The sequence below is a fragment of the Bombina bombina genome, chromosome 4 (genome assembly GCF_027579735.1).
Source record: "Bombina bombina isolate aBomBom1 chromosome 4, aBomBom1.pri, whole genome shotgun sequence".
In the NCBI taxonomy this organism is placed as follows: Eukaryota; Metazoa; Chordata; class Amphibia; order Anura; family Bombinatoridae; genus Bombina; species Bombina bombina.
The window spans coordinates 985,254,399-985,326,487 of NC_069502.1; positions in this window are offsets into that span (position 1 = coordinate 985,254,399).

The following is a 72,089-nucleotide window of genomic DNA, read 5'->3' on the forward strand; positions in this document are numbered from 1 at the left end:
CGCTGGTATTTAGAGTTCACAGAATGGCAGGGTTTTCAGTGCGTTAGGCTCCAAAAAGGGAGCGTAGAGCATAATTTAACGCCACTGCAACTCTAGATACCAGCGGTGCTTATGGACGCGGCCAGCCTCAAAAACGTGCTCGTGCACGATTCCCCCATAGGAAACAATGGGGCTGTTTGAGCTGAAAAAAAACCTAACACCTGCAAAAAAGCAGCGTTCAGCTCCTAACGCAGCCCCATTGTTTGCTATGGGGAAACACTTCCTACGTCTGCACCTAACACCCTAACATGTACTCCGAGTCTAAACACCCCTAACCTTACACTTATTAACCCCTAATCTGCCGCCCCCGCTATCGCTGACACCTGCATATTTTTTTTAACCCCTAATCTGCCGCTTCATAAACCGCTGCTACTTACATTATCCCTATATACCCCTAATCTGCTGCCCCTAACACCGCCAACCCCTATATTATATTTATTAACCCCTAATCTGCCGCCCCCAACGTCGCCTCCACCTAACTACACTTATTAACCCCTAATCTGGCGACCGGACCTGAGCGCTACGATAATAAATGTATTAACCCCTAATCCGCCTCACTCCCGCCTCAATAACCCTATAAGAAATAGTATTAACCCCTTATCTGCCCTCCCTAACATTGCCGACACCTAACTTCAATTATTAACCCCTAATCTGCCGACCGGAGCTCACCTCTACTCTAATAAATTTTTTAACCCCTAAAGCTAATTCTTAACCTAACCCTAACACCCCCCTAAGTTAAATATAATTTTATTCTAACGAAATAAATTATCTCTTATTAAATAACTTATTCCTATTTAAAGCTAAATACTTACCTGTAAAATAAACCCTAATATCGCTACAATATAAATTATAATTACATTGTAGCTATTTTAGGATTAATATTTATTTTACAGGCAACTTTGTAATTATTTTAACCAGGTACAATAGCTATTAAATAGTTAATAACTATTTAATAGTTACCTAGTTAAAATAATAACAAAATTACCTGTAAAATAAATCCTAACCTAAGTTACAATTAAACCTAACACTACATTATCTAGTTTAGTTTAGGCTAGGGTTTTTTTTATTTGGGGGGGCCTTTTTTTAATTTGATAGTGCTATTAGATTAGGTGTAATTAGTTTAAATATCTTGTAATTTGTTTTTTTATTTTGTGTAATTTAGTGTTTTTTTGTAATTTAGGTAATTGTATTTAATTTATTTAATTGTATTTAATTTAGGTAATTTATTTAATTGTAGTGTAGTGTTAGGTGTTAGTGTAATTTAGGTTAGGTTTTATTTTACAGGTAAATTTGTATTTATTTTAGCTAGGTAGTTAGTAAATAGTTAATAACTATTTAGTAACTATTCTACCTAGTTAAAATAAATACAAACTTGCCTGTTAAATAAAAATAAACACTTAGGCCTAGATTTGGAGTTTAGCGGCCAAGGGGGTGCGTTAGCTATGCATGCTTTTTTTCCCCCGCACCTTTTAAATACCGCTGGTATTTAGAGTTCACAGAATGGCAGGGTTTTCAGTGCGTTAGGCTCCAAAAAGGGAGCGTAGAGCATAATTTAACGCCACTGCAACTCTAGATACCAGCTGTGCTTATGGACGCGGCCAGCCTCAAAAACGTGCCGTGCACGATTCCCCCATAGGAAACAATGCGGCTGTTTGAGCTGCAAAAAACCCGCGTTCAGCTCCTAACGCAGCCGCATTGTTTCCTATGGGGAAACACTTCCTACGTCTGCACCTAACACCCTAACATGTACTCCGAGTCTAAACACCCCTGACCTTACACTTATTAACCCCTAATCTGCCGCCCCCGCTATCGCTGACACCTGCATATTTTTTTTAACCCCTAATCTGCCGCTTCGTAAACCGCCGCTACTTACATTATCCCTATATACCCCTAATCTGCTGCCCCTAACACCGCCAACCCCTATATTATATTTATTAACCCCTAATCTGCCGCCCCAACGTCGCCTCCACCTAACTACACTTATTAACCCCTAATCTGCCGACCGGACCTGAGCGCTACGATAATAAATGTATTAACCCCTAATCTGCCTCACTCCCGCCTCAATAACCCTATAAGAAATAGTATTAACCCCTTATCTGCCCTCCCTAACATTGCCGACACCTAACTTCAATTATTAACCCCTAATCTGCCGACCGGAGCTCACCGCTACTCTAATAAATTTTTTAACCCCTAAAGCTAATTCTAACCCTAACCCTAACACCCCCCTAAGTTAAATATAATTTTATTCTAACGAAATAAATTAACTCTTATTAAATAACTTATTCCTATTTAAAGCTAAATACTTACCTGTAAAATAAACCCTAATATCGCTACAATATAAATTATAATTACATTGTAGCTATTTTAGGATTAATATTTATTTTACAGGCAACTTTGTAATTATTTTAACCAGGTACAATAGCTATTAAATAGTTAATAACTATTTAATAGTTACCTAGTTAAAATAATAACAAAATTACCTGTAAAATAAATCCCAACCTAAGTTACAATTAAACCTAACACTACATTATCAATAAATTAATTAAAAAAAATACCTACAATTATCTACAATTAAACCTAACACTACACTATCAATAAATAAATTAAATACAATTCCTACAAATAAATACAATGAAATAAACTAACTAAAGTACAAAAAATAAAAAAGAACTAAGTTACAAAAAATAAAAAAATATTTACAAACATTAGAAAAAAATTACAACAATTTTAAAAGAATTACACCTACTTTAAACCCCCTAATAAAATAACAAAGACCCCCAAAATAAAAAAATGCCCTACCCTATTCTAAATTACAAAAGTTCAAAGCTCTTTTACCTTACCAGCCCTTAAAAGGGCCCTTTGCGGGGCATGCCCCAAAAAATTCAGCTCTTTTGCCTGTAAAAAAAAACATACAATACCCCCCCAACATTACAACCCACCACCCACATACCCCTAATCTAACCCAAACCCCCCTTAAATAAATCTAACACTAAGCCCCTGAAGATCTTCCTACCTTGTCTTCACCTTGCCGGGTTCACCGATCGATCCAGAAGAGCTCCTCCGATGTCTTGATCCAAGCCCAAGCGGGGGGCTGAAGAGGTCCATGATCTGACTGAAGTCTTCATCCAAGCGGGAGCTGAAGAGGTCCATGATCCGGCTGAAGTCTTCATCCAAGCGGGAGCTGAAGAGGTCCATGATCCGGCTGAAGTCTTCCATCAAGCGGCATCTTCAATCTTCTTCCTTCCGGATCCATGTTCATCCCGCCGACGCGGAACATCCATCTTCACCGACGACTTCCCGACGAATGACGGTTCCTTTAAGGGACGTCATCCAAGATGGCGTCCCTCGAATTCCGATTGGCTGATAGGATTCTATCAGCCAATCGGAATTAAGGTAGGAAAATTCTGATTGGCTGATGGAATCAGCCATTCAGAATCAAGTTCAATCCGATTGGCTGATCCAATCAGCCAATCAGATTGAGCTCGCATTCTTTTGGCTGTTCCGATCAGCCAATAGAATGCGAGCTCAATCTGATTGGCTGATCGGATCAGCCAATCAGATTGAACTTGATTCTGATTGGCTGATTCCATCAGCCAATCAGAATTTTCCTACCTTAATTCCGATTGGCTAATAGAATCCTATCAGCCAATCGGAATTCGAGGGACGCCATCTTGGATGACGTCCCTTAAAGGAACCTTCATTCGGCGAGTAGGCGTCGGTTGAAGAGGTTGGATCCGCGTCGGTTGGAAAGAAGATGGCTCCGCTCCACTCTGGTCCGCTCCAGAAGAAAGAAGATTGAAGATGCGGCTTGATAGAAGACTTCATCCCGATGATGGACTTCCGACTTCAGCCCGATGATGGATTTCTTCAGCCGCCGCTTGGATCCAGACTTCAGCCCTAGGATGGACGTCACTCTTCAGCCCCCCGCTTGGGCTTGGATCAAGACTCTGGACCGATCGGTGAACCTGGCATGGTGAAGACAAGGTAGGAAGATCTTCAGGGGCTTAGTGTTAGGTTTATTTAAGGGGGGTTTGGGTTAGATTAGGGGTATGTGGATGGTGGGTTGTAATGTTGGGGGGGTATTGTATGTTTTTTTTTACAGGCAAAAGAGCTGAATTCTTTGGGGCATGCCCCGCAAAGGGCCCTGTTCAGGGCTGGTAAGGTAAAAGAGCTTTGAACTTTTGTAATTTAGAATAGGGTAGGGCATTTTTTTATTTTGGGGGTCTTTGTTATTTTATTAGGGGGCTTAGAGTAGGTGTAATTAGTTTAAAATTGTTGTAATATTTTTCTAATGTTTGTAAATATTTTTTTATTTTTTGTAACTTAGTTCTTTTTTATTTTTTGTACTTTAGTTAGTTTATTTCATTGTATTTATTTGTAGATATTGTATTTAATTAATTTATTGATAGTGTAGTGTTAGGTTTAATTGTAACTTAGGTTAGGATTTATTTTACAGGTGATTTTGTAATTATTTTAACTATTTTAGCTATTAAATAGTTCTTAACTATTTAATAGCTATTGTACCTGGTTAAAATAAATACAAAGTTACCTGTAAAATAAATATTAATCCTAAAATAGCTACAATATAATTATAATTTATATTGTAGCTATATTAGGGTTTATTTTACAGGTAAGTATTTAGCTTTAAATTGGAATAATTTATATAATAAGAGTTAATTTATTTCGTTAGATTTAAATTATATTTAACTTAGGGGGGTGTTAGTGTTAGGGTTAGACTTAGCTTTAGGGGTTAAAAAAATTATTAGAATAGCGGTGAGGTCCGGTCGGCAGATTAGGGGTTAATGTTTGAAGTTAGGTGTCGGCGATGTTAGGGAGGGCAGATTAGGGGTTAATACTATTTCTTATAGGGTTATTGAGGCGGGAGTGAGGCGGATTAGGGGTTAATAACTTTATTATAGTAGCGGTGCGGTCCGCTCGGCAGATTACGGGTTAATAAGTGTAGGTAGGTGGCGGCGACGTTGTGGGGGGCAGATTAGGGGTTAATAAATATAATATAGGGGTCTGCGGTGTTAGGGGCAGCAGATTAGGGGTACGTAAGGATAACGTAGGTGGCGGTCGGCAGATTAGGGGTTAAAATTTTTTTAATAGAGTGGCGGCGATGTGGGGGGACCTCGGTTTAGGGGTACATAGGTAGTTTATGGGTGTTAGTGTACTTTAGAGCACAGTAGTTAAGAGCCTTATAAACCGGCGTTAGCCCAGAAAGCTCTTAACTACTGACTTTTTTCTGCAGCTGGAGTTTGGTCGTTAGATTTCTAACGCTCACTCTAGACACAACTCTAAATACCGTCGTTAGAAAGATCCCATTGAAAAGATAGGATACGCAATTGACGTAAGGGGATCTGCGGTATGGAAAAGTCGCGGCTGGAAAGTGAGCGTTAGACCCTTTAATCACTGACTCCAAATACCTGAGGGCGGTAAAAACCAGCGTTAGTAGCCTCTAACGCTGGTTTTCACGGCTACCGCAAAACTCCAAATCTAGGCCTAAGCTAGCTACAATGTAACTATTAGTTAGATTGTAGCTAGCTTAGGGTTTATTTTACAGGTAAGTATTTAGTTTTAAATAGGAATTATTTAGTTATTAATTGTAGGTTTTATTCAGATTTATTTTAATTATATTTAAGTTAGGGGGTTAGACTTAGGTTTAGGGGTTAATAAATATAATATAGTGGCGGCGAGGTTGACGGCGGCAGATTAGGGTTTACTAAATGTAGGTAGGTGGCAGCGATGTTAGGGACAGCAGATTAGGGGTTAATAATATTTAACTAGTGTTTGAGAAGCGGAAGTGCGGCGGTTTAGGGGTTAATATGTTTATTCTAGTGGCGGAGATGTCCGGAGGGCCAGATTAGAGGTTAATAATTTTATTTTAGTGTATGCAATGCGGGAGGGCCTCGGTTTAGGGGTTAATAGGTAGTTTATGGGTGTAAGTGTACTTTTTAGCACTTAAGTTATGAGTTTTATGCTACGGCTTTGTAGTGTAAAACTCATAACTACTGACTTTAGAATGCGTTACGAATCTTGCGGGATAGGCTGTACCGTTCACTTTTTGGCCTAAAAAAAAGCTTTTAATACCGGTGCAATGGAAGTCCCATTGAAAAAAGAATTTACGCAAATTGCGTAAGTTGATTAGCGGTAAGGCAAAAAAAGTGTGCGGGACAGCCATACTTACAAGACTCGTAATAGCATCGGTAGTTAAAAAAACAGCGTTATGAGCCTTAACGCTGCTTTTTTACTCATAATGCAAGACTCGTAATCTAGCCGTAAGACTTTATCAAACTTATTATGCAAATATCCCTGTCTTTGTACTTATACTGTTTTTTTGATGTTTGTACCATATTTGAAAAGTTCAATAAAAAAAAAAAAAAATTGAGTCTTTAGGCAACAGGGATCTTTAAGGTATTTGCAAGGTATTTTAGCTGGTATATGACATGTTGTATGGGTCTTGATTGGCTTAATACAGTGGGGATGCATCAAGGTTTTGAATAATTGCAGTGGTGTTGCATTGCAATTAGAATTGATTACAGTGGTGTTGGGCCATGGTTATAGATATTGATATTACTTTGTAATAAACAAATACATTGTTAATCACAAATAGTTAATATTAAGTAATTCCAGTCAATAAAATTGGTCCACTATAAAGAAAAAAAATCTGCTACACCTATTTTTTATTTTTTTTAAACATGCAAAAGAGAGGTACTCCATTGATGCATTAACCAGACATCAATCAGATGTAGTAAACAACACAAAGGGGCCTATTTATGAAATGCCTGTCGGACATGATCCGACATTGCGGATCATGTCCGACAGACCTCGCTGAATGCAGAGAGCAATACGCTCTCCACATTCAGCATTGCACCAGCAGCTCTTGATACGCTCTCCACATTCAGCATTGCACCAGCAGCTCTTTTGAACTGCTGGTTAAACGCCGCCTCCTGCAGATTTGCGGCCGCTAGCAGGGGGTGTCAATCAACCCGATTGTATTCGATCAGGTTGAATTGGGGCGATGTCTGTCCACCTCCTCAGAGCAGGTGGACAGGTTAAGGAGCATTGGTCTTTAGACCGCTGCTTCATAACTGGTGTTTCTGGCGAGCCTGAAGGCTCACCAGAAACATGTGACTTCAAGCTCCATACAGAGTTTGATAGATAGGCCCCAAAGAAAATTGGAGTAAATGAGCAGCCACCCAGCAAGCTGTCCTCTTGGTATAACGGGCCTCTTATAATGTATGGGTACCTAAACAGTGCTAATCTTGCCGTCTGGGAATGTTGGCAGCCACCAGCTAACTGTTTTTGCTGTTGATCAAGTTTTCTTCTCCAGATATGGACTTCCAAACTGGAGAATAGAAAGAAAATGCATTCAAAGTGAGCATGCATAGGCTCAAAACCAAATTAAGATTACAAGGAGGAGAGATTGATTTAATAACAGGCTTGATACGAACCAAAGCCTGAACAAAACAGTGAATATCAGAAAGCTTAGCAATCTTTCTATGAAATAAAAAATAAAGAGCAGAGATTTGTCCCTTCAAAGTACTTGCAGACAAACCTTTATCCAAACCATCCTGAAGAAATTCCAGGAATTCTAAAAGAATGCCAAGAGAATTTATGAGAACACCATGAAATATAGGTCTTCCAAACTCGATAATAAATCTTTTTTTAAACAGACTTACGAGCCTGTAGCATACTATTAATCACTGAGTCAGAGAAACTTCTATGACTAAGCACTAAGCGTTCAATTTCCATACCTTCAAATTTAACGATTTGAGATCCTGATGGAAAAACGGCCCTTGAGATAGAAGGTCTGGTCTTAGAGGAAGAGCCAAGGCTGGCAACTGGACATCCGAACAAGATCCGCAAACCAAAACCTGTGAGACCACGCTGGTGCTATCAGAAACACATACTATTGTTCCATAATGATCTTGGAGATCACTTTTAGAAGAAGAACTAGTGGCGGAAAGATATAAGCAGGTTAGTAAAACCAAGGAACTGCTAAAGCATCCACCATCTATGCCTGAGGATCCCTGGACCTGGACAGGTACCTGGGAAGTTTCTTGTTTAGATCAGGAGCCATCAGATCTATTTCTGTACAATCTGACAAAATACATCTGGATGGAGAGGCCACTCCTCCGGATGTAAGGTCTGATGGCTGAGATAATCTGCTTCCCAATTGTCTACACCTGGGATATGCACAGCAGAAATTAGACAAGAGCTGGATTCTGCCCAAGAAAGTATCCGAGATACTTCTTTCATAGCTAGGAGACTGCGAGTCCCAGCCTGATGATTGACATATGCCACAGTTTTAATATTGTCCTTCTGAAAACAAATGAATTGTTCTCTCTTTAACAGAGGCCAAACCTGAAGGGCCCTGAGAAAAGCACGGAGTTCTAAAATATTGATTGGTAACCACGCCTCTTGAGGTTTCCAAACCCCTTGTGCTGTCGGAGATCCCCAGACAGCTCCCTAACCTGAAAGACTTGCATCTGTTGTGATCACAGTCCAGGTAGGATGAACAAAAGAGCCCCCCTGAATTAAACAATGATGGTCTAACCACCAAGTCAGAGAGAGTTGAATGTTGGGATTTTAGTATATCAATTGTGATATCCGAGTATAATCCCTGCACCATTGATTCAGCATACAAAGCTGTAGAGGTCTCATGTGAAAACGAGCAAAGGGAATTGCGTCCGATGCTGCAGTCATGAGACCTAAAACATCCATGCACATAGCCACTGAAGGGAATGATAGAGACTGAAGGTTTCGACAAGCTGAAACCAATTTCATTCATCTCTTGTCTGTTAAGGATAGAGTCATGGACACTGAATCTATCTGGAAACCTAAAAAGGTGACCCTTGTCTGAGGAATCCAGAAACTCTTTGGTAAATTGATCCTCCAACCATGTCTTTGAAGAAACAACACTAGTTGTTTTTTTTGAGATTTGGCTAACTATAAAGACTGAGCTAGAACCAAGATATTGTCCAAATAAGGAAACACTGCAATACCCTGTCCTCTGATTACAGAGACACTGAGAACCTTTGAAAAGACACTTGGGGCTGTTGCTAGGCCAAATGCAAGAGCAACAAATTGGTAATGCTTGTCTAGAAAAGAGAATCTCAGAAACTGATAGTGGTCTGGATGAATCGGAATGTGAAAATATGCATCCTGTAAGTCTATCGTGGACATATAATAACCTTGCTGAACAAAAGGCAAAATAGTCCTTTTATAGTCACCATCTTGAAAGTTGGGATTCTTACAAAACTATTCAAAAACTTCAGATCCAGAACTGGCCTGAATCAATTTTCTTTCTTTGGAACAATGAATAGATTCAAATAAAACCCCAGACCCTGTTCCTGAAACGAAACTGGTATTTTTACCCCTGAAAGCTCTAGATCTGAAACACACTTCAGAAAAGCCTGAGCCTTCACCGGCTTTGCTGGAAAGTGAGAGAGAAAGAATCTTCTCACAGGAGGTCTTACTCTGAATCCTATTTGATACCCTTGAGAGACAATACTCTGAATCCACTGATTTTGAACAGAATCTGCCCAAATTTCTTGGAATAATTTCAATCTGCCCCCCACCAGCTGAACTGGATCGAGGGCCGCACCTTCATGCAGACTTGGAGGCTGACTTTTGTTTCTAATTTATTGACATTTCGGGGAGTAAACCTCCCCTTCCTCAGAACATAAAGTGTATACAAACACACTTGTTTAAATAAATATACAAACACACATTTACCTCCTACTTCCTGTTCAAAAAGGCACCAAAAGGACATCAATCCGGTGTGTCTCTAAGTGATTTTTTACAAGAGGTACATCAATGACATCTTATTGATCTGGAGAGGGAGCCCAGAAAGTCTACTGGGGTGGTTCCAAGAATTCAAAAATACTGACACTACTGTCAGGTTTAAGATGTCATTCAGTGATCATCATATTGAATTTTTGGATTTGATGATCACTAAAGAACAGACTGGGCTAGAGACCACTTTGTATTCTAAACCAACTGATCGTAACTCCCTACCAAAAGCTGCCATCCACCATCTCTGGTTAAAGGGATTATAAAATCACAGTATATTGGGGCCATTAGAAACAATTCTAGCAGAGAGAAGGGGGAGTCACAGGTACGAGAGATGCAGAATAGATTTGCCCAAAGAGGCTATCTTTCCACTGTCCTGGAAGCCGTTAAAGAACAGATTAAAGATATCACACAAGAGACACTTCTAAGGAAGAAGGATCAGCAACAGGACCCTGACCGAAATGTCATCTTTACAACTACTTTTGCACCTAATACATCTAAGGTTGGACAGACCATAAGACAACATTGGCATATTTTACTTTCTGATCCTAAATTGAAATTTGTGCAAAATACTCGCCCTTTAGTCAGATACAGATGTAGTACTAATCTCATGGACCTTTTGGTTATCTCAGATCCAGTTAAGTGTTATACTAATGAGGAACGTAAAAACACACAGAAGCGATGCTTTTGATGCCCCAATTGCACAACTTGTAATGCTATGATAGCCACCAAAAAGTTTAATCATCCGCATGGAAATCAAGTATATGCCATAAATCATCCAATGGCTTGTACTACGACATTTGTAGTCTACTTGATTATTTGTCCATATGGTCTACACTACATAGGAAAGACTCAAGGAACCATACGCAAAATAATGGCTAACCATCGATCAGTGATCAGACCAGCCTTCAAGAAAGGGGACTCGGATAACCCGGTGGCACGCCACTGGCTGACAGCGAAGCATTCTGTATCTGCAATTAAGTTTATTCTCATTGATCATATTCCAAAGCTGACCTGAGGAGGGGATAGAAACAACTTGCTGCTAAGAAGAGAGGAAGAATGGATAATCCGATTAGGAACGATACACCCTAAGGGACTCAACTTTCCACTGGACTTTGGTGCTTTGACTTAATGTGGATTTAAGCTCTGTAGCAAACAGTGAGTGTATGTGTCGACTAGGACCTCATCACCTGCAGGTTGTGGATGGGTACTGGGGGAGTGGCCTTCCACCTTTAGGCGTGATATCTACCCCTTACTACAGTCAAGTGTATTGCAGTGGACAGTGTGGATCATTATGGTTCATATTATCACAGGCTTTACCCCCTAAACCTTGGTGGCGGTGTTGTCGTTCCTTTTTTGACCCATGCACATTCTGGCTACACTGTTCACACTAGTCAGCACATTATAGTTTACAGTCTATGATGACTATGTTCCGATTTAATATGTATAAATATATCCCTACATTGTAGTATAACACTTTAGGATTCTGATATTACTTTGTATTGTCTAAATCCAATGGGTACAAGGGGTAAGTCCCCTAGAAGCACTTAACCAGTGGCAGTAGTGTTTTGTGTGCATATGTCCATCGCTAGACTCGTACGTTATATGCTAGTATCCATCCTCCAAGCTTTTTTATTTTAATGTATGATATTGCCAGTACACTGTTTTGCCATGTCTGACCTTTGTTTATCACCTCAGTTATTCACGAGTTCATTGCTAACACAATATTACCTGTTCTTCTAAGATGTACATCTATATTATGGTGACACATTATGATTGGTGGCTGTGTGGAGCCGATAAGGCGCATGTATGTTGGTAAACATGAAGATGGAATGACATCAGAAATGATGCCTATTTGGGTAAACTGGAACCGGTTACCGGATATGAGGTAGTAGTGGTTTGACACTATAGAGGAGGCAGAATATACATGAGATGTTTGCTCTGGGTTTATGGTATACACACAACAATGTTTTGTTTATTCAATGCACAAGTATTATGTGATTAAGTTTGGTTTATGTTGAATAATAATGTTGATGTAATGTTGTGTAAACTTCCGGGTTTACTAAGAGACACACCGGATATGATGTACTTTTGGCGCCTTTTAAACAGGAAGTAGGAGGTAACTGTGTGTTTGTACACTTATTTAAACACGTGTGTTTGTATACACTTTATGTTCTGAGGGAGGTTTACTCCCTGAAATGTCAATAAATTTGACTCCACACTTGAAAAAATTCTGGTTTGTTTCTGTCTTTTGGTGAAGCTGTATTATTTACACAGAATAACCAGGTGGTTGACCCTGGGAGGGCAGATTCACATGAAGTTGTATATATATATATATATATATATATATATATATATATATATATATATATATATATATATATACACACACACACACACACATATATATATATATATATATATATATATTTATATCCCTGATGTTTTTGCACAAATATATATTTATACCTATATATATATATATATTTTATATATATATATATATATATATATATATATATATATATATATATATATATATATATATATATATATATATATATAAATAACAAGAGTATTGCATTGAGCAATGATACTTTTTAATTGGACTAACTTTACATTTATAAGATGACAAGCTTTCAGAAGAATGTCCTCCTTTTTCAAGTCTGAAGCAATACTGACCAATTTGATGGAATTTACAGATTATATCTTAAAACACAGGCTAAAAAGACCGAAAGTGTAACAGAGGTCTGATTGCAGGGGGGAGGAGGGTGTGTCGTAAAAATCATGAGGGGGGTTTAGGAGACATACAGTGTCTAATGAAGGATAACAGACAGGGTAAATATATGGTTATACACCAGTGTTAATTTTGACGTCAAATTTCGATTTAATCTTAGTTTTAGTCTTTTGACTAAAATGCCATTTTAGTTTTAGTCATATTTTAGTCATCTGAATTTTTTTAGTTTTAGTCGACTAAATCTTCAGTAGATTTTAGTCGTCTAAATCTCCAATAGATTTTAGTCGACTAAAATCTAAGGGGTTAAGTTATAGTGTAATGCATTATTTAAGCATTTCTCTATAATTTTCAACCATTATATACTCCAGGAGTAAACATTAAACCTGTTATTATTTATGGTATTAAGATTTAAGCATGCAATACAAACACAGATTTAGCCGTTGTGATATATAACATCTTGATTAAACTAAAAATGAAATAAAACCAAGTTTTATAAACAAACAGAAGCGCAACTTTAAAATATAAAAAACAAACTATTAACTGTATTGGCTGTAATGCAATTGCATATATTACCCAATATAAAAACTTTAACAATTCTCTGTTAAAAATTAAAACAAGTATCAAGTAACTCAACACAACAAAAGGTTTCTGCAGCTAGCACAGGCACAGAATAACTTAGACCCATACTCATGGGTTATTCTTATTTCTATAGGAAGAATCAATTGATTGTTCACAGATTTGAACATTTTTTGCCAACGAAATTAACACTGCTCTAGAACTTCCAAACTCATTATATACTCCTGGAGTAAAGGTTTATTAACCTGTTTTTATTTTTTGTATTAAGGATTGAACATGAAATACCAAGTTTCGTCAACAAACAAGAAGATAGCCTTGCTTTTTTTTTTTCCTTTTACAAAAGAGCAGTAATTAGATATGGATTAATTATAACCAATTGCATTGTGTTAATTTTGACAGCAAATTTTGATTTAATTTAAGTCATAGGCCTAGATTTGGAGTTCGGCGGTAAAAGGGCTGTTAACGCTCCGCGGGCTTTTTTCTGGCCGCACCATAAAATTAACTCTGGTATCGAGAGTTCAAACAAATGCTGCGTTAGGCTCCAAAAAAGGAGCGTAGAGCATTTTTACCGCAAATGCAACTCTCGATACCAGAGTTGCTTACGGACGCGGCCGGCCTCAAAAACGTGCTCGTGCACGATTCCCCCATAGGAAACAATGGGGCTGTTTGAGCTGAAAAAAAACCTAACACCTGCAAAAAAGCAGCGTTCAGCTCCTAACGCAGCCCCATTGTTTCCTATGGGGAAACACTTCCTACGTCTGCACCTAACACTCTAACATGTACCCCGAGTCTAAACACCCCTAACCTTACACTTATTAACCCCTAATCTGCCGCCCCCGCTATCGCTGACCCCTGCATATTTTTTTAAACCCCTAATCTGCCGCTCCGTAAACCGCCGCCACCTACGTTATCCCTATGTACCCCTAATCTGCTACCCCTAACACCGCCGACCCCTATATTATATTTATTAACCCCTAATCTGCCCCCCTCAACGTCGCCGACACCTGCCTACACTTATTAACCCCTAATCTGCCGAGCGGACCTGAGCGCTACTATAATAAAGTTATTAACCCCTAATCCGCCTCACTAACCCTATCATAAATAGTATTAACCCCTAATCTGCCCTCCCTAACATCGCCGACACCTAACTTCAATTATTAACCCCTAATCTTCCGATCGGAGCTCATCGCTATTCTAATAAATGGATTAACCCCTAAAGCTAAGTCTAACCCTAACACTAACACCCCCCTAAGTTAAATATAATATTTATCTAACGAAATAAATTAACTCTTATTAAATAACTTATTTCTATTTAAAGCTAAATACTTACCTGTAAAATAAACCCTAATATAGCTACAATATAAATTATAATTATATTATAGCTATTTTAGGATTAATATTTATTTTACAGGCAACTTTGTAATTATTTTAACCAGGTACAATAGCTATTAAATAGTTAAGAACTATTTAATAGTTACCTAGTTAAAATAATAACAAATTTACCTGTAAAATAAATCCTAACCTAAGTTATAATTAAACCTAACACTACCCTATCAATAAAATAATTAAATAAACTACCTACAATTACCTACAATTAACCTAACACTACACTATCAATAAATTAATTAAACACAATTCCTACAAATAAATACAATTAAATAAACTAGCTAAAGTACAAAAAATAAAAAAGAACTAAGTTACAGAAAATAAAAAAATATTTACAAACATAAGAAAAATATTACAACAATTTTAAACTAATTACACCTACTCTAAGCACCCTAATAAAATAACAAAGCCCCCCAAAATAAAAAATTCCCTACCCTATTCTAAATTAAAAAAGTTACAAGCTCTTTTACCTTACCAGCCCTGAACAGGGCCCTTTGCGGGGCATGCCCCAAGAATTTCAGCTCTTTTGCCTGTAAAAAAAAACATACAATACCCCCCCCCCAACATTACAACCCACCACCCACATACCCCTAATCTAACCCAAACCCCCTTAAAGAAACCTAACACTAAGCCCCTGAAGATCTTCCTACCTTGTCTTCACCATACCAGGTTCACCGATCCGTCCTGGCTCCAACATCTTCATCCAACCCAAGCGGGGGTTGGCGATCCATAATCCGGCCCAGAAGAGGCTCCAAAGTCTTCCTCCTATCCGGCAAGAAGAGGACATCCGGACCGGCAAACATCTTCTCCAAGCGGCATCTTCGATCTTCTTCCATCCGGAGCGAAGCGGCAGGATCCTGAAGACATCCAGCGCGGAACATCCATCCGGACCGACGACTGAACGACGAATGACTGTTCCTTTAAGGGACGTCATCCAAGATGGCGTCCCTCGAATTCCGATTGGCTGATAGGATTCTATCAGCCAATCGGAATTAAGGTAGGAATTTTCTGATTGGCTGATGGAATCAGCCAATCAGAATAAAGTTCAATCCGATTGGCTGATCCAATCAGCCAATCAGATTGAGCTTGCATTCTATTGGCTGATCGGAACAGCCAATAGAATGCGAGCTCAATCTGATTGGCTGATTGGATCAGCCAATCGGATTGAACTTGATTCTGATTGGCTGATTCCATCAGCCAATCAGAAAATTCCTACCTTAATTCCAATTGGCTGATAGAATCCTATCAGCCAATCGGAATTCGAGGGACGCCATCTTGGATGACGTCCCTTAAAGGAACAGTCATTCGTCGTTCAGTCGTCGGTCCGGATGGATGTTCCGCGCTGGATGTCTTCAGGATCCTGCCGCTTCGCTCCGGATGGAAGAAGATCGAAGATGCCGATTGGAGAAGATGTTTGCCGGTCCGGATGTCCTCTTCTTGCCGGATAGGAGGAAGACTTTGGAGCCTCTTCTGGACCGGATTATGGATCGCCAACCCCCGCTTTGGTTGGATGAAGATGTTGGAGCCAGGACGGATCGGTGAACCTGGTATGGTGAAGACAAGGTAGGAAGATCTTCAGGGGCTTAGTGTTAGGTTTCTTTAAGGGGGTTTGGGTTAGATTAGGGGTATGTGGGTGGTGGGTTGTAATGTTGGGGGGGGGTATTGTATGTTTTTTTTTACAGGCAAAAGAGCTGAAATTCTTGGGGCATGCCCCGCAAAGGGCCCTGTTCAGGGCTGGTAAGGTAAAAGAGCTTGTAACTTTTTTTAATTTAGAATAGGGTAGGGAATTTTTTATTTTGGGGGGCTTTGTTATTTTATTAGGGGGCTTAGAGTAGGTGTAATTAGTTTAAAATTGTTGTAATATTTTTCTTATGTTTGTAAATATTTTTTTATTTTCTGTAACTTAGTTCTTTTTTATTTTTTGTACTTTAGCTAGTTTATTTAATTGTATTTATTTGTAGGAATTGTGTTTAATTAATTTATTGATAGTGTAGTGTTAGGTTAATTGTAGGTAATTGTAGGTAGTTTATTTAATTATTTTATTGATAGGGTAGTGTTAGGTTTAATTATAACTTAGGTTAGGATTTATTTTACAGGTAAATTTGTTATTATTTTAACTAGGTAACTATTAAATAGTTCTTAACTATTTAATAGCTATTGTACCTGGTTAAAATAATTACAAAGTTGCCTGTAAAATAAATATTAATCCTAAAATAGCTATAATATAATTATAATTTATATTGTAGCTATATTAGGATTTATTTTACAGGTAAGTATTTAGCTTTAAATAGGAATAATTTATTTAATAAGAGTTAATTTATTTCGTTAGATTTAAATTATATTTAAGTTAGGGGGGTGTTAGTGTTAGGGTTAGACTTAGCTTTAGGGGTTAATACATTTATTAGAATAGCGGTGAGCTCCGGTCGGCAGATTAGGGGTTAATAATTGAAGTTAGGTGTCGGCGATGTTAGGGAGGGCAGATTAGGGGTTAATACTATTTATGATAGGGTTAGTGAGGCGGATTAGGGGTTAATACATTTATTATAGTAGCGCTCAGGTCCGCTCGGCAGATTAGGGGTTAATAAGTGTAGGCAGGTGTCGGCGACCTTGAGGGGGGCAGATTAGGGGTTAATAAATATAATATAGGGGTCGGCGATGTCAGGAGCAGCAGATTAGGGGTACATAGGGATAACGTAGGTGGCGGCGATTTGCGGTCGGAAGATTAGGGGTTAATTATTTTAAGTAGCTGGCGGCGACGTTGTGGGGGGCAAGTTAGGGGTTAATAAATGTAATACAGGGGTCGGCGGGGTTAGGGGCAGCAGATTAGGGGTACATAAATATAACGTAGGTGGCGGTCGGCAGATTAGGGGTTAAAAATTTTAATCGAGTGGCGGCGGTGTGGGGGGACCTCGGTTTAGGGGTACATAGGTAGTTTATGGGTGTTAGTGTACTTTAGGGTACAGTAGTTAAGAGCTTTATGAACCGGCGTTAGCCAGAAAGCTCTTAACTCCTGCTATTTTCAGGCGGCTGGAATCTTGTCGTTAGAGCTCTAACGCTCACTTCAGAAACGACTCTAAATACCAGCGTTAGAAAGATCCCATTGAAAAGATAGGCTACGCAAATGGCGTAGGGGGATCTGCGGTATGGAAAAGTCGCGGCTGAAAAGTGAGCGTTAGACCCTTTAATCACTGACTCCAAATACCAGCGGGCGGCCAAAACCAGCGTTAGGAGCCTCTAACGCTGGTTTTGACGGCTACCGCCGAACTCCAAATCTAGGCCATAGTCTTTTGACTAAAATGACATTTTGATATAGTTTTAGTCATAGTCTTTTGACTAAAATGACATTTTAGTTTTAGTCATATTTTAGTCATCAGAATTTCTTTAGTTTTATGCTCATTTTAGTCTAGTTCTAGTCGACGAAACTAACACTGTTATACACAGAGCATATACTGATATAAAGTTATATATATCAAGATGGAATCAATATGTATAAAGATGTGAAATTAGGTATACAGGGGAATATAAAATAGTCAAAAAAGGTGAAAGGAAAGAAAGAAAAAGGGAAATAATAATAATGATAAAAGTGTGGACATAGGCTTTCCTGTGTACCTATGCATAGAGAGTGTGATATATATACAATGTAATTGACTATGACACCCCCTCCTCCCCCTACAATCAGACCTCTGTAACACTTTCTGTCTTTTTGGCCTGTGTTTTAAGATATAATCTGTAAATTCCATCAAATTGGTCAGTATTGCTTCAGACTTGAAAAAGGAGGACATTCTTCCAAAAGCTTGTCAACTTATTAATGTACAGTTAGCCCAATAAAAAAGTATCATTGCACTCTTGTTATTTTGATATCTAAATCTCTGGACTAACACGGCTGCTCATATATATATATATATATATATATATATATATATATATATATATATATATATATATATATATATATATATATATACACACACACTGTATATACAGTGTATATATATATATATATATATATATTTTTTTTTTTTTTTTTTATTCTACTTAACTATATATATATGTTTTATTCTACTTAGCTGCAAAGGGCTCCACAGCACTTTTAAGTAGATGAAGACATGTAAAATCATAGTTATGCAATATACATATTTATTAAGTGTTATACTGTGCATTTACTGCAATTATTTCACATTCCAATGTTTTGCACATAGCAGAATATGTTCTATGCATTTTTAATAGATATTCCTATATATATATATATATATCTGTATATATCTATAATATATATTATCATCAATATATAGATATATACTGTATATTTTAGCAAAATAGCATCAGATACTTATATAAATATGCATTTATGAATAAATAGAACATATTTTTCTATGTGAAGAACATTGGAATGTGAAATATTCATATTTTCTGGCATGAACATAGGAGCGGGTTCATGGGTTTAGAGCTCATGTGTGGAGTTGTCATACTTAGGTCTGCCTTTTGCACTAAAAGGGGCCAGTGAGATGGACTCTTTAAGGCATAGCTGAAGAAACAGACAGTCAATGCAAGTTTATTGTACAGGACACTAAAGGATCGGATACTGAAAGAAGGGTAGGTGAGCAGGTGCTCCTACTCCAGAGCTGGAATCAGAGGTAATGCCCACGTTAGGGCTAATAACAGGAATGCCCACTCTAAAGCTGAGACTGAAGTGCCCATTTGAGGCTGAAGATAAGAATGCCCACTTGCGATTGAAGACTGGAATACCCACTTGAGGCTGGAGACTGGAATACCAACTGCAAAATTTAAGAACAATAGCTGGGAGCCCTCTGCAGGGCTTGGAAGCAGGAACTGGAGACTAGTACTTGGCAGACACCTTCTGCAGAGCTTGGGTACAGGAACTGGATACAGGAACTTGGAAGACACCCACGGCAGAACTTGAGAGCAGTAGCTGGAGACTGAAACTTGGCAAGCACTCTCTGCAGGGCTAGGCACTGAAACAGGATACCAGTATTTGACAGGTGCCCTCTGCAGGACCTGGGTACAGGAGCAGGATACGAGAGAAAGCAGGATGGTTAGACAAGATAACAGGCAGCAGTGACCAGCTGGTGATGAGAGAAAATCCAGGAGCCGAGAGTCATATACCAGAGAGCTGTCCGATAAGTCACCAATAACAGGAAGAATCCGTTAGAGTAGTCAGGAGACAAGGCCAAGTTTTGTATACCAGAATAGCAAGCTAAATTTAAGCACCAGAGGGAAAAACCAAACAGGATCTCAGGCAAGGTCAGAGGCACTAACAGACTGGTAGAACCACAATGTCAGGGCAGGGAGTGGTCTATGAGGCTACCTTAAATAGCATTTCTAATTGAGAAACTTCCTGCAGCTGGCGAGCAGATACAGCCAGAGAGCTAGCAGTGCAGGTAGCAACACAAAGAAACTCTGAACTAGAACCCTCCAGTGGCACAGAGAGACAGAGCTATATGCATGAAGATAATCAGCAGCAGAGGTCTCAGGTTTGAACCTGGGAACAGCCATGACATTTTCATAGTAGGTTTGCGCACTTGAGAATATGTGATCGGGTTTGCGCAGGAGTAGGGTGTTGGTTTTTTCCCCCACATTTTTTTGCTCCATTGACTTCTATGGGGGAATAAGTTATTGTGGGTGATATTCTAATCTGGCCCAGAAAATGAACATTGAACACATACTACATTGCCAAAGGGCAATCTCAAGCCAATGTACTGTCTATGTTCAAGAATAAAATGATGCCCCCTAACTCCACTATAATCTAAACATCCACTGCAATTCAAATACAACCACAGTCTCAAAGATTAATCTTCAGGATTAGAACTAGAAAATGCTGATACCAAGATCATTATCGACCCCATAAGGGTCTTTTTTTTTCCTTAAAAATCTGTATTAACTTATGTCTTCCATCTTTGCCTTATACCACCTCAGTCCCATGGTCCAACCGAGTTCCATTAAAGAACCAGTCCTGCTAGTGTTATCATATCAATATTAAATATTACACTGACTTTTTAAATTATTTTTGCTTTATAGGTAAACTTTTAAAATGTGTGTACTATTTATTATGTATTGTATACTTCAAAGACTCACAAAATTATATAAAGTTGTTTCTTATTATTTGTAAAATATACGAATTCCCCCTGATTTCCAATAGTGTTGTTTACCCAATAGTATTCAATACAAGCAGAAATTTAATAAAAAATAATAAAAAATAGAGCCAATGTTTTAATATTTATTTATCTATCTATCTATCTATCTATCTATCTATCTATCTATCTATCTATCTATTATATATATATATATATATATATATATATATATATATATATATATATATATATATATATATATATATATATATATATATATATATATATATATATATATACAGTATATGTGTGTGTGTGTATTTATATATACATTACAATTTTGGATAATAAAATATATACAGTTGGATATTTGCATTATTTAAAAGTACAAATTGAGCATAATTATCCATTGATGAATGCATGGGGTTTCTAAAAAAAGAATATTTATTTACATACCACAGCTATGGTACTATAAAGTTACTTTAATAATTTATAAGGTTGATCTTTTCAAAATTCTATCAAGGCTAAATGTCATTAAAAATGTTCAGAACTTATTTAAAGGTTTATGCTTGAGCAGGGCATTTACCTGCTTCACTGCTGATAGTCTAAAAATACATCCATGTCCATAATATTATCCATTCTTCACGTCCAATTGCTCTGTTATGGTAATAGTCAGAATCACACCATGTAGTAATTAATTACAGCTGACTTAAGAAAGGAATATTCTACTCCCCCACTGTTCCACTAGAAGATCTTTATGCACTATTAACTCATTCCTGTTTATTAATGCTATACTGGTAATTCTGACTGCTGAGTTCCAGCTTTTTAACAGTAGGATGATTAAACCACAATTATTAACCTTATAAGTAAGTGAGTATTACACAAATTAAATACCTTCAAAATACTTTTTTTATACAGAACTGTAAAACAATGACACATAAAACTAAATTGCAATTAGTTACTGTACATAGTTCTTTATTTATATATGTAGGGAGAGTTAATTTAATTATCTGTATATTTAGTAGCAGAAAAAGAAAACTTCTTATTTAAAATAAATAAATACATACATTACCCTTAAAAGGACAGTCAACACCAGAATTGTTGTTGTTTAAAAAGAAAGATAATCCCTTAATTACCCATTCCCCAGTTTTACATAACCAATACAGTTATATTATTACACTTTGTACCTCTGTGATTACCTTGTATCTAAGCCTCTGCAAACTGCCCCCCTTATTTCAGTTTTTTTGACAGACTTGCATTTTAGCCAATCAGTGCTCACTCCTAGGTAACTTCATGTGAATGAGCTCAATGTAATCTATATGAAACACATGGGGCCCGATCCGATATGCAGCGTCGCCCGCAAAAGCCGGCAATGCTAAATTTTGCGCGGGTTTGGTATCACATATATACGGCGTAGCATACAAGTTACGCGCGTATATTTCAGCCTTCGCCTGTATTTTTTTCACCCATAGACTGACATAGCAAACACGCGCAATTTGGTATCCAATATACAGCGTAAGGACTTACGCGCGCAGAATTCAGAAAATCTACTCCATTCTCAACTCGCCACAAATTGCAGGTGCAGGAACTCTTGCACTGACTTATAAACCAATGTAACTCTCTGAAGGCCTAACAAATGCATGCTCAACAACATACATATCAGCAGCTTGATCACAAATAGTTAAACCTCTTCAAAGCATTTATTATCCCTGCCCCTGCAAGTGTGTCAAACCAATCACAAACAGCACAACCTCACAACAGGAAGCCTAAAAAACCAGCCAATGCACATCCTCATTAGCCACCATGTTTTCCTGCTTTCCATAGAGAGGCAGCATCATGGGGCACAAGGGTGCATCATGGGGCACAAGGGGTGCATCATGGGGCACAAGGGGTGCTGGAAGCCCTACAAGCCCCTGTTGTTCCCTCTATACATGCTGATTCTATAGTTGCTGCTGAGGTCCCTGGTCATGTTGCTGCCCCTGCTGCTGCCCCTGCTGCAGCTGGTCATAGAATTACATACTGTGGATTTCCACTGAATGTAAGTGAAACTGCTACATCCCACCCCCTTCCCTTAACCACCCTAATTACTGAAAATATCTCATTTGTTTAATTCATGTTTAGGTCACTATGATTTATTGACTATCATTAAGAAGAATGAAAATGGATGTTTATACCTTATGTTCATACCTTCTGTAAAAACATTATTATTTAGATATATATACCCATGTGCAGGGATAGGCAAGGTGTCCTTCACTAAAGGTCTTTACCTTAGAAAATGTCCGCCACAGCCTTGGCTCGTGCCTATCCCTGCACATGTGTCAATTTCCATTGGATGTGAGAAACCTTGATTTGCATCTTATAAGTGAATATTACTATATGGACCCTTCATACACAAATATGTGATGTGGTTTATAGAACATGAATATGTCATAAACATGATGATATTACCTTTTTTGGACCATTTCCACACAGGCCTTATTATATGTTTAAACAATATTAGTGTACTAAAACACCCCTCACATGGTTGTGGATGACAATTATATGGTAAATAACAGAGGACAAGATTTATGTTGAACTATAAGAATATATATATTTTTTAGGCTTCTTGGATGAGGGGGCTGAGGTGACTGGAGTGGATTTCCTGGTTTTCCTGGTTTGGGAAGATTCAGATGATTCTGCTGGAGTGCTGGCCACAGATGATAGGCTGGAGGCAGTGTCCTGCTGGTGTGTGAAGTGCTCAACCAACACACCCAAGAGTTGGTTTTGTTCCCGCCATCTGTTGTCAATCTGCATCTGCATATCAGAAATAACTCTCATCATCTGCGACTGGTTTTGTACAATTCCATTTAATGATGCTGCCATGTCCCTCTGCAGCTCTATGGTATGCTGGAGTAACCTCTGTTGGCTCCTGTGAAACCTGTGTTGGCCTTTTTGTCTGCTCTCGCAGCTTTTTATGAGCCTCCTCTGGAGTGAAATGTATTCCTCGCCCAGGGGAGAATACAGTGGGGGGTAGTTATCAATGTGTCTACTTTACCTGCCTACGCCGGTCCAATACGCCCGCCTAAGCTCGCCTACGTTCATCGCCGCGGACCTGCAAAATTTCGCCTAAGTTATCAAAAAAGCTATCAAAAAGCTGCGCACCAAGTACGGGGCGATGAACAGCAGACTGTGATAGTTATCACTCATCCAATCTCGCTGCTCTTTGGCTTTTTGACAGCTTTCTAGCTAGCCTGTCACTAAGCACCCACACTAACTACCACCTATACCGGCGCCCCCGGAGCCCCCCGCAACTAAATAAAGTTATTAACCCCTAAACCGCTGCTCCTAGACCACGCCACAACTCTTATAAATGTATTAACCCCTAAACCGCCGCTCCCGGACCCAGCCGCCACCTACATTATACCTAGTAACCCCTATCCTGCCACCCTATACCGCCGCCCTCTATAATAAACTTATTAACCCCTATCCTGCTGATCCCGGACCTCGCCGCAACTAAATACATAGTTTAACCCCTAAACCGCCGCTCCCGGACCCCGCCGCAACCTATATTAAACTTATTAACCCCTAATCTGCCCCGCCTACACCGTCGCCACCTATAATAAATTTATTAACCCCTATCCTGCCCCCCTACACCGTCGCCAAATATAATAAATTTATTAACCCCTATCCTGCCCCCCCTACACCGTAGCCACCTATAATAAATTTATTAACCCCTATCCTGCCCCCCCTACACCGTTGCGACCTATAATAAATGTATTAACCCCTATCCTGCCCACCACTACACCGCCGCCACTGTAATAAAATTATTAACCCCTAAACCTAAGTCTAACACTAACCCTAACACCCCCCTAACTTAAATATTAATTAAATAAATCTAAATAATATTTCTCTTATTAACTAACGGCTAGATTTGGAGTTTTGTCGGTAACGACCCGAAAAGCTAACGCCGGCTTTTTTCTGGCCGCACCATAAAAATAACTCTGGTATTGAGAGTCCACATAAAGGCTGCGTTAGGCTCCAAAAAAGGAGCGTAGAGCATTTTTAACGCAACTTCAACTCTCGATATCAGAGTTGCTTACGGACGCGGCCAGCCTCAAAAACGTGCTTGTGCACAATTCCCCCATAGGAAACAATGGGGCTGTTTGAGCTGAAAAAAAACCTAACACCTGCAAAAAAACCGCGTTCAGCTCTTAACGCAGCCCCATTGTTTGCTAGGCATAAAAACTTCCTACGTCTGCACCTAACACCCTAACATGTACCCCGAGTCTAAACACCCCTAATCTAACACTTATTAACCCCTAATCTGCCGCTCTGTAAACTGCCGCTACTTACATTATCCCTAAGTACCCCTAATCTGCTGCCCCTAACACCGCCAACCCCTATATTATATTTATTAACCCCTAATCTGCTCCCCACAATGTTGCCTCCACCTGCCTACACTTATTAACCCCTAAACTGCCGACCGGACCTGAGCGCAACTATAATAAAGTTATTAACCCCTAATCCGCCTCACTAACCCTATAATAAATAGTATTAACCCCTAATCTGCCCTCCCTAACATCGCCGACACCTAACTTCAATTATTAACCCCTAATCTGCCGACCGGAGCTCACCGCTATTCTAATAAATGTATTAACCCCTAAAGCTAAGTCTAACCCTAACACTAACACCCCCCTAAGTTAAATATAATTTTAATCTAACTAAATAAATTAACTCTTATTAAATAAATTATTCCTATTTAAAGCTAAATACTTACCTGTAAAATAAATCCTAATATAGCTACAATATAAATTATAATTACATTGTAGCTATTTTAGGATTAATATTTATTTTACAGGCAACTTTGTAATTATTTTAACCAGGTACAATAGCTATTAAATAGTTAAGAACTATTTAATAGCTACCTAGTTAAAATAATTACAAAATTACCTGTAAAATAAATCCTAACCTAAGTTACAATTAAACCTAACACTATACTATCATTAAATTAATTAAATAAAATACCTATAATTACCTACAATTAAACCTAACACTACACTATCAATACATTAATTAAATACAATATCTACAAATAACTACAATGAAATAAACTAACTAAAGTACAAAAAATAAAAAAGAACTAAGTTACAAAAAATAAAAAAATATCTACAAACATAAGAAAAATATTACAACAATTTTAAACTAATTACACCTACTCTAAGCCCCCTAATAAAATAACAAAGACCCCCAAAATAAAAAATGCCCTACCCTATTCTAAATTAATAAAGTTCAAAGCTCTTTTACCTTACCAGCCCTGAACAGGGCCCTTTGCGGGGCATGCCCCAAGAAGTTCATCTCTTTTGCCTGTAAAAAAAAAACATACAATACCCCCCCCAACATTACAACCCACCACCCACATACCCCTAATCTAACCCAAACCCCCCTTAAATAAACCTAACACTAAGCCCCTGAAGATCATCCTACCTTGTCTTCACCTCACCAGGTATCACCGATCCGTCCTGGCTCCAAAATCTTCATCCAACCCAAGCGGGGGCTGGCAATCCATCATCCGGTGGCTGAAGAGGTCCAGAAGAGGCTCCAAAGTCTTCATCCTATCCGGGAATAAGAGGCGATCCGGACCGGCAACCATCTTGATCCAAGCGGCATCTTCTATCTTCATCTGATGACGACCGGCTCCATCCTGAAGACCTCCACCGCGGACCCATCTTCTTCCGGCGACGTCCAACTGAAGAATGATGGTTCCTTTAAGGGACGTCATCCAAGATGGTGTCCCTCGAATTCCGATTGGCTGATAGGATTCTATCAGCCAATCGGAATTAAGGTAGGAATATTCTGATTGGCTGATGAATATTCTGATTGAGCTCGCATTCTATTGGCTGATCGGAACAGCCAATAGAATGCAAGCTCAATCTGATTGGCTGATTGGATCAGCCAATCGGATTGAACTTGATTCTGATTGGCTGATTCCATCAGCCAATCAGAATATTCCTACCTTAATTCCGATTGGCTGATAGAATCCTATCAGCCAATCGGAATTCGAGGGACGCCATCTTGGATGACGTCCCTTAAAGGAACCGTCATTCTTCAGTTGGACGTCGCCGGAAGAAGATGGGTCCGCGGTGGAGGTCTTCAGGATGGAGCCGGTCGTCATCGGATGAAGATAGAAGATGCCGCTTGGATCAAGATGGTTGCCGGTCCGGATCGCCTCTTCTTCCTGGATAGGATGAAGACTTTGGAGCCTCTTCTGGACCTCTTCAGCCACCGGATGATGGATCGCCAGCCCCCGCTTGGGTTGGATGAAGATTTTGGAGCCAGGACGGATCGGTGATACCTGGTGAGGTGAAGACAAGGTAGGATGATCTTCAGGGGCTTAGTGTTAGGTTTATTTAAGGGGGGTTTGGGTTAGATTAGTGGTATGTGGGTGGTGGGTTGTAATGTTGGGGGGGGGGGTATTGTATGTTTTTTTTTTACAGGCAAAAGAGCTGAACTTCTTGGGGCATGCCCCGCAAAGGGCCCTGTTCAGGGCTGGTAAGGTAAAAGAGCTTTGAACTTTATTAATTTAGAATAGGGTAGGGCATTTTTTATTTTGGGGGTCTTTGTTATTTTGTTAGGGGGCTTAGAGTAGGTGTAATTAGTTTAAAATTGTTGTAATATTTTTCTTATGTTTGTAAATATTTTTTTATTTTTTGTAACTTAGTTCTTTTTTATTTTTTGTACTTTAGTTAGTTTATTTCATTGTAGTTATTTGTAGATATTGTATTTAATTAATGTATTGATAGTGTAGTGTTAGGTTTTTAATTGTAGGTAATTGTAGGTATTTTATTTAATTAATTTAATGATAGTATAGTGTTAGGTTTAATTGCAACTTAGGTTAGGATTTATTTACAGGTAATTTTGTAATTATTTTAACTAGGTAGCTATTAAATAGTTCTTAACTATTTAATAGCTATTGTACATGGTTAAAATAATTACAAAGTTGCCTGTAAAATAAATATTAATCCTAAAATAGCTACAATGTAATTATAATTTATATTGTAGCTATATTAGGATTTATTTTACAGGTAAATATTTATCTTTAAATAGGAATAATTTATTTAATAAGAATTAATTTATTTCGTTAGATTAAAATTATATTTAATTTAGGGGGGTGTTAGTGTTAGGGTTAGACTTAGCTTTAGGGGTTAATACATTTATTAGAATAGCGGTGAGCTCCGGTCGGCAGATTAGGGGTTAATAATTGAAGTTAGGTGTCGGCGATGTTAGGGAGGGCAGATTAGGGGTTAATACTATTTATTAAAGGGTTAGTGAGGCGGATTAGGGGTTAATAACTTTATTATAGTAGCAGTGCGGTCCGCTCGGCAGATTAGGGGTTAATAAGTGTAGGCAGGTGGAGGCGACGTTGAGGGGGGCAGATTAGGGGTTAATAAATATAATATAGGGGTCGGCGGTGTTAGGGGCAGCAGATTAGGGGTACATAGCTATAATGTAGGTGGCGGCGCTTTGCGGTCAGCAGATTAGGGGTTAATTATTGTAGGTAGCTGGCGGCGATGTTGTGGGGGGGCAGATTAGGGGTTAATAAATATAATACAGGGGTCGGCGGTGTTAGGGGCAGCAGATAAGGGGTACATAAGTATAACGTAGGTGGCGGTCGGCAGATTAGGGGTTAAAAAAAATTAATCGAGTGGCGGCGATGTGGGGGGACCTCGGTTTAGGGGTACATAGGTAGTTTATGGGTGTTAGTGTACTTTAGAGCACAGTAGTTAAGAGCTTTATGAACTGGCATTAGCCCAGAAAGCTCTTAACTACTGACTTTTTTCTGCGGCTGGAGTTTTGTTGTTAGATTTCTAACGCTCACTTCAGCCACGACTCTAAATACCGGAGTTAGAAAAATCCCATTGAAAAGATAGGATACGCAATTTACGTAAGGGGATCTGCGGTATGGAAAAGTCGCGGCTGAAAAGTGAGCGTTAGACCCTTTTTTGAGTGACTCCAAATACCGGAGTTAGCCTAAAACCAGCGTTAGGAGCCTCTAACGCTGGTTTTCACGGCTACCGCCAAACTCCAAATCTAGGCCTAAGTTAATCCTATTTAAAACTAAATACTTACCTTTAAAATAAACCCTAATATAGCTTCAATATAAATAATAATTATATTGTAGCTATCTTAGGATTTATTTTTATTTTACAGGCAACTTTCAATTTATTTTAACTAGGTACAATAGCTATTAAATAGTTATTAACTATTTAATAGCTACCTAGCTAAAATAAAGAGAAATTAACCTGTAAAATAAAAACTAACCTAAGTTACAATTACACCTAACACTTCACTATACTTTAATAAATTATTCCTATTTAAAACTAAATACTTACCTGTAAAATAAACCCTAAGATAGCTACAATGTAATTAATAATTACATTGTAGCTATTTTAGGATTTATATTTATTTTACAGGTAACTTTATATTTATTTTAGCTAGGTACAATAGTTATTAAATAGTGATTAACTATTTAATAACTACCTAGCTAAAAGAAATACAAATTTACCTGTAAAATAAATCCTAACCTAAGTTACAATTAAACCTAACACTACACTATCAATAAATAAATTAAATTAATTAACTACAAATACCTACAATTAAATACAATTACATAAACTAACTAAAGTGCAAAAAATAAAAAAAGCTAGGTTACAAAAAATTAAAAAAATAAGTTACAAACATTTAAAAAATAATACAACAATTTTAAGCTACTTACACCTAATCTACGCCCCCTAATAAAATAACAAAGCCCCCCAAAATAAAAAAATTCCCTACCCTATTCTAAATTAAAAAGTTCAAAGCTCTTTTACCTTACCAGCCCTTAAAAGGGCCTTTTGCGGGGCATGCCCAAAAGAAAACTGCTCTTTTGCCTGTAAAAGAAAAATACAACCCCCCCAACATTAAAACCCACCACCCACATACCCCTAATCTAACCTAAACCCCCCTTAAAAAAAAACTAACACTACCCCTCTGAAGATCATCCTACCTTGAGTTGTCTTCAGCCATCCGACCATCGATGGAACCGAAGAGGAGATCCCGAGCGGCAGAAGTCATCATCCAAGGGGCGCTGAAGAAATCTTCCATCCGATGAAGTCATCATCCAGGCGGCGCTGAAGAAGTCTTCCATCCGGGCGATGTGATGTCATCTTCCAAGCAGCGTCTTCAATCTTCATCCATCCGGAGCGGAGCGCCATCTTCAGACGAGCCGACGCGGATCCATCCTCTTCTTCCCGACGACTACCGACGAATGGATATTCCTTTAAGGGACGTCATCCAAGATGGCGTCCCTTCAATTCTGATTGGCTGATAGGATTCTATCACCCAATCGGAATTAAGGTAGGAAAATACTGATTTGCTGATTGAATCAGCCAATCAGATTGAGCTCGCATTCTATTGGCTGATCGGAACAGCCAATAGAATGCAAACTCAATCTGATTGGCTGATTGGATCAGCCAATCGGATTGAACTTCAATCTGCTTGGCTGATTCAATCAGCCAATCAAATTTTTCCTACCTTAATTCCGATTGGCTGATAGAATCCTATCAGCCAATCAGAATTGAAGGGACGCCATCTTGGATGACGTCCCTTAAAGGAATATCCGTTGGGAAGAAGAGGATGGATCCGCGTTGGCTCGTCTGAAGATGGCGCTCCGCTCCGGATGGATGAAGATTGAAGATGCCGCTTGGAAGATGACATCGCCCGGATGGAAGACTTCTTCAGCGCTGCCTGGATGATGACTTCTGCCGCTCCGGATCTCCTCTTCGGTTCCATTGATTAGGGGTATGTGGGTGGTGGGTTTTAATGTTGGGGGGGGGGTTTGTATTTTTCTTTTACAGGCAAAAGAGCAGTTTTCTTTGGGGCATGCCCTGCAAAAGGCCCTTTTAAGGGCTGGTAAGGTAAAAGAGCTTTGAACTTTTAAATTTAGAATAGGGTAGGGAATTTTTTATTTTGGGGGGCTTTGTTATTTTATTAGGGGGCTTTGATTAGGTGTATGTAGATTAAAATTGTTGTAATCTTTTTTAAATGTTTGTAACTTATTTTTTTTATTTTTTGTAACTTAGCTTTTTTTATTTTTTGTACTTTAGTTAGTTTATGTAATTGTATTTAATTGTAGGTATTTGTAGTTAATTAATTTAATTTATTTATTGATAGTGTAGTGTTAGGTTTAATTGTAACTTAGGTTAGGATTTATTTTACAGGTAAATTTGTATTTCTTTTAGCGAGGTAGTTATTAAATAGTTAATAACTATTTAATAACTATTCAAACTAGCTAAAATAAATACAAAGTTACCTGTAAAATAAATATAAATCCTAAAATAGCTACAATGTAATTATTAATTATATTGTAGCTATCTTAGGGTTTATTTTACAGGTAAGTATTTAGTTTTAAATAGAAATAATTTATTAAAGTATAGTGAAGTGTTAGGTGTAATTGTAACTTAGGTTAGTTTTTATTTTACAGGTTAATGTCTCTTTATTTTAACTAGGTAGCTATTAAATAGTTAATAACTATTTAATAGCTATTGTACCTAGTTAAAATAAATTGAAAGTTGCCTGTAAAATAAAAATAAATCCTAAGATAGCTACAATATAATTATTATTTATATTGTAGCTATATTAGGGTTTATTTTAAAGGTAAGTATTTAGTTTTAAATAGGATTAACTTAGTTAATAAGAGAAATATTATTTAGATTTATTTAATTAATATTTAAGTTAGGGGGTGTTAGGGTTAGTGTTAGACTTAGTTTTAGGGGTTAATAAATTTATTATAGGTCGTGACGGTGTAGGGGGGGCAGATTAGGGGTTAATAAGTTTAATATAGGTTGCGGCGGGGTCCGGGAGCGGCGGTTTAGGGGTTAAACTATTTATTTAGTTGCGGCGAGGTCCGGGATCGGCATGATAGGGGTTAATAACTTTATTATAGGTGGCGATGGTATAGGGGGGCATGATAGGGGTTAATAGGTATCATGTAGGTGGCGGCGGGGTCTGGGAGCGGCGGTTTAGGGGTTAATACATATATTATAGTTGCGGCGGGGACCGGGAGCGGCGGTTTAGGGGTTAACATATTTATTATAGCTTGTGGTGGGCTCCAGGAGCGGAGGTTTAGGGGTTAATCAGTTTATTAGAGTGGCGGTGGGCTCCGGGAGTGGCGGTTTAGGGGGTAATAACTTTATTTAGTTGCGGCGGTGTAGGGGGGCAGATTAGGGGTGTTTAGACTCGGGGTAAATGTTAGGGTGTTAGGTGTAGACAGCTCCCATAGAAATCAATGGGATATCTGGCAGCAAACATGAAATTTCGCTATGCTCAGACTCTTATTGATTGCTATGGGATCCGCCGCCTCCAGGGCGGCGGATTGAAAACCAGGTACGCTCGGCCGGAAAAGTGCCGAGCGTACCTTCTTGTTTTTTGATAACTAGCAAAAGTAGTCAGATTGTGCCGCACTTGTGTGCGGAACATCTGGAGTGACATAAGAATCGTTCTGTGTTGGACTGAGTCCGGCGGATCGAAGCTTACGTCACAAAATTCTACTTTTGCCGGTATCTAGGGCTTGATAACTTAGGCGAATCAGCCTCGCCACAAATACGCTGCAGAATTTCAGCGTATTTGAGGTTGACGGCTTGATAACTACCCCCCAGTGGATCTACAGGCTCTTGAGCAGCAATGATTCTAGGTGCATTTTCAGCTCTATCTGCTGGTGCATCATGGACAACTTCAGCTGCTGGTGCATCATGGACAACTTCAGCTGCTGGTGCATCATGGAAGACTTCAGCTGCTGGTGCATCATGGACAACTTCAGCTGCTGGTGCATCATGGACAACTTCAGCTGCTGGTGCTTCAGGGACAATTTCAGCTGCTGGTGCATCATGGACATCTTCAGCTGCATCTGCTTCATGGACAACTTCAGCTGCTGGTGTTTCAGGGACAACTTCAGCTATATGCTCATCTGAGGATGGTGGAGCTCTCCCGAGGGAAGAGGATGGTGGAGCTCTCCCAAGGGAAGAGGATGGTGGAGCTCTCCCAAGGGAAGAGGATGGTGGAGCTCTCCCAAGAGAAGAGGATGGTGGAACTCTCAGGGTGGATTCGTAGTCCCATTGACGACTAGTGTGTGACCACCAGTGCCACTCAGCCTGTCCAGTTTGCATTTCTTGCGACATCCCCTGTGTGTAAAAGCCATGACTGCCTGATATTGTTTTGGGGGGGGGTAAAGACATGGACCCTTCATGGCTGATTTGGCTACCCCTGAAAGCCAAAAGAATATTCCTCAGGTCAGGTATCTTGCCAGGGGTCGTATGCCAATGGTGGTGGCATCACTTCTGGGTCCTCAACTGAGGCAATCCAACCCTGCTCATGCCTGGGAGCATACTGTCCATGTTGCTGCCTGAAGACTGGTGGTGGAGGTGGCTGCATGCCTGTGACTGGTGGTGGTGGAGGTGGCGGCATGCCTGTTTGCAGCCTGGTGACAGGAGGTTCTGTGGAGGAGTCAAATGATTATAGGGATTAGTACAGTCATATATATGTCCATGTGGGCATACAATGTACATTGATACATGCTAGGGACAATACTCATTCTCATGTCAAACTGTATAACATGCATGCGCACAATGTGATTTGTTATATGAGGGATTTTAATCTGCACAGTATACAGGTATGTGTTTCATACAATAGTTTTGTGTACATGTCAGTGATGGAGAAAATGTGTTCTTTAAGTGACACTATGGTCACACAATTTACTTTAGCCTGATATAGGCACAGAACCTGCTTTCTGAGCTAAAAGTATTGTGATGGCTATAGTGTCCATTTACTGAAAACTCAACATGTGGCTTGTGGCCTGTGTTACTCTGAGACATGTTAGTATTGCACTATTCCACCTCATATCATGAATTGCATTGTGTTAAGTAGCATTAATGTGAAATATAATTGTAGATATTTTTGTTAGTAGGCCAAATACCATGCTCCTCATTGTGTACATGAATGTGTGACATTAAAGGATGTTATATCTCAAATACATATAATACTGGTGTGTGGGATGTTACTCACACGCATGAGGTGCTGTGGTTGCAGCCCCTGAGTCATGAGCCCCTGGAAGTCCACGGACTGCTGTGATACTCAGGGAGCTGCGTATCATCTCCTGCCAGGTGTTGTATTCGGTTTCCAGGGGTGGACCACCGCCTGTTCCCCTCTGATGCATGGCTTCCTGCCCCATCTTCTCTTTCACTCGCCTCTTACAATCATTCCACCTTTTTTTAAGTCCCTCGACAGTCCTCTTCTGTGGGGCCACACTGTTTACAGCATCCTCTACCGCCAACCATGCTGTCTTATGCCTTCGGGCAATACCTTTGCCCTTATCCTGGCCAAAGAGGGCACTGTGGTTGTCCATGATGGCCTGGACTAGCGCAACATTCTCATCGAATGAGAAGTTTGGGCATCTCATGTGCTCATCCTCTGTCGCCACCTGGCTTGCTCCCTGGGGTGTCCCTGGTGTGGGTTCCTCCCTATCCTCTCCCTCCTCCCCCCTTCTGTCCCCATGTGCACCCTCTGTCCGTCTTCTAAGTGTGCCTGGTCTCTGAGCATCTCCCCTCCCATCATCCCTTCTAACTCTCCCTCTCCCCACTCCACTTACTCCCTGACGGGGACCCCGCTGCTCCTCCTGTCTGCTACAATACTCCTCTCCCTGCAACTCCGCTCCCCTTCTTCCCTCCGCCCTACCTCTCCCTGACATCCTCACACTACACACACTCACACACTCACACTCACTCCCAGTTCAATCACACACAATCACAACCAAACACTCAGCCTTTCACACTGTAAAATTGAAATAAAATGTTTGAGGTGTTAGAAAAAAAAAAGTGTTGTGTATTTTGTATATGTATGCATGCAAAATGTGTGCCATATGTAAAAATAAGTGTAAGTATATGTACAAGCTTACCCAAACAAAAATCTGACTTAATTAACTATTATGCTGTGCCTCTCTCACTACTCTTACTAATCCTAAACTCACTGTAGTGTGCTGTAGCTCAACGAACCATCCAAACACACTGAAGAAAATGGCGGCTGCGCATGGGTTTGTATATGACTTTTGAATAGCGTAATTGCGTTGCGCTTTTTTAGATGGAGTCGCAGGTAATTTTTACGAGTATTAGTCTAATTTGCATAAAACTACACTTTATTGAGACTTTACGTGGACAAAATACTGGCGTAAGTACTTGCGACGACTAAAATGTGAATTTGCACACTTTTCGGAACAAGTTTGTCCTACTTACGCCACTTAAGCATCTGACGGCGCCATATATTGGATATCCCGATGTGCAAGGTGAAATTACGGCCGGCGCGGGTTCCCTCGATTGCACCAAAAACTACGCCGTATATCGGATCTCGCCAATGAACTAATTCCCTCTTAGTGGTTAAAATGCATTCAGATTAAAGTCAGTCTTCAAGGTCTAAGAAATTAGCATATGAACCTCCTAGGTTTAGCTTTCAACTAAGAATACCAATAGAACAAAGCAAAATTGGTGATAAAAGTAAATTGGAAAGTTGTTTAAAATTACATTCCCTATTTAAGTCATGAAAGGATTTTTTTGTACTTGACTGTCTTCTGCCTTATTGAAGGCTCTTCATTTTTTTAGCCAGCAGCAACATGGGTCCTCTTAATTTTGTTCCTTGCCATTTTATGACTCATTATAAGAGTATTTCCCTATATTTTTAAAAAAAGCATGAGATTGGGCTCACTGTCAAAATACTAGTCAAAATTAATTCTTCTACAGAATTGTGATGTTGGTAGTGGGGGTGATATAAATGTAAGTTAGATTTTTATATAAGATTTAAAAATAGATGTGTATAGGGAGTTTAGTTTTAATTGAGGATATTTATGAACCTGAGGGGGTGATCATGTAAGGGAGGTTTGCAGTGGTGGGGTTGTGTATGGGGGTAAATGAAGTTTGGACAGAGTTACAGTTTATATGTTTGCTTTTTTTAAGGAACCAGGGCAGAAGCAGTTATAGTTAATAGTGATTTGAGGCCCTTATACAGGGCCATATTACAAATAATGTGCTAATTAACACTTCTGCTCGACCATTAACTGCTCTAGAAGTTCTAGATTTTGCGCTTGTCGTGTTGCGCTGTTATTATTAATTTAAAGTAAACTGTTTCTGCTTGCGCGCTAACCCGGTGAGTGCAAAAAGCAGAACTTAGAATATTGAGTGCACGTTCACGTATTCCCCCATAAAAGTTAATGGAGTAAAAATGAACTAATACCCCACTCTTGCGTAAACCCAATTGCATATTCTCAAGTGTGCTAACCCAACATGAAAAATTAATATTTCCCAATCTAATGTTCTTCACATAGAAGAATATATTATATTTATTTATAAATAAATATGTTTTATTTATTTATTTATTTATATATATATATATATATATATATATATATATATATATATATATACAAAATGTATATATACTACAAGTGCTGCTTACAGTCTCACAGACCACACAGCACACTCTACAAATATGAGAGTACCTTATTCACAATTGGGACGTCTTCACATCACGTCAGGCCAGTTTTCCACTTGCTTTATATCCCTTTCGGTGCAGGCATGTACAGGCTGCTCTCAAACACACCAGCGTGACTTACAGCTCCCGGGTAGTAGCGTCCTTGCGGCAGGCGTAGTCGGCACGTCACACTCAGGTGACTGCTACTGTCCAATGGGGTGAAAGACAACACCTTCTCCGGAAGGTATGGTATATCGGCATAGACCACAAAACAGCTAGTAGATGCAATATCAAGGAAAGAAGAAATTTGTCTTGGCAAATTAAAACTCCACTTTATTACTCTAAAGTTAAAACAGGGTTACAGCAAACCTCAGCATACACATCAACACAATGTAGCACAGAATGGCTTACGCATTTCGGCTCTAGGCTGTAGTCATAGCCTGCTGTGCTGTCTTACACTGTCAGTTTAAAAAGGGTATAGCACACAACTATTAGTTAAAAATAAAGCACACCCATGTTGAGTGAGCCAATAATATCTAAGCTTAACTCATAATATAATACAGCACAAAAAGTTACCTAAGACTTTTAACAGGAGAAGCCAACTTGTTGAATACATTACATTTCTGATGCCAGATTGATACAGTATTACAATATTACAGACAGTCAAGGCTAGGCAGATGCGTACATAAAAACAGAAGAGAAACTACAGGTGAAACAATTATATGTTATGCTCAAAGGTCCGGTTACCAAATAGACCAAAATTAAGGTTGGATACCTAGTTAATAGTCATGCATACCTTTTAATACCTATATGAGCATATGCTAAAATAATACTTCCCAACTCATAGGACCATCGTCTAAATTAAATTAAATTAAGCATCCATGTTAACTCCAAGGGAGGATAAACTCCCAAGTAGAAAATTAGAGTTGGTTTACATAGTTAATCTCCATAAACACTTACAATGCACAGATATTATTCCATCGAAAGTGTGGAAACCCCTATACATAAATTCACCTTATCTAATTTATAGACTAAGAAGGGAAAGTGGACATCAACAAAACTTTAGTAAATATATGAGATATAGATATACTAACACACGGATACTCCTTTACTGCAGTTATGCCATCATGAGAAGAATGAAACGGTTTATCACATAACAGTTTGAAAAAATATGTATAATGCCCAGTTAGGCTAATGACAATGATTCATGACATCATACCGAGAATTCAGGCCTGATGGAAATATGGTGCCTAATGTAAAAATCCAATATGCCTCTCTTTTGGCTAAAATATGATCCAGATCACCCCCTCTCTTAAGTTTTTGTGTTCTCTCTATAGCACACCATGAAAAGGTACTCAAGTTGCCTTTATGCTAAATACCAAAATGTCAAACAAGCAGGGTAGATGATCTGTTTGTTTTAAAAGAGGAAAAATGTTCCCTCATTCTCGTGTTGACATCAGGAGTCGTGAGCCTGACATATTGGACCCTACATTGGGTACACTCGATTAAAGATACAACATAGCTAGAGGTGCAGTTAAGGCAGGAACCTATATTGTATGTCCTATGTGTATTGAAATATGTATATGTCTTGGTTACCTGGACAAATTCACAGGGTTTGCATCTGTAATGCCCACATTTATACATCCCTAAGTGTCTCAGCCAGGAACTCTTGTTATCATTGATAGATTTCAACTGAGTGGGGGAAAGAATGGAACCTAATGTGGGGCTCTTCCTATATGAACATCTGAGACATTGTTTGACTACATCCACCAGATTATCTTCTGCAGGTAAAATGGAAAAGTGCTTGCACACAATATAACATACCTCTGGGTATTGCACACTGTGTTCAGTGAACAAACGTCACCCCCCTAAAATCTTTTTTTGTTGAAACACTTCTGACTTAAAAGACCTTCTCTAGATCTAGATTGGACTGATAATTTGGCCCTTTTAATGTCTCTTTGGGGATACTTTCTGTCCCTCAATCTCTGTTCAAAATCTACTACCAGTTTGCAGTTATCATCATGGGCTGAACAGTTTCATTTTAGACGAGTAAACTCAATATCAAAGAGTACGTGTTTGGGATGACAACTAGTACCATATAACAGTGAATTACCTGCTATCAGTTTTCTGTACACTGTGGATTTAATCTTGTCATTAATTTGGCCCACCAGAGTGAGATCAAGAAAATTAATCCGCTCTGTATTCGATTCTTACGTAAAGCGAAGGCAAAGCTCGTTCTGATTTAACCAGTCTACAAAAGGCTGTATAATTTCTTCTGGTCCTGACCAAATGAAAAGAAGGTCATCTATATACCGCTTGTAAACAGCAATGTGTTCTCTATAGGGGTTTCTATTTCCAAAGATGTGGAAAAACTCCCACCAGCCAAAGTACAAGTTGGCAAACGATGGAGCAAATTTTTCTCCCATGACTGTGCCACATCTTTGGAGATAGAATACCTCCTCAAATTGGAAGAAATTATGTGTTAATAGAAAGGCCACAATGGTAGCCTTTGATCCTTCTGTACAGGCCTTGGGGGTTGAGTTGCTTGATATTATCTCTTGGAAACTAGTTTATTCAGAAGGGTTCGGCTTTCCTTACTATAGCAAAATGTTATTTTTCAGTTATACAGGTATTACATATGGTATCCTTTAAATGTGAAGGAAGAGACAATACCAGGGGCTAAAGGATAGAATCCAACCATTGCGACAAATTAGCCAGAAGTGAGTCCACCCCACTAACTATGGGGCATCCCTGAATGTTGTCAAGAGATTTATGGACTTTTGGAAAATGGTGGAACAGGGGAATTTTGGAATGTTCAACATACAAGAAATCTACTGTATCCATGTCCAAGATCTCCTGTTCCAACCCATCATCCAAAATCTGTTTTAATTCTCTTTGAAAAAGGGTCATTGGATCCCCCTTCAAAATAAGATACTCATTGTCATTAGTTAATTGCCGTTTAGCTTCCTGAACATAGTTTGCTCGGTCCATTACTACTACCATTCCATATACCTATATACATATATATAAACATGTGTATATATGTATCTCTATGTTAGATTAGTTTTTTTTCTCTTACACCTGAGACCTCATATCTTTGAGCCTTTATAACATTTTTGTGCAGTCATTTTTTTAGATAGTATTATTATGAGTGTAACTGTCTTTTGTAATGTGTTTTTGATGTGTTTTGTGCACTTTTTTGTTTTGTGAAACAGTTAAACAGAGCTCTGAGGTTACGCAAACCCGTCCCACTTCAATTGCACTCAAGTGATCGCGTTTACTTTCAACTTGTAATTCGAGCAAAAAACCCTTATCGTTTGAGCATAACTGTTAATGCGCCTCGTGTAATCTTTTCCTTTATTTTATAGATTCTTTGAAGAAAAGTCCTGTTTAAAGTGGAGCAGCTGGGTGACCCCCGTTTTGATGTTACCTAGAGGAATGTTTTTCGTTTTTTTTTTTACATAAAAGCCCAATTTTTGGACTATATATTTATCTGGGTGGTACCTCTGTTCTATTTATGTAAATTAATTAGTTTAGTAGATATTTAAAAATATATAGGTGTCTCTACTGCAACTCAGTTAATCACTGGTGAGGTTTGGAAAAGTAAAGTCATCTTGTTAGAGCTGCTAAGCATCCTTCTCAATGATGCCAATTTTTCTCATAAAATGACCAAGTTTCTGTACAAACTAAAGATTTTTGTCTTGTAACTGGGTGAAAGGGACATCCTGGAAAATAGAAGAAGGGGTTAATTGACCCCATTTGGAAGATGAGAAACAGCTCAAGTTTAGGGCAAGGGGATGGCATAGTTAGGATGGGTTTATAAACCCCTGAAGCAGAAGTGTAGTTCTCTTTTAAAGGGACACTATACCCAAACATTTTCTTTCATGATTAAGGTAGAGAATACAATTTTAAACAACATTCCAATTTACTTCTATTACCTAATTTGCTTCATTCTTTAGATATACATTAATGAAGAAATAGCAATGCACACGGTGAACCAATCACAGGAGGCTTCTATGTGCAGCAACCAATCAGCAGCTACTAAGCATATCTAGATATGCTTTTCAGCAAAGAATATCAAGAGAATGAAGCAAATTAGATAATAGAAGTAAATTAGAAAGTTGTTTATAATTGTATGCTCTTTCTAAATGATGAAAGAAAAAAATTGGTTTTCATGTCCCTTTAACTGGACCAGACAGCAAGTGAAGTTCCCGTCTGCCCTCCCCATATGTTGGATTTGTAGTGTTATGTCCTGGTTTGTAGGGACTTACGCCTGTTATGAGGTAGCAGGTGCCTACTGTGAGGTTATCAGGAGAGTTATTATTTGGGGGCATGCCTTAGAGTGGTGTTAAGACATGTGAATGGAAAAGGGCAAGCATTGTGGTTTGGTTTTATAAAAGTTATAGGTTGTAATGGTTGTAATTTAAGATCACTGTACATTACACTGGATGGTCAATATTAAGTTCACCAATCATCTCTGGGGTCAGCGAACAAAACTACAGATTTCAGATTTAAATTTCAGATAAAGGTGGCAAAATATGTAATACAAATTCTAAATAGTAATTGCAATGTTTGTTCACTATGCATTAACATTTTAAGAGACATAACATTTGAATTTAAAGTCATTTTAAAGAGACATTAATCACACGATATTTCTATTGCTATAGAATAATATTTTAGCTGAGTGAATATTTTTAAAACAAATTAAAATCCTGTTTGCTGCAATTATTGTTCAATAGCTAAGCTCCACCCACCAACCCCATTATTTGGAAGGTCCAGATTTGATTTGATTTGTGTGTGCAATAGGGTTAGAAATTACCATAATGCTAGTATAAAATGCATTTTTATGCAATTATTATCTAACATTTTATAGTAAAATGTTAAGGTATTTACTGATCCTACATAGACACTGGCAATAAAACACTTTTACATTTTGATCAGAAGCACTTACGTATTTGCTTGTTGGCTTTTATGGAGTAAAGAAATGTAAGAAATATAATATTATCCCTCAACCCTCCCCATGTTTTCTCAACCTGAAATGAAACCTGATATATAAATGTATGTATATATACTGTATATAAATATATATATATATATATATATATATATATATATATATATATATATATATATATATATATATATATATATATATGTATATATATATATCCATTGTGCAAATATAAGTTTTCATATACTTAAACTAATCCTGAGATAAACTAAATGGATGCTGTTTTCCTCATCATGTTCTTTTTCGGCAACAAACAGTTGATCAGGCAAATTTGCGTGTGCACAATTAAAAATGAATATTTTATAATGAATGCAAATAGCTCCTATTTGTTTTTATTCTTCAGTTAGTAAATTTGCATTCTCATTCCTTAAAATGCCGTGGACTTTTTTGGTGCAGATTTGCTTTGTCTTGCTCTGTTTTCATTTATTTTAGATTAACTGACTAAGCAGCATGTTAATATTCTATACCAAAAGATGCATTTATCTGTCTTCTTCTTTTGCTCTGAGATATTCACTAATCTACATTCCAATACATAATAATTTGATGTAACTGCAGGTGTTTTATTTCTCCTTCCATTATACATAACAACTAATAATAACATAACTGGTATAGCATTTTATACTCCATCTAAGGCACAAAGCCTGCGGCTGGGTAATTAGCTTTTCTATCCAAAATAGAATAAGCAAACATGTACAATTTGAGGGGGAAAAGTGCCACATGCTACACTGTAGAATCAAAGGCACAGTGTACTGTAAAATATCTACACTTTTATATGCTCCCAAATATCTATTTTACCTGCTGGTGGTTTAAATTGGTTACGGTTTGTAATACTTAAAGGGACAGTCTAGTCAAAACTTTCTTGATTCAGATAGGGTATGCAATTTAAAAAACAACTTTCCATTTTACTTTTATCATCAAATTAGCTTTTTACTCTTGGTATTCTTTGTTTAAAGCTAAACCTAGGTAGGCTCATATGCTACACCCTTGAAGGCTGACTCTCATCTCAGTGCATTTTGACAAATTTTCACAGCTAGGCAGCGCTAGTTCATGTGTCCCATATATATAACATTGTGCTCATTTCCGTGGAGTTATTTATGAGTCAGCGCTTATTGGGTAAGATGCTAGTCTGTCAAAATAACTAAAATAAGTGGACAGTCTGCAGACTTAGGTACAAGTTAATCACAAAGGTAAGAAGTATATTAATATAACTGTTTTGGTTATGCAAAATTGGGGAATGTGTAATAAAGGGAGTATCTATCTTTTTAAACAATACAAATTCTGGGATAGACTACACGTTTAAGTATTGGTTATAAAAAAAGGAATATAAAGATAGCCAGATGAAGTTACACTCCCAGTGGGAGGTAGAAGAGTTAAGTAATAAAATGCTAATTTCTAATTGTTCTCTTTGAGTATTGGGCTGTATACAGACAAGCCAGACAAGCAGAGATAAGATGAGGAAGTATGTTGGTGTTAAGAAAGTGATAAAATAAGGAGATCTGATTTCCCTGTAGGTTCAACCCATTTTAATGTGTTGTGGTGTCAACGAAACCCCCCCCCCCAGCTAATTTATATACAAAAATAAAGCCAATTTAGCAATTTCCCATACATTTTATACTCTGATGCTGGTATAACCAATATTCCAATAAGTCATTGGAAACGCATTAAAGGAAAGTCAACACCAGAATTTTTGTTGTTTAAAAAGATAGATAATCCCTTTATTACTCATTCCCCAGTTTTGTATAACCAACACTTATATTAATAATTATTTTACCTCTGTGGTTACCTTGTATCTAAGCCTCTGCAGACTGCCCCCTTATTTCAGGTTTTTTGACAGGCTTGCAATTTTGCCAATCAGTGCTGACTCATAAGTAACTCCATGGGAGTGAGCACAATGTTATCTGTATGACACACATGAACTAGCGCTTTCTAGCTGTGAAAAAACTGTCAAAATGCACTGAGATAAGAGGCGGCCTTTAAGGTCTAAGAAATTAGAATATGAACCTCCTAGACTTACCTTTCAACTAAGAATACCAAGAGAACAAAGCAAAATTGATGATAAAAGTAAATTGGAAAGTTGTTTAAAATTACATGCCCTATTTGAATCATGAAAGGTTTTTTGGACTTGACTGTCCCTTTAGGGTAGATAAACATAATGTAACCTCAAGCTTGGCCAAGACCCTGCTGAGGAACAGAACTGGAAATAATTGTGTTTGTGTTGCTTCTGCTTAAAAGAAGCAGAAGATAAAGGACGCTTGAACTGAATGATTGTAACTTAATTTTAAACATGCAAATATATTTATTTTAACAAATAAATGCATCAATAAATATGTTTATTCTTTTTAATGAGGTATGTTGAGAGGGTAGGGAGGCATCAATGTGATCTGCAGCATTGAACTTCCATTCACTGTTGTCAGTACTTCTAATCCTGGGGCAAGATTACGAATGTGACGGTTTTGGTATCACATATACAGCGTCGCATATAAATGCAGCGCGTATATTTAAACCATCACCCGCAATTTTTAATCCAGTGTTGCAAATCGGTATCATATATTCAGAGCAAGGATTTATGCAGCGAAAATTGAGAAATTTTACTCCATTTTCACCTCATCACACATAGACAGGCGCAGCGAGACTTGCACTGAGTATGTGAGCACTGTAACCCCCTGAAAATAATAACTAACACCTAACGCATGCACAATATCTATCTACCTTCTGATTAATTAAATTACTACCTAAATTTAAAAATACTAAGTTACAAACAATTAAAATAAAACAGCTAACATTAATTAAAAATAAAAAAACCTATAATTAAATTAATCTAAGATTAAAAAATTCTAAGATTACATAAAATAATAAACCAAATAATCAAAAATAAAAAAAATAATCCTAATCCCTATGAAAATAAAAAAGCCCCCAAAAATAAAAACACCCCCTAATCTAATGCTAAACTACCAATAGCCCTTAAAAGGGCCTTTTGTAGGGCATTGTCCTAAATTAAACAGCTCTTTTACCTTAAAAAATCCCCCTCTAACAGTAAACCCCCCCACCCACCAAACCCCCCCAAAATAAAAAAAACTAACACTAAAAAATTCTAAATTAACCATTGCCCCTAAAGGGGCATTTGTATGGGCTGAATCTAATCCCCATATAGGTACTCACGGTTCCTAAAGTACGGCGGTGAAGTCTTCTTCCAAGCGGTGATATCTTCTATCATCTTTCTGGAACAAGTCTTCAAATTCAAATCAGCCAATAGGATGAGAGCTACTGAAATCCTATTGGCTGATTTAAATTTGAAGACTCAAATCAGCCAATAGGAATGCAAGGTACCCCATATTTAAACGCATGCCTTGAATTCAATCCTCAGTGTGCGCCGATGATCGTACAAAGAGGATCTCCACACTCCATGGCTCCGTGGTCGCCGGTCTTCAGTTCCGCCATTGCCGGTCTTCAGTTCCGTGGTCGCCGGTCTTTAGTTCCGTGGTCGCCGGTCTTCAGTTCCGCTGCCGCCAGTCTTCAGTTCTGCGGTCGCCGGTCTTCAGTTCCGCCATCGCCGGTCTTCAATTCCGCGGTCACCGGTCTTTAGTTCCGCGCTCCACTCCGCACTGCGCCAGCTTGTTCCTGGAGGAAGATAGAAGATATTGCCGCTTAGAAGAAGACTTCACCACACTTCAGGAACCTTGAGTACCTATCTAGGGGTTAGACTTAGGCTTTTTTTTTAATTCTTTGGGTTTTTTTTTTTTTTCAGATTAGGGATTTAATGGGCCTTTGAAAAAGAGCTGAATGCTCTTTTAAGGGCAGTAAAAAAGCTGAATGCCCTTTTAAGGGCAATGCCCATACAAATGCCCCTTTAGGGGCAATGGGTAGTTTAGGATTTTTTAGTGTTAGGTTTTTTATTTTGGGGGTTTGGTGGGTGGGGGGTTTTACTGTAAGAGGGGGGACTTAGTTTTTTAACTTAGGGCAATGCCCTACAAATGGCCCTTTTAAGAGGGGCTCTTTTATTTTGGAGGGGCTCTCTTATTTTCATAGGGATTAGGTTTAATTTTTTAATTTTTGATTATTTGGTTTATTATTTTATGTAATCTTAGAATTTTTTAATCTTAGATTAATTTAATTTTTTATTTTTTTATTTTTAATTAATGTTAGCTGTTTTATTTTAATTGTTTGTAACAGTATTTTTAAATTTAGTTAGTAATTTAATTAATCAGAAGGTAGATAGATATTGTGCATGCGTTAGGTGTTAGTTATTATTTTCAGGGGGTTACGGTGCTCACATACTTAATTATTTTATGTAATGTTAGAATTTTTTATTTTTGCAATCTTAGATTCATTTTTATTTTTTTATTTTTTATGTTTAAGTAATGTTAACTTTTTTATTTTGTTTCTAACTTAGTATAATTTGGGGGTGTGAGGTTAGAGGGTGTTAGGTTAGGGGGATTAGTAATTTAATTAGTTATTTGCGTTGTGTGAGTTTGGAGGTTTAGGGGTTAATAGTTTTATTAGGATTATTGTGTTGTGTGGGTTTGGCGGTTTAGGGGTTAATAGTTTTATTAGGATTATTGCATTGTGTGGGTTTGGCGGATTAGGGGTTAATAGATGTAAGGTTTGTTGCGATGTGGGTTAATGGTGGATTAGGGGTTAAAAGTTTTAATATGTACTTTGCAATGTGGGTTAATGACAGATTAGGGGTTAATAGTTTTAATAGGGACTTTGTGATGTGGGTGAATGGCGGATTAGGGGTAAAAACATTTATTAGGTAGTTTGCAATGTTGGGGTTGGCGGATTTAGGGGTTAATACTTTTATTAGGTAGATTGCGATGTGGGTGAATGGCGGATTAGGAGTTAATAGTTTAATTAGGCATATTGAGTTGTGGGGGGTTGTCGGTGTAGTGGTTAATACTTTTATTATTAGTTCCGATGTGGGTTTGATGGCGGATATAGGGGTTTTACATGTCAGGTTTATTTTTGGGACGCAGGTTTGACTTTTACAGGAGTTTTGACTTTTTTTTTTTTATAGGTGCCGGCAGTTTCTAAAGTGCCATAGGTCACTGGCGACTCCAGAAATTTGTATTTACTCTTATTTATGGACATCGCTAGTTTATTTGATTTATGGCACTTTATGAACTGCCGGCTGGGTTTATGTGATACTCCGATGTACGAGGTGAAATTACAGGTGGCGTGGGTTTCAGCAGTTGCACTGAAGCTTGCACCGCATATGTAATCTCGCCCCTGGTGGGCAGGCTAGTTAGTCCTTGGTAGTACTAGATTAGTGATTGATGATGTCAATTCCACTTATACACCCCAGACATCCACCCTAATGCACATACCCTTTCTCTCAAATATTAGCACCAGTTTAGTTGCCAGAAAGTGCTTATGGGGACACTTGTAAAGAGCCCCCTACATGTTTTTATAGGTTGGGGTGCAATGAGAGGGGCAGGGTTGAGCATGCTGTGGGCATAATTGAAATTTTTTGTGTTTTGCTTTTATGCAAGATTGAGTGGGGCCAAGCAGGGTATTGGTGGGACCTGGAGGGGCTTTGGTTTTCAGGGGGGGATCACGGGGGGGGGCAAAGTTGGGGGTGCACATGTGTGGCAGTCATTTTGCTGGAGGTTAATGTCCTCCTGCCCCCTGACAACACCACCGGCTATCACTCTCCTAACCTCATGCTTACACACCACCAGGTACTTTTCCATCCTTATGTGCACAAAATTACTCTTTTTACACTTTCAAGTGTTTCATGTGTTTCCCTTAGCCAACACTCGCCATGCACTATCCCACAATAACATCCACCATGTTGCTCTTCTACTATTAGACGGTCCTCTAGGTCGACTCCTATCCCTATTCACTCTGTCAAGCACTCTCCCACCCTTATGCTCAAATTTTTAGGTATTTTATATTAAAGTGATAGTCAAGTCCAAAATAAACTTTCATGATTCAGATAGGGCATGCAATTTTAAACAACTTTACAATTTACTTTTATCACCAATTTTGCTTTGTTCTCTTGGAATTCTTAGTTGAAAGCTAAACCTAGGTAGGCTCATACGCTAATTTCTTAGACCTTGAAGGCTGCCTCTTATCTAAATGCATTTTAACAGTTTTTCACCACTAGAGGTCGTTAGTTCATGTGTCATATCGATAACACTGAGCTCATGCTTGTGGAGTTACCTAGGAGTCCTCACTGATAGGCTAAAATGCAAGTCTGTCAAAAGAACTGAAACAAGGGGGCAGTTTACAGAGGCTTAGGTACAAGGTGATCACACAAGTAAAAAGTATATTATTATAACTGTGTTGGTTATGTAAAACTTGGGAATGGGTAATAAAGGGATTATCTATCTTTTTAAACAACAAAAATTCTGATGTTGACTGTCCCTTTAATTTAGATGTGCACTTTTAGAAAATATGCACCTTTATGGGGTTAAACTGAGCCTGTATAAAAATTTAGCGCTAAAAGATAAAGGAATTATTTTTTAGTTATGTCATGGAAATGTCATACTTATATAGGTGTCATAACAGGGGTTTGGTGAAAAAAGTATTTTGCTATGGCTTCTAAATTAATTGCAGTCATCTGTACAATCCCTGATTTGTTCAATGTTTGGTTGCTTGTGAATTGAGATTTTCCATACTCTGGCATTTGTTCCCTGTTTTTGTACTCCTGGTTTTTGACATTGGCTTTCCGACTTGACTTATGTTCTCTTGTGATTCTTGCTACCGACTTTGGCTTGTTTCCAACTAAACTTCTGTTTGATGATTTGGTATTATATTTGTTTGAGCTGGTTTTGACCCAGACTGTCTGACTATGTTTTCTCTGTCTTTTCTGCCCTAATATATTTTGACCTGTTATTGATAAATTAGAGTTCAGGATACTTGCTTGTTTCCGTGCAACAGATTTCCTCTTTTTCTGTGTAAACTGCACTACAGGTATTGTTAAATAACTCTTTTGTACTAAATCAATTTCTCAGTCTAATAATGGTTCATTTGTACTTATTTGTTAATTGTTTTTCCAGTGTTGCATATTCATCTGGATTACATGACCAAATTTATGTTAAGGTATATACATTATAATCTGGGGCAAGATTACATATGGTTTTTATGCGGTTTTGCTATCAGATATATATATAGATGCGGCGCATATATTTCACCCGTCGCACGCAATTTTTACTCCCATAAGGTAATATAGAACCGCGTCGCAAATTGGTATCACATATTCAGCGCAAGCACTTACATGGCAAAAATTGAGAAATTTGACTACGTTTTCACCTCACAGCAAGCCTTGCTCTGTAACTGGCTGAAAATATTAACTAACACCTAACGCATGCTCAATAACTATCTACCTGTCAACCACCAACCCCAACCGCAATTACTAATAAAACTATTAACCCCTAACCCGCCATTAATCCACATCCCAATAAACCTAATACATGTATATTAACCCCTAATCCGCCATTCACCCACATCGCAATCTACCTAATAAAACTAAAAACCCCTAATCCGCCATTTACCCACATCGCAAGTTACCTCATAAAACTATTAACCTCATACGGATTTGGTTTAATTTATTTATTTTTGATAATTTGCTTTATTATTTTATGTAATGTTTTTTAATTATTTGTAATTTTAGATTAGTTTCAACTTTAGTTTTTTTATTTTTAAAGTAGGTTTTTTATTTTAATTGTACCTTAGTATTTTTTAATTTAGGTAATTAGAGTTAATTTAGAGGGTGTTAGGTTAGGGGGCTTAGTAATTTAAATTGGTTAATTGCATTGTGGGGTTTTGGCAGTTTAGGGGTTAATAGATTGATTATGTTAATTGTGATGTGGGTTAATGGCAGATTAGGGGTTAATAGTTTAATTAGGCTAAGTGAGATGTGGCTCAATGGCAGGTTAGGGGTTAATACATATATTACGGAAATTGCAATGTTGGCAATTGGCGGATTAGGGGTTAATAGTTTAATTAGGTTAATTGCAATGTGGGTGAATGGCGGGTTAGGGGTTAATAGTTTAAGTAGGCATATTGCATTGGGGGGTTGTCTGTTTAGGGGTTAATACTTTTATTATTAGTTGCAATGTGGGGGTATTGCAAATATATATATTTCTGCTGTTATGAAGCCTTCTAATTATGTCCCTAAACCTGCTTTTAGTAGCTGAGCCCTCTGAACACGCCCCTACCAATGTCAAATGTGTTTATTGTAAACAGGCTGAGGTATTACCCATAGCAGATTTATGTAACACATTTTTAAATGTTTTAATGAATTCAGTCCAACTAATTGCTGCATTTGCTTCTAAAAGTGTTAATGTCCTTCTGTTTTTTCCTTACAGGGGAATTCTTCAGATTTTGCTCCTGCAGTTAAGGACTTCATCTGAACTGTTGGCAGCTATGCCCTCTTGAAGTAAGCATAAAAGGTCATTCCATAATTTACCTTCTACTAGCTCAAAGCCTGCTGATGTTAATGTATTTGGTCATGAAGCTGCTGAATCCTCAGAGGGATAGCTTTTTATCTGATGATCAGGGTCTTATTCTAATCATGAATCAAAGTCATCCTCTTTTTTTATTTATAGTTTAACATATTTTTTAAAGGAGAATTTGCTTACTTTAGAGGTTAAAGGGACACTGAACCCAAATTTTTTTCTTTTGTGATTCAGATAAAGCATGACATTTTAAGCAACTTTCTAATTTACTCTTATTATCAAATTTTCTTCATTCTCTTGGTATCTTTATTTGAAATGCAAAAATGTTAGTTTTGATGTCGGCCCATTTTTGGTGAACAACCTGGGTTGTCTTTGATGAATGGTGAATAAATTCATCCACCAATAAAAACTGCTGTCCAGAGTTCGGAACAAAAAAAAAAGCTTAGGTGCCTTCTTTTTCAAATAAAGATAGCAAGAGAACAACGAAATTTGATAATAGGAGTAAATTAGAAAGTTGCTTAAAATTGCAGGCTCTATCTGAATCACAAAAAGAAAAAAAAATGGGTTCAGTGTCCCTTTAAAGATCCTGAGGTAGCTAAAGATAAGTAGCTAAATAGTTAAGACTTAATTTATAAATCTATGGTTAAATCTTCTTAGGTTCTTTCCTATTCTTGATGTTGAACCAGGTAATCCCTTTAATCCATCTGAAAGGTTTAAGAAAATGTATCCTTTACTGGCTTCTTAGATTGAACATGAAGTCATATGAGCCATTTTAACTTCAGCTAAGCATTCTACTATTTGGTAGGGCATTACCCTAAAGTGATTATAGCTATTTTACTTTTAAAAATAATTTTAGGATAAAAAAATCACTATCCTAAAAAAAAGATTACCATGAGAAGAGCATTTGGTAGGGCATTGACCTTAGAAGGGCATTTGGTAGGACATTGCCCTAAAGGGATTATAGCTCCTTTGACCTAAAAAAATCCTATTTAAAAACAAAATCCTATTCTAAAAAAATTTAGGATATCCCTAAAGCAATTACACTCTGTTGCATAAAAAATATCGTATTCTAAACAAAATGAAATAAGTAAAATTAAAAAACCCTATCCCCCCAAAAAAACACCCACACAAAATAAAAACGCTAAATCCCAAAGATGGTACTCACCACTTTGAATCTCGCTCCTAGGTGGGCAGCTACTACTCCAATGTGGTGCTACTCTTCTAGCATCATCCATGGTTGCAGTCCTTCTTCCCTCTTCAGACATGGTGGTGCTCCAATGGGTGCCCTTGCATTCCTATTATTCAAATTCAAATTCAAATCAACCAATAGAAAATACTTTTATTCAATTTTATTCCTGTGTTGACAGCATAAAGCAGGAGTATCAGGTGGAAGATGGTAGACGATATTGGATGGAAGATGGAAGATGAAAGAAGACATCAGATGAAGAGGACAGTCACCAAGGAGTGCCGCAATTGACCAGCTGCCCCCCCCCTCCCAAAAAGGAGTGGGATTCAAGTTGGTGAGTACAAAGTTTTTGGGGTTTAGAGCTAGGAATTTTTATGAGGGAGCGTTTTTTAGTTTTAGTATAAGGTTGGTTTTTTTAAACAGCAAAAGAGCTTAAACACTGATTCCCCCTTCAGTGAATTATTTTTAAGAAAGGGTTTTTTAACTGATTAGGATTTTGTTTTTTAAACAGCAAAAGTGCTAAAATACGTAAACCCTTCTCAGGGCATTTGTTTTAGAATAGTTTTTCTTTAAATTTTTATAGGTTTTTTGTTTTTGTTATTTGCAAAAGTTCTAAATCCTTGATGCCCTTTTAAAGGGACAGTCAAGTCGAAAAAAACTTTCATGTTTCATAAACATGGCCACTAATAACTTTTACTCATTACTATACCTGGAGGATTTGGATAAAAGCAGACCTACCCTTAAAGATACATTTAATCCAGATAAAGAAATTAAAGACATTTCAGAGGTGTTTCTGTTAATGGAGAGAGCATTGCTAAAATAATACCAAACATGGTGGGATAAAAGGTCATTGGAAAAATATGTGGATATGAGAATGATTCCACGAGGCCTCAGATTAAAGAAAAGGCCCACATTTTTGGTAATTTATGATGCCTTTATGCTTGAATGGAATGATATACTTACGGAGTGTTTAATTAGACTTATGCATCTAATCATCAGACATAAAGACCTCCATTGTTATTATGGATAGATCCTCCTATATCCAAGAGGCACTCAGACATCTTGAGGATAAAGAAGTTTATGCTATACTCAGTGTAATCCAACATTGGCTTATGGGAGAGAACTAAGAGGTTTACTTGATGATGGGTTGGAGCTGGGAGTTATTGATCCAGTGACTTTGGAGTATCTGATGGTAGAAGAACCAGTTGTGCCAATCTTCCATCACTTACCGAAGGTCTATAAGTCCATAGAGGATGTCAGAGGACACCCTACAGTGTCAGGAATAGGTTCTCTCCTTGAGAACCGCTCAAACTGGATTAATCCCTGCTACAACCAATAGTCTGGAGATTACCCTCTTTCTTAAAAGATACTAAACATCTTCTCAACCTGACTGAGGAATTCATCTGTGGGGTGTGTAGAGGTTTATGGGTTAATAGTGTAGCAGGGTTATTTGTGATGGGGGTGTGGCAGTGTAGGGGTTAATAGTGTATTTGGTGTCAACTTTTTTCTCAGTCCAAACTCTTTACACAAACATACAAGTCGCGTAAAAAGTTTGAGCGTAGTATGCGTTTGCGCAATTGCATTTACAACCTGTAATACACTTTTAATTTAAGTTAAATTGTAATTAAAACACTGCTCCGCTTGTAAAAATACTAATTGCGCTCTATCTGCAATCTAGCCTTTAATTATATGTCTCTCCTTCTATAATTTTTTGATATATAATCCCCAGTTGTGGGATTTATATAGGGCTAGATTATGAGTGGATCGCATTAACACCCCTAGAAGTAAGGATAATACAGGTAGTGCTTGTATTACAAGTTGAAAGTAAAAAGGTTTTCGCTTGCACGCTAACATCTGAGACCTTATATCCTTGAGGCATTATAACTTTTTTGTGCAATATTGTTTTTGAATCATTTTTATTAGATGGTGTTGTTATGAGTGTAACTGTACTTTTCAATGTATTTTTGAAGTGTTTTGTGACACTTTTTGTTTTTGCGTAACAGTTTACCAGAGCTCTGAGGTCATGGTAATTATTCTAGCATAAATGGTGATTGCGCTCGCATTTACTTTCAACTTGCAACATGAGCGCTCCTTCTGACGTGTGCAAACAGCAGCAATAACCCAATATCGCTTGCACATAACTGTTAGTGCACCACTCATAATTGTGCCCATAGTGTCTTATATATGTAGCCTGTTTAAAATAGTGGCAGCATACCACTAGTACTATTCTATGTGTACAAATATATAGTACTATATAAGTTTACCCAACAAATTTACTTTGAAAGACACAAGGGGCTAGATTACAAGTGGTGCCAATTGCAGGTGCGCAATAAATAGTGGCTGGTTATTGCTACCGCAAGCTCGGGGTAGCAATTAGCTCTTATTAAATTAACCAGAGATCAGATCTCTGGTTAATTTTATAAATGTCCACTAAATGCCCCAAAAAACAAGTGTAATATACTTTATAAAAAATAAAGATAGTAGCATCTCTATTTTTTTAATAAAATAACTACACTAGGCATTTTTGGGGGGCTAAAGTAGGTGGGTCTGTGGTATAAGAAAAAAAAACGGCACTGAAAAGTGTCTTTACATAGCAGTCTATGGGCACTGTGTCCGCAGTAAATATATATTTATATGCTTACATACATATATATTTATGTGTTCCTATGTGTATATACACATATTAACACATAAATATATATGTATATAGTCATATATACATATATATCTACAATTTGCTGCCATCGCTGCGTGACTTCCCCCTTCACTGTGCTAGTCCTCATTCAGTGTCTCAAGGCATGAGAATGAGGCTTCCATTGGAGCCCATAGAAGCGCGCTCTTTCTTGTGAGCACAAAGCTTCCGTGCAATGAGAATGCGAGGTCACATTCGCATTGCACCTAACTTGTAATACCAGCGCACATTTTATTTTGCGCTACAGTTATAATCTGGCCCAAGATGTTTTCAGTTTGTATATTCCTGATAAATTTTAAGTTTTCATGTAAACCAGAAAAATGTTCATGTATGAGTTTTCTTTCCAATTTTGCACAAAAACTACTAAATTAATTCAAATTGCATTTGAATGGTTTACGTGGATTAACAATTCAACTTAAAATTTGAAATGTCCTATCATTTTTGTTATGGATTACATATATGTAATAACATGCAAGCCTAAATGCATTAATATACTTAATATCTCTGCCTGAAAGAGTGCTACCATTTTGACAAATTGTGCTCCTTTGTGTTAGACTTTACAACGGAATTTTGACTATTGTAAAATAATAATAATAACCTTCTATTTCCATTAAAACACTTCAAACTACTTAATAGGTGTTTAGCCCATTCATTTCTAATAGCTTTTGAATTATATAACATAATATTTTAGCATAAGTAGATATATTACAGACTGCAGGTTTATTAAAACTATCTCAGAGCTTACAGCCCCTGCAAATTGTATTGAGTTTTTAAATGTAATGCCTTCTTACTGCTGGTGTGAAAATTATTTCCTTCTCTCCATCATAAAGTTATTCTAAGCGAAATAATACAACGAAATAGCAGCTACATTATCTTCAAATAAAAGTCTACAGATGAATATGGTCTGGGATTCTTAGCATGCCGAAAGTATCCTTAGCAGTGAAAATGATAGAAATTATCATAGAAAATGGTTTATGCAGATATTATGCTATTAATTATACCTGGACCTGAGAATTTTTGAGAAGCAAAAATGATTTGGTCCCATTGAATTTGCTCTATATCCACATTTAGTATAATCTAAAAAAGGGCAAGTCATAGAGGAAGATAGCTTTTTTTACTAACAATTTGAATTCATATATTTCATTTGTATATGTGCTTATGGGATGATATAATTAACTTAAATAATTCATTTAAAGAACCATTATATCCAATAAAATTACATGTTCTAATTTTCATGTCATTTTAAGACTAGCAAACCTTTAATGCTATTTGCTCCATGTGTTAAGCAGCGTTTGCACATGTGCGCTGGCTTTCCACAATATAAGAAGACATGTAATGAGCATGTATTGAGCACGTAATGGTACATAGGGCAGCAGACCCTGTTTGTGAAGCCATTCAGACAAGTTCTCAAGTAGAGAAGCTTGTCCTCACGCACTTTAATACACGTGGCCTACATAGTACAAGTCATGTGACTAACATTACTGATTGGATCAGCTGCAGTTTTTGCAGGTCCTGAGCGGTACTAGAATTAAAAGATCGCTTGTCTGAAAATGACATTCTATAACAAATAAGAGAATGTCAGTTTTTGTCTATTATGTGCCTTTAAATACTTATAAAATATAGACAATCTTAATTTAAAATACAATCTTTGAAAAAATGGCATATTTGATATGCCAGAATCACTAAACACAAAATACAATTGTAGATTAAATTATCTTTTTTATTTTTTTTTATTTTTTTGTTGTTGCTATTTTTAAAAAAAATGACCATGGCTTTCTTAAAGGGACACTGAACCCAAGCAATTTTAAGCAACTTTCTAATTTACACCTATTATCAATTTTTCTTTGTTCTCTTGCTTTCTTTATTTAAAAAAGAAGACATCTAAGCTAAGGAGCCAGCCAATATCTGGTTCAGAACCATGGACCGCACTTGTTTATTGGTGCTGTCCAATCAGCAAGGACAACCCAGGTTGTTCACCAAAAATGGGCCGGCATCTAAACTTAAATTCTTGCTTTTCAAATATAGATACCAAGAGAATAAAGAATATTTGACAATAGGAGTAAATTAGAAAGATGCTTAAAATTGCATGCTCTATCTGAATCATGAAAGAAAAATTTTGGGTACAGTGTCCCTTTAATTGTTTAAAATGGATATCAAACTGATTTTTTTCTTTCATGATGCAACTTTCCAATTTACTTTTATTATAAAATGTGTTTTATTCTCTTGGTATCCTTTAATGAATTAAAAGCAATGCACTACGGGGAGCTAGCTGACCATGATGAAAGGCATTTCTGTGCAGGCATCAATCATCATCTAGCTCCCAGTAGTGCACTGTTTCTCCTGAGTCTACCTACCTACCTTTTTAACAAAGGATTCAAAGAGAATGAAGAAAAGTAGATAATAAAATTAAACTGGAAACTATATAAATTGCATGCTCTCTCTCTGAATCATGAACATTTAATTTTGACTTCACTGTCCCTTTAAGCCTTCAAGCAATGAGTTAACCATGTCAACCATCAAAGCTCACACCAAGGTTAACATTTTAAATGCCAGTATCCTAAAAATATCAGAGATACCTGAAAATAAATCATTTCACACTTCTCTTAGGCCTAGATTTGGAGTTTGGCGGTAAAAGGGCTGTTAACGCTCCGCGGGCTTTTTTCTGGCCACACCATAAATTTAACTCTGGTATCGAGAGTTTAATCAAATGCTGCGTTAGGCTCCAAAAAAGGAGCGTAGAGCATTTTTACCGCAAATGCAACTCTCGATACCAGAGTTGCTTACGGACGCGGCCGGCCTCAAAAACGTGCTCGTGCACGATTCTCCCATAGGAAACAATGGGGCTGTTTGAGCTGAAAAAAAACCTAACACCTGCAAAAAAGCAGCGTTCAGCTCCTAACGCAGCCCCATTGTTTCCTATGGGGAAACACTTCCTACGTCTGCACCTAACACTCTAACATGTACCCCGAGTCTAAACACCCCTAGCCTTACACTTATTAACCCCTAATCTGCCGCCCCCGCTATCGCTGACACCTGCATATTTTTTTTAACCCCTAATCTGCCGCTCCGTAAACCGCCGCAACCTACGTTATCCCTATGTACCCCTAATCTGCTGCCCTAACATCGCCGACCCCTATATTATATTTATTAACCCCTAATCTGCCCCCCTCAACGTCGCCGACACCTGCCTACACTTATTAACTCCTAATCTGCCGAGCGGACCTGAGCGCTACTATAATAAAGTTATTAACCCCTAATCCGCCTCACTAACCCTATCATAAATAGTATTAACCCCTAATCTGCCCTCCCTAACATCGCCGACACCTACCTTCAATTATTAACCCCTAATCTGCCGAGCGGACCTCACCGCTACTCTAATAAATGTATTAACCCCTAAAGCTAAGTCTAACCCTAATACTAACACCCCCCTAAGTTAAATATAATTTACATCTAACGAAATTAATTAACTCTTATTAAATAAATGATTCCTATTTAAAGCTAAATACTTACCTGTAAAATAAATCCTAATATAGCTACAATATAAATTATAATTATATTAGAGCTATTTTAGGATTAATATTTATTTTACAGGCAACTTTGTAATTATTTTAACCAGGTACAATAGCTATTAAATAGTTAAGAACTATTTAATAGTTACCTAGTTAAAATAATAACAAATTTACCTGTAAAATAAATCCTAACCTAAGATATAATTAAACCTAACACTACCCTATCAATAAATTAATTAAATAAACTACCTACAATTACCTACAATTAACCTAACACTACACTATCAATAAATTAATTAAACACAATTCCTACAAATAAATACAATTAAATAAACTAGCTAAAGTACAAAAAATAAAAAAGAACTAAGTTACAAAATATAATAAAATATTTACAAACATAAGAAAAATATTACAACAATTTTAAACTAATTACACCTACTCTAAGCCCCCTAATAAAATAACAAAGCCCCCCAAAATAAAAAATTCCCTACCCTATTCTAAATTAAAAAAGTTACAAGCTCTTTTACCTTACCAGCCCTGAACAGGGCCCTTTGCGGGGCATGCCCCAAGGATTTCAGCTCTTTTGCCTGTAAAAAAAAACATACCATACCCCCCCCCCCAACATTACAACCCACCACCCACATACACCTAATCTAACCCAAACCCCCCTTAAATAAACCTAACACTAAGCCCCTGAAGATCTTCCTACCTTGTCTTCACCATACCAGGTTCACCGATCCGTCCTGGCTCCAACATCTTCATCCAACCCAAGCGGGGGTTGGCGATCCATCATCCGGTGCTGAAGAGGTCCAGAAGAGGCTCCAAAGTCTTCCTCCTATCCGGCAAGAAGAGGACATCCGGACCGGCAAACATCTTCTCCAAGCGGCATCTTCAATCTTCTTCCATCCGGTGCGGAGCGGGTCCATCTTGAAGCAGGCGACGCGGATCCATCCTCTTCTTCCGTTGTCTCCCGACGAATGACGGTTCCTTTAAGGGACGTCATCCAAGATGGCGTCCCTCGAATTCCGATTGGCTGATAGGATTCTATCAGCCAATCGGAATTAAGGTAGGAATTTTCTGATTGGCTGATGGAATCAGCCAATCAGAATCAAGTTCAATCCGATTGGCTGATCCAATCAGCCAATCAGATTGAGCTTGCATTCTATTGGCTGATCGGAACAGCCAATAGAATGCGAGCTCAATCTGATTGGCTGATTGGATCAGCCAATCGGATTGAACTTGATTCTGATTGGCTGATTCCATCAGCCAATCAGAAAATTCCTACCTTAATTCCGATTGGCTGATAGAATCCTATCAGCCAATCGGAATTCGAGGGACGCCATCTTGGATGACGTCCCTTAAAGGAACCGTCATTCGTCGGGAGACAACGGAAGAAGAGGATGGATCCGCGTCGCCTGCTTCAAGATGGACCCGCTCCGCACCGGATGGAAGAAGATTGAAGATGCCGCTTGGAGAAGATGTTTGCCGGTCCGGATGTCCTCTTCTTGCCGGATAGGAGGAAGACTTTGGAGCCTCTTCTGGACCTCTTCAGCACCGGATGATGGATCGCCAACCCCCGCTGTGGTTGGATGAAGATGTTGGAGCCAGGACGGATCGGTGAACCTGGTATGGTGAAGACAAGGTAGGAAGATCTTCAGGGGCTTAGTGTTAGGTTTATTTAAGGGGGGTTTGGGTTAGATTAGGGGTATGTGGGTGGTGGGCTGTAATGTTGGGGGGGGGGTATGGTATGTTTTTTTTTACAGGCAAAAGAGCTGAAATCCTTGGGGCATGCCCCGCAAAGGGCCCTGTTCAGGGCTGGTAAGGTAAAAGAGCTTGTAACTTTTTTAATTTAGAATAGGGTAGGGAATTTTTTATTTTGGGGGCTTTGTTATTTTATTAGGGGGCTTAGAGTAGGTGTAATTAGTTTAAAATTGTTGTAATATTTTTCTTATGTTTGTAAATATTTTATTATTTTTTGTAACTTAGTTCTTTTTTATTTTTTGTACTTTAGCTAGTTTATTTAATTGTATTTATTTGTAGGAATTGTGTTTAATTAATTTATTGATAGTGTAGTGTTAGGTTAATTGTAGGTAATTGTAGGTAGTTTATTTAATTAATTTATTGATAGGGTAGTGTTAGGTTTAATTATATCTTAGGTTAGGATTTATTTTACAGGTAAATTTGTTATTATTTTAACTAAGTAACTATTAAATAGCTATTGTACCTGGTTAAAATAATTACAAAGTTGCCTGTAAAATAAATATTAATCCTAAAATAGCTATAATATAATTATAATTTATATTGTAGCTATATTAGGATTTATTTTACAGGTAAGTATTTAGCTTTAAATAGGAATCATTTATTTAATAAGAGTTAATTAATTTCGTTAGATGTAAATTATATTTAACTTAGGGGGGTGTTAGTATTAGGGTTAGACTTAGCTTTAGGGGTTAATACATTTATTATAGTAGCGGTGAGGTCCGCTCGGCAGATTAGGGGTTAATAATTGAAGGTAGGTGTCGGCGATGTTAGGGAGGGCAGATTAGGGGTTAATACTATTTATGATAGGGTTAGTGAGGCGGGTTAGGGGTTAATACATTTATTAGAATAGCGGTGAGCTCCAGTCGGCAGATTAGGGGTTAATGTTTGAAGTTAGGTGTCGGCGATGTTAGGGAGGGCAGATTAGGGGTTAAAACTATTTATGATAGGGTTAGTGAGGCGGGTTAGGGGTTAATAACTTTATTATAGTAGCGCTCAGGTCCGCTCGGCAGATTAGGGGTTAATAAGTGTAGGCAGGTGTCGGCGACGTTGAGGGGGGCAGATTAGGGGTTAATAAATATAATATAGGGGTCGGCGGTGTTAGGGGTAGCAGATTAGGGGTACATAGAGATAACGTAGGTGGCGGCGCTTTGCGGTCGGAAGATTAGGGGTTAATTATTTTAAGTAGCTGGCGGCGACGTTGTGGGGGGCAGGTTAGGGGTTAATAAATGTAATACAGGGGTCGGCGGGGTTAGGGGCAGCAGATTAGGGGTACATAAGTATAACGTAGGTGGCGGTCGGCAGATTAGGGGTTAAAAATTTTAATCGAGTGGCGGCGATGTGGGGGGAGCTCGGTTTAGGGGTACATAGGTAGTTTATGGGTGTTAGTGTACTTTAGGGTACAGTAGTTAAGAGCTTTATGAACCGGCGTTAGCCAGAAAGCTCTTAACTCCTGCTATTTTCAGGCGGCTGGAATTTTGTCGTTAGAGCTCTAACGCTCACTTCAGAAACGACTCTAAATACCAGCGTTAGAAAGATCCCATTGAAAAGATAGGATACGCAAATGGCGTAGGGGGATCTGCGGTATGGAAAAGTCGCGGCTGAAAAGTGAGCGTTAGACCCTTTAATCACTGACTCCAAATACCAGCGGGCGGCCAAAACCAGCGTTAGGAGCCTCTAACGCTGGTTTTGACGGCTACCGCCGAACTCCAAATCTAGGCCTTATAGAGTATAATTGTTATGCTCACTATGCTATAATGTTGAGTTTAGCTGAAGTCCTTTTAATTTATGAGTAGCTGTTTTTATTATTATTATTAATAATAATAATAATGATTGACATAAAAACCTTTAAAAAAATGACAACTCTGGTAGTTAAAGAGACATAAAAATCTGACGACTAGCTAATGCACAGATTTTCCTTACTGCTCACCTAAAGCAACGCTGGTATTACGGGTTTTTTTAAACCCGGTGTTAGCCGCAAAAAGGTGAGCGTAGAGCAGAATTTAGCTCCACATTTCACCTCAATACCAGAGCTTACGGTAGCGGTGAGCTGGCAAAACGCGCTTGTGCACAATTTCCCCATAGGAATCAATGGGGCAGAGCCGGTTGAAAAAAAAACCTAGCAAACCTGCAAAAAAGCAGCGTTCAGCTTCTAACGCTGCCCCATTGATTCCTATGGGGAAACACATTTATGTCTACACCTAACACCCTAACATGAACCCCGAGTCTAAACACTCCTAATCTTACACTTATTAACCCCTAATCTGCCGCCCCCGACATCACTGACACCTGCATTTTATTATTAACCCCTAATCTGCCGCTCCGGACACCGCCGCCACCTACATTATCCCTATGAACCCCTAATCTGCTGCCCCCAACATCGCTGACACCTACTTTTAATTTATTAACCCCTACTCTGCCGCCCCCAATGTCGCCGCCACCTAACTACACTTATTAACCCCTAATCTGCTGCCGTCAACGTTGCTGCCACTATAATAAAGTTATTAACCCCTAAATCTAAGTCTAAACCGAACCCTAACACCCCCCTAACTTAAATATAATTTAAATACATCTAAATAAAATTACTATTATTAACTAATTCCTATTTAAAACTAAATACTTACCTATAAAATAAACCCAAAGATAGCTAAAATATAACTAATTATTATTTTACAGGCAACTTTGTATTTATTTTAGCTAGGTAGAATAGTTATTAAATAGTTATTAACTATTTAATAACTACCTAGTTAAAATAAAGACAAATTTACCTGTAAAATAAACCCTAAAATAAACCCTAACCTAAGTTACAATTACACCTAACACTACACTATAATTAAATAAATTACCTAAATTAACTACAATTAATTACAATTAAATTAAATAAACTAAAGTACAAAAACCCCCCACTAAATTACAGAAAATAAGTTTTTTAAAACTAATTACACCTAATCTAATCCCCCTAATAAAATAAAAAAGCCCTCAAAATAATAAAAAGCCCTACCCTATACTAAATTACAAATAGCCCTTAAAAGGGCCTTTTGCGGGGCATTGCCCCAAAGTAATCAGCTCTTTACCTGTAAAAAAAAATACAATACCCCCCAACATTAAAATCCACCACCCACACACCCAACCCTACTCTAAAACCCACCCAATCCCACCTTAATAAAACCTAACACTACCCCCTTGAAGATCACTCTACCTTGAGACGTCTTCACACAACTGGGCAGAAGTGGTCCTCCAGACAACCAGAAGTCTTCATCCGATCCGGGCAGAAGAGGACCTCCAGACGGGCAGAAGTCTTCATCCAGACGGCATCTTCTATCTTCATCCATCCGGAGTGGAGCGGGTCCATCTTCAAGCCATATGACGCGGAGCATCCTCTTCCATCCGACGACTAACACTAAATGACGGTACCTTTAAGTCACGTCATCCAAGATGGTGTCCATTCAATTCCGATTGGCTGATAGAATTCAGCCAATCAGAATTAAGGTAGAAACAATCCTATTGGCTGATCCAATCAGCCAATAGGATTGAGCTTGCATTCTATTGGCTGTTCCAATCAGCCAATAGAATGAGAGCTCAATCATATTGGCTGATTGGATCAGCCAATAGGATTGAATTTCAATTCTATTGGCTGATTGGATCAGCCAACAGGTTTTTTTCTACCTTAATTCAGATTGGCTGATAGAATTCTATTTAGGGTTTGGGGGTTAATAGGTAGTTTATGGGTGTTAGTGTACTATTTAGCACTTTAGTTAAGAGTTTTATGTTACGGTGTTAGCTACTACTACTGGTTTTAAAATGCGGTAGGAGTCTTGACAGGAGAGGGTTTACTGCTCACTTTTTCCAAGACTTGTAATACCAGCGTTAGGAAAACAACATTGAAAAGATAGGATACATAATTGACGTAAGGGGATTTGCAGTATGCTAGAGTCACGGAAAAAAAAATGAACGGTACACCTGTACCTGCCAGACTCGTAATACCAGCGGGCGTTAAAAAGCAGCATTGGGACCTCTCAACGCAGCTTTTTAAGGCTAATGCAAGGCTTGTAATCTAGCCGTTTGATTGCAAAATAAATTGCATAGAGGGACATGAAACCCCAATTTTTTCTTCCATGATTTAGAAAGAGCATGCAATTTTTAACCACTTTCTAATTTACTTCTATTATCTAATATACTTAATTTGCTTTATATTCTTTCCTGAAATGCATTTCTAGATATGCTCAGTAGCAGCTGATTGGTGACTGCGCATATATGCCTCGCGTGATTGGCTCACCCATGTGCATTGCTGTTTATTTAACAAAGGATATCTAAAATATGAAGCAAATTGGATAATAGAAGTAAATTGGAATGTTGTTTAAAATTGTATAAGGTATAAACCCCCTATTCCGTCCTATGTACTATAGTATAACCTTAAATAAAACAAGACTAGACAACTTTGTTGGGAGAAAAGACCGGTCATGGTCACGTTTATTAAATAAACGATTAACTAGTGCTAATATTCTTTATTATTATTAGGCACTCAAACATATATTAACTAAAAAACTTGAAATCAAGTTCGTCATAAAAAAATGGTGGCGGCAACTAACCCTAACCTAACCCATACCAGCAGGCGGACAAGGCCCCTTTCAGTGTTTGCAGTGTGACACCCAGCTGTTCACACCCAATGGCACAGAGAGAGAGCTGTGATGTTTAGAGATCTTCGGTCTGCATCCACAAGGGAGAGGACCCCTAGGCCGGCACCTAGTGGGCATATCCCCTCCCATTTTTCTGACCATCACTCTTCTCTCCCGGTGCCAACTCCCCAGGGCCTTGACCACCCATCAGCTAGGGCATATCCAACCAACCCTGTAAGGCAACCTCTTACAGGCGAATCGTACAACCCTCCTGATAGGGGTTGAAGGCTATATTAACAACCCAGGCTTACTAAAGGCTAGCTCAATTAAACCTACCCCAGCCGGGCTAATCTCACCATCAATCTGCCGCATCGCTGTAAACCACCATCTTCTTCTCCGGGACGGGCGGGCGGGGAAACGTTCTCCTTGAAGTCTAGAACAGGAAGAGGCCAGTATCACTGCTGCAACGGTAAGCACAAACACCTGTCTCCACACCTGCAACATTGTAACAACACAATCTAGCATCCTCCAGACTTCAAGTTAGTAATCCCTTAATGTTGTTCCAGGCCCACTAGTGGGCCCTCCACTATCATAAGGTATAAACCCCCTATTTTGTCCTACGTACTCTAGTATAACCCTAAATAAAACAAGACAAGACAACTTTGTTAGGATAAAAGACCGGTCACGGTCACGTTTATTAAATAAATGATTAACTAGTGGTTAATATTCTTTATTATTTTTAGGCACTCAAACATATATTAACTAAAAAACTTGAAATCAAGTTTGCCATAAAAAAACTGTGGCGGCATCTAACCCTAACCTAACTCCTACCAGCAAGCGGACAATGTCCCTTTCGGTATTTGCAGCATGACACCCGGCTGTTCAAGCCCAATGGCACAGAGAGAGAGCTGTGATGTTTAGAGATCTTCGGTCTGCAAGGGAGAGGACCCCTAGGCTGGCACCTAGTGGGCGTATCCCCTCCCCTATTTCAGACTGTCACTCTTCTTTCCCTGTGCCCGCTTCCCAGGGCCTTGACCACCCACTACAAGAACTTCATGAACAAGTCCAGCCCAACGTCCGTTAGGTATACCCCATCAGGGCGAAATAGGTCCTTTTTGTCAGCTGTAATTGCCTCGTGTCTGATTACAAAGCCCCTCAGGGCTGTGACCGTTCTACCCATCTCCCTGTTGACCTTTTTCATAATGTTGTAGGCTGCTTTCTGGGTCACTATATATCTCCACTGCAGCCGAGCAACTACATTGGACCATCCCAGCCTCACGTCACGGAGCCAGGTGTGCAACCACTTCAAGTCAGCTGTCATACTCTTAATGAGGTCCAAAGCAGGCACCAAACCCAAGTCATTCCCCCCCAAGTGCAGCACAATGATGTGTGACTGCACCCACCTCCTGTGGGCCTCTTGCAAAAGAGCTGGCAATTCTGCCCATGTCAGGCCCCTATGCCCTAACCAGCGGAAGTTGGCCCTGGACATTGGAAATCCAAGCTTCTGACCTTCCGGAGACTGCAACGCCCTGATGAACGCCCAATGTATATGAGTGACCTACTATCCACACACAAACTGGAGGGGAATTCACTCCTAACATACCTGGCATAACATGAGTAAACCACGTTAACCCTTTTCACCAGTCAAACTTAGACAGACCCAACCATTCTTGTTCCAATAGAGCTTTAACTAACAAACCCTCTTAGCAGCGAAAATTTGTTCCTAAGCCAAAAAAACCCACAACTTTTTTTTTTATATATATATGTCTTGCGTTTGCCTGATATATGTTTTATAACAATCCGATTTCCATTGCCCTATGTATTTAATCTCCTGCGCAGAAGCGCCTCACACTGCTGCACTGGTAGCCACTCCAATCCGAAATTAATATTGGGCGATCCTTTTAGGATCAAACCCCGCCCTTTCCGTTGCCTTGGCGAGGATCCTGCAGAACTGGAATACCGACAAGGAGCTACCATCCTCATGAACAAGGAACTGCTGGGAGCTCACAGGCCTCATTTAACTAAATTCCTTGATGCAGCACCCAGGACAACATTAATGGAAATCCTGCTTTGCAAGGGACAACCAAGACCATTTACCCTCCTGGTCTGTCTTTGACCTAGGCACTAGCAAGAGCAGCCCCCCATCCACCGCTCGGATGTGATCCACTTGGATTCCCCCCAAATGCTACCAATTCTCCTAAATGTAGCAACCCTGTGAATGCTAAAGCAAAAGCAGCCTTGAAAGCAACTTCTCCTACTCAGACGTGCAAACCGCGTTCAGCTCCAATGCCAACTTCATCAGGCAAAGTGGTGTGATGGGTTCCCTCTGATCCTTTGGACGGGGGTCCACCCTACCCCACCCCTTCAGGACCTGCCTGGCCAAAAATGCTCTGGAGTGATCAACATTCCCCAATGCTTTATTGAAGAAGGCTAGAGCAGAGAACCTGCTCCCTGCTTCTAATCTGCTGATCCCTTCCTGCCTCAAAGCTGCTAACTATTCAAGCACCTGTACCTATGATGCCTGCTGTACCTGGACACCTTTCTGATGACAGAATGCCTCCCATCTTTTCCAATGGCCCATGTAAGCTGTCCAAGTCTTCGGTGCCAATGATGCTCTGATTAAGGGGAGGATGCCTTCCCAACTTTTAACAGCTGCCAAAGAAAAGTAGGGCACGTTAAACCCTCTTTCGCCACCCTGGGTGCTGCTTTCCTAAACTGCTCCCAATTAAATCAAGAGAGTGCATCCGCAATTACGTTCTGCACTCCCGGGACGTGTTTGGCGGTGAAACAAATGTTGATCTGCAAGTAGCGCAACACCAAGTGCCTCAAGTAATGCACAACCCCTGGTGAGGACACAGACAATATGTTAATGGCATATACCACACTCATGTTGTCCATCCAGAACACCACCAACCTATTTGCTAGTTGCCTGCCCCAAATTTCTACGGCTAACACGATCAGAAAGAGTTCCAACAAGGTCAGGTTTCTTGTCAAACCCACATCTATCCAATCCGGGGCCATGGAGCAGCGCTCCACTCCCCATCCAGGTATGCATCATACCCCGAGCTACCTGCCGCATCTGTAAAGAGGTGCAGCATTTGGTTTAAAACTGGTGGATCCCTCCAGAGACAAACTCCATTGAAATGCACCATAAACCTTTCCCACACATCAAGGTCTTCCTCCACCTCGGATGTGACCCTGGCCCACTTCACCTACCCAATAGGACCTTTCAGCTGGCTCTCCAAATGGTGGTTAAAAACTCTTCCCATCGTGAAATTAAGGAGTCCAAACAACGACTGTACCTCCTTAATGGGGTCCCTGTCTTTCCTGTGCACCTTCCGCACAAATTGCAACATGCAAGATACCTTGTCCTCTGGCAGTCTGCATACTGCCTGCACTGTGTCAATCTCTATTCCTAGAAATGTGAGCAATGTGCATGGGCCTTGCGTTTTTTCCAGCGGAACCTCAAACCTTGGCGTCATATCCTGCATTACCTCCATATGCCGTTTGCACTCCATGGAACCTAATCTCCCAACCAACAGAAAATCATCCAGGTAGTGGGCCACGACCCACCTCCGGATGCCCTCTGTACCACCCAGTGAAGGAATGAACTGAAGCACTTGGGTAGGGAACAGGATAATGAACACCCCATTGGTAAACATCTGTCCACGTAGTAAGCTCTCTCAAACTTCATCCCCATCAGCCTGAAGACTGATGGGTGTAAGGGCAGCAACCGGAAAGGGGACTCAATGTCCAGCTTTGCCATTAGGGCCCCTGGGCTACAAGTTCTGACTATCTCTAATGCCTCGTCAAAAGACTGATAGTGCACAGAGCTAAGCTCTGCGTTATTTGTGTCATTTATTGACCCCCCTTTTGGGAATGACAAGTGATGGATCAACCTGAACTTCCCTGGCTCCTTTTTGGGCACCACTCCCACAGGAGAGACCACAAGATCTGCGAAAGGGATTGCCTCAAACGGGCCAGACACCCTGCCCATCGCTACCTCCTTTGCCAATTTTTCCCTAACAACCTGCGGGAATTCGTATGCTGTCTTTAAATTCCTACGTACCAAAGACCCCGCTACCTTGCCTAGCACTGGGATTCAAACCCCCCCCTTCCATCCCCAATCAGAGCAATTGTGCTGCATCCTGGTCCGGGTAATGTGCCAGCCATGTTCCCATGGCCGCCAGCTTAAGCAGGGTTGGCGCCCTTGACACCAATCCCTGGCTTGGGACCTGGTCTATCCTGTCCATGCTCTTTCCTTTTGCTAAACTCGACTCCCGGGTGGGGGCCACAACAGTGCTTGAATATGAGACGAAAGGAGCAACTGCTCCCCCGATCACACTGTGGGTTCTGACATTTCCAGCACTCCCTACCCGCCTTTTTGGGCGGGGTCCCTGATGTGCTGCTCCCTGCCACACTGGGGAGGGGAATTCCCTCTCCAACCCCAATTTGGACCATAGATGCAGGTCCAGTGTACCACCATGCCCCTTCCTAAATCTATTGTGGATATCCTCTATGTTATCCTGATACTTGAATAAGTTATGCCCCTGCAGAGGCCACTTACCTATGTATGACGCTGCCAAAACCCTGAAGCATTTTAGCCATTCCTCATAGGTCTCAGGCCTGTGCATTTTCTTAGGGCCTGTGCCTTCCGCCGCCCTTTCCTTAGCTCTATATGCATCCAGAGAGAGCTTGAATACTTTCACGTATCGCCCCTCCTGAATTTCCTTAATTCATTTTTGTTTGAGGTGGCCATACAGGGAGTGCACCAGACAGGGATAGGTATCCCCCTGTGCAGCCATCTTACTCGGAACCTGCCCTGCGGGGTGCGTGGTGCTACCTAGCCCTGATGCCCCCACTGGCACTTCAGCCAACCCAGAGACCCCAGCCTTAGCCTTCGCCTGCCCAGCCGCCATTTTTTTAATCCACCTAAACATTCTCTGCTGACCCTTACCCAGTAGTCCCAAGTCCTCCCCACTGTCAGAGCCTGACCCGCTAGTGGATGACCCTGTATTAGCTTGTGTAATGTCAGGTGCATAGAACTCACAGTCTGCTGGCTGAGCTCCTTCCTTCGATGCCTGGGGCACTGCTCTCTTCTCCACTGGTTGCTCCCTGCTGGGCCCTGCAACCACCAGTGCACTTAATGCTCCAGTTGTCATAGCTGTTGATTCTTTTTCTCGAACCTGTGGGGACAAAGCAATTTGTGGAGTACTTCGGTCCATGAATGAGGCCTCAAAAAGTGCACTCGCATTAGGTTACCCTGTCCTCCTCCAACATTCATCCCCAAAGTCGTAGACACATCCGTCCTGATCAGCTCCTCTTGTTCTGACCCTCCCGGGTGTGCACACTGAACCCAGGGGGGGCTTGAGGCCTGCTACCCTCATGCAGCGCAGCCTCCACTGCCCTTCTAATGGTTTCCTCTGTAATCCCACCAGATTGAGCATGCATACCAGCACCCTGGCCTAAACACCTGTTCACCATGCGCAACATTCCCAGCACCCCTGCACTCTCCATTGGGCCTACAGTCCTGCTATTGCCACCATCTTCTGATGCTCCATGGGCCATCCGCTTCACCCACAATGTAAATGCCTCCATCACCGCAGCCCAGTAAGTCCCCTGGAGCCCCAAAGACCCACCCCTTGCCATTTAAGGCCCCACCCTTAACCCGGAGACTCCCCAACTTACTTTGAGAGCACCGGTCACGTGGGCCTTCTTCTCTGCCTCTCCTCCCAAGATGGCGGTCGTGATCCTCCTCCCCTGAAGTTTTCAAGGAGGAGGTATTGTGAGAGCCGCCACACGAGGGGGCGTAGCCTGACGCACCCGATCTTCCTGGACCATTATTAGGCCGCAATCCTCAGACCTACACATCAGCAGCCCCTGGGACCCCCTGACCCTGCGCTAGGCTGGACTGGCCCATCACCGCAGCTAGTGATTGCACAAGGGCCAGGACACCGGTGGTAAGTTGTAATGGTTGGGCAGTGACCCCCCCCTGCCTGTTCTCCCTGCTCGGCCTGACTACCCTGGGAACCAGCCTGACTACCTTGTGGCCCATCCTGCACCAAAGGAGGGGAACTGCCTAACGACATGGGCTGCTGAGAGGGACCTGGGCCTACCCCCTCAACCACACCACCCTGGGCCTGTACTGTGGGGCCTGCCTCCCCACCCACCACCTTCCTTCCCCTGTTAAATTGTCTACTTGAGGGTGTTTTCTAGGGTGTGGGGGGTACCGCCTCATGAGAAAGATGATCCTCTCTTTCTCTTGCAGGTCCCTACTTCCTGGCCTTCATCTCCACCACTTCACGGTATCTCTTCAGTGGCATCGCCTTCTTCCTGGCCCTATCCATCATTCAAGCTCAGCACAGGACACAAAGAAACTTTCCCCTTGAAGTCTGGAACAGAATGAGGCCGGTATCAATGCTGCAGGACCCTATAAAGGTAAGCACAAACACCCGCCTCCACACCTGCAACATTGTAACAACACAATCTAGCATCCTCCAGACTTAAAGTTGGTAATCCCTTAATGTTGTTCCAGGCCCACTAGAGGGCCCTCCACTATCATTCTCTATCTGAATCATGAAAGAAAAATGTTGGGTTTAGTGTCCCTTTAACTATGTAAGCAATAAGTGAAAAAAATGCTTTGCAATTTACATTCATTATTTGTTTTGCTTCCTTTTAAATAAAAATTGTGCTTGTCCCTGTCAGGCTTGTAGTATGTGTCATCCAGGTATGGACCAGTTGTTGAGAAGCGGCATCATTAACAAAGTTCCAACACACAGGATGTCACTAAGGGCCTGATATTCAAAAGCTCGCCGGCATGGAGAGAAATCATGCAAAATCTTTGGGATTTTCGTTAGACCTTATATTGTAATGTAGGTGTCTCTCTTTTACATTAAGAAGCCTGCACAGTGAGATAAATATCTTTCAATTTAAAATTTGTGCATCTTTAGGGACCTCTACATGCTGACGAGACGTCTTAGATCAGATCGCCTGAGCAGAGAGCTTTTGAATTTTAGGCCCTGAGGGTGTCAACTGGCAGTAAAAACAAATGCAGAATCTAGATCCAGAAGAGTAGATGTATTCTGTGAATACAGTAGAAGTGAAGCACAGTCAGCAGGCAGGAAAATCATCAATATATAGATATATTTGCCAGCAAGTATACAGCAAATTAAGAAGCACACTCAAGATGATATCCAGTACACTGGAAAAGATTGATACTATGGTTACAAGACACACCTTCAGGCCACACCCACAAAAAAATCTAAGCAACTCAACAAACAAGTACAAACAAGACTGATGTGACCTGGAAGTAAAACATACATTGTGCTTGAAAATAATACGCAACAAACAAGACTGATGTGACCTGGAAGTAAAACATACATTGTGCTTGAAAATAATATGCAATGCTACCATGGAGATGAAAAACATTGGAAAAATCACCTGTTGCTAGGATACCAGCAACTGATGTTACAGTTCCACATTTCCTAGAGGGGCCAAAAAGCAAATTCTATTAATTAGGTTTCATTCAGAAGGCAGAAAATTGCTTAAACGAGTACATACTAGACAGCAATTGTTTAGAGGAAGTACAAGTAGATCTAATTGGCCATAATTAAGGGTGATAAAATTAGCAATCATACCATAACTTTGAAGTAGTTTCGCAAATCATTACTGAAGTGACAGTTTTAAATGGATTAAAATATTTGCTTTGTATGTATGTATAAACTGTGCAAATCGGTACTTAAAGGGATGTAAACCTCTTTTTTTTTTAATGATTCAGATTGAGAATACAAATTTAAACAACTTTCCAATTTACTTCTATTATCTAATTTGCTTTATTCTTTTGGTATCCTTTGTTCAAGAAAAACCAATGCACATACTGTAAGTGAGCCAATAACATGAAGCATATATGTGCAGCCACCAATCAGCAGCTCCTGGGCCCACCTAGGAATGTTTTTCAACAAAGGACACCAAGAGAACAAAACAAATGATATAATAGTAGTAAATTAAAAAGTTGTTTAAAATTGCATGCTGCATCTGAATCATGAAAAAAAAAGCTTTTCATGTCCCTTTAATTACTGATATAAATAACACTTTTATATATATAATATAATCAACAAGCCAATCTCCTCTGGTCAGCAATGAGCATTTGCAACCTTTATGCTCAGTCTCCAAACAACTTCAAACTCCCATTAGCTAATATTAATTGGTTCAGCTTCTTTGTAACCTCTTTCAATTACTTGAATTGACTAGTCATGTGATAAATATCAGCAATTCTTATAAGTGCTTGATTAAGGGAGATAGTATTGAGCACCAATGGGGACAAGGGAGAATGACACACGTAGGGAAAAACCCATCCAATGATGCTGCAAATGTAACCATAAACCTTCCTAAGTCATTCATTAAAAAATGTATTAAACTCATGTTCGCGAAGGGGTGATCCCGAATTTCGACTTGTGCTTGAAGTAACGCCCCCTATAACAACCTGGTCATGAAGGTGCTATTTCATTTGAACATCGTCTATGTAGATACCTTGTTGTGAGGGAGCAGGTTCACAATTTACAGTTTCAGTACTGTTAAAATCCATTATAAAAAGATATAAAAATTCCTTCTAATAGAAACCCATTGTCTTAATCATGTTTAAGGATCTAGTCCTTGCATATACTCTTGGCACTAGTATAAAGATCAAGGTTAATTATCTGTCCAAAAGTACATTATAGAGATGTGCATTCGGCAGTTTTGTTCACTTCCAAATGCGGAAGTAG